General features: G+C 37.3%; 1 protein-coding gene across 3 annotated transcripts; it reads right to left on the bottom strand.

Annotated features, from left to right (window-relative positions):
* Positions 1–29293: 29293 nt before the first annotated feature.
* LOC149783639 (uncharacterized) lies at positions 29294–56731 on the bottom strand. 3 transcript variants are annotated; one of them, XM_089933152.1, is made up of 6 exons: positions 56602–56731; positions 50180–50288; positions 43588–43726; positions 36351–37017; positions 35779–35811; positions 29294–30954 (listed from the first exon to the last, which is right to left on the bottom strand). In XM_089933152.1, exons 4-6 carry the CDS (start codon positions 36643–36645, stop codon positions 30917–30919), a joined length of 366 nt encoding a protein of 121 aa, XP_089789278.1. In that variant the 5' UTR covers positions 36646–37017; positions 43588–43726; positions 50180–50288; positions 56602–56731; the 3' UTR covers positions 29294–30916. The 3 variants fall into 3 exon arrangements, with proteins under 3 accessions (XP_089789278.1, XP_089789276.1, XP_089789277.1); XM_089933150.1 differs by lacking the exon at positions 29294–30954 and having other exon boundaries at positions 35589–35811; XM_089933151.1 differs by lacking the exons at positions 29294–30954; positions 43588–43726 and having other exon boundaries at positions 35589–35811.
* Between the last annotated feature and the right edge of the window lie 15358 nt (positions 56732–72089).

The following is a 72089-nucleotide window of genomic DNA, read 5'->3' as shown; positions in this document are numbered from 1 at the left end:
CTCCCGTAGCCCATCGAATACGTAAATCCGTTTCCAAACCACCCTTTCGTCCCACCCAAAGTAGCATCACCGAAGAGTGGGTGACTTATTAACACACAAAAAAAAAACACAAAAAAAACAAACGGAAAAAGTCTTAGCCAGGAGTTCAAAAATTGTATCGTGCTGCCAAAACGCGACTGAAAAGTCTCCGTTTACCTCAAGTGCAACGATGCTTACAAGAACAAGCTACCTACACTTTACACAAGCCCATTCGACGCAAGTTTTCCAGAAGTCGCACCCGAGTGGAAGGCATCGATCATCAATGGCAAGCCGATTTAGTCGATGTCTCTCATTTGGCCAGCTACAATCGCGGCTACAAATATTTGTTTTGTGTCATCGACGTCTTTTCCAAATTTGCCTGGGTCGTACCCTTGACTTCCAAATCGAGCAGCGAGTTAGTGCGAGCCCTGCAACGAGTGTTGAAACAAAGTGGTCGTCACCCTCTTCGATGGCAAACGGACAAAGGCACCGAACTTCTGAACCAAGCTTTCCAAAAAGAATTAAAGAAACGTGACATTCATTTTTTTACCAATGAGAATCCCGAAACCAAAGCCAGCATCGTGGAACGTTTTCAACGCACTTTGAAAGAACTCATGTGGAAATATTTTACGCATCACCACACTCTGAAGTACATCGACATCTTACCGCACCTGGTGCAAGCGTACAACCAATCTTACCATCGAAGCATCGGACGTGCCCCGCAAGAAGTGACTCCCGAGAACGAAGTGCTGGTGTTTGAGCGCCTGTTTGGTACGTCCCCGACGAGGGCTGCCCCCAAGAAAAGTGGAGTGTTGACCGTAGGAGATTGGGTACGCATTGGCAAAACCAAACGCACTTTCGACAAAGGTTACTTACCTAACTGGACGACCGAATTGTTTCGTGTCACTGGACGAGTGCATGGCCGTCATCCTGCCGTCTATAAATTGGAAGACATGAACGGAGAAGTGCTCAAAGGAACGTTTTACTTACCCGAGTTACAACGTGTCACCAAAAAAGAAGACGACGTGTACGACATCGAAAGCATTCTTGAACGCAGAATCCGTAAAGTGGGTAAACGACGTGTCAAAGAAGTCAAAGTACGTTGGAAAGGATATCCACCCAGTTTTGATTCTTGGATCGACGCTTCGCAAGTCATCGACTATAAAAAGAAGTGATCATCATGTCCTTTCACACAGACGCAGCTACGTCGACCACTCCTTCACCCAGTTCTTCTCTGCAAGATTTACAGAAACAACCCTTGTGGGTGTGGTGTGGAGAACGTGTGCCTAAAACGCAAATCGTCTTTTTCTGCCAAATCTTCGTGGTGTATTGTGTCATCGGTGCAGCCATTGCCAATTTGAGTTTGCAACAAGGAGACAAACAATTGTGGACCATTTTATTGAGCAGCTGCATCGGTTACCTGCTTCCTAATCCCTCCCTGAAATTCTCTTCCAATGGGAACCAGGGAAACCTTGTGTCCAGTGCCAGTGTCAGTCACCACTCCAATAACAACAACAACCCTATTTTAGGCGGAGACACGCCTCTGACGTCCAGTAACCCCTCGGACAGCCACAGAACTCTGGAATTCTGAGTCACCAAACCAATTTTACTTAACCTTACCAGTGACAGTTCTATGCAGGTGTTTCCCAAGAACACGTTGTGCTGTTACACGGCCAATTACCTCAGACCATCCCATTAGATCACGAAGCCCATTGGGAAGTGGCTTTAGTAGAAATCATTCACCGGACCCAAGACCTCAATGTCCTTCCCAATCAAAATTCTTTTGATGTGGAAGTTTATGACGAGCAAATGCAACTGTACTTGGATACCCATGGCAAATATAACATAAAAACCCCTGGCACACAAAATCAAAAGTACACCACCTATCACTTGTTCGTTCCCGCAGGCTATTATTTTAGTGGTCAACATTTGGTGAGCACCATAGCCTCCAGGTTTAATGTCGTGTTTCTGAAAGCTTTGGAAAGTGTCAAAAAAAAGTATCACCATGTTGGGCGGAGACATGGACATGAGAATGGCCATGCTCAAGAAAAACGAATTACCAATCATTTACGACAACAAGTCTTTTAGCAAGTTATTTCGTGCCCCGGTAGAACTGAACCAAGGACTGAATTTGATGTTTGTGTACTCTGATGTGGTGGAGTACAACGTGGTGGGACACACCTCTGTACCGTTACTGCGTGTCATTCCTTTCAAAGTGGATTCTGCCACGACCGCTGACGAGGAAGGTGGAAACAGTTACCACGTTCACCGCGAATTTGTACATTCTCACTATTTGCCTGTCAGTAAGTCTTATTTGGACACGGTCAACATTGCTATAAAAGGAGATCTGGGACAAAATATTCCATTCACCAAAGGAAAAGTCACGGTGAAACTCCATTTTCGAAAACGGTTCTCTCACGACTCGTAAGTCATGTATCCAGTGTACCAAGGGGTTGCTCGACAGCGAGGACACTGTTTAGGAGATATGCTGAAATCGGCCTTTCGTTCGGTGGCCCCGGTGTTGAAACCGATGGTGACACGCGGATTGCACGCCTTGAAAGATGCGGCACTGACGCAAGGCAAAGAATTTCTCCAAAATGTCATCATCGACAAACAAAACCCTAAAGAAGCCTTCATGAGGGCAGGCAAAAATGTCTTGCTGCAAACGGGCAAAGACCTTTTGGGCCGACGAGAAACACCTATAAATGCCCTGCACGCTACCGAGTCAGGCATTCAGCAAGGACAAGGCAGAAGGAGACGACGAAGAAAACACCCTTTCACCAGACTTCACACTTCTAAAGCTAGAAAGGCAAAGAAAAGAAGAACCGTCCGAGACTTGGACGTTTTCGATTATTGAGACACAGAGAAAAATGATGCACCGAGAGTCTTGCGCTTGTTCCAAGTCTGAACGGGATCTGTTTGCCATGCTCCCCACCAAAACGGACAACACCAATCCAGGAGGCGATGCTAGAGTAGCTCCTGTCAACAAGTTCATGCATTCCTTGTTCAGCTAAGTGGACTTGTACTTAAATAACAAACTGGTCAGCAGCAGCATGGATACTTACCTGCCTACCTGGAAAATCTCTTGACGTACGGAAAAGAAGCCAAGAATACTCATCTGGATGCTTGCGTGGTATGGAAACCTGACACGGCAGGTGTAACCACGTTTAGCGACACAGTCCTGACAGAAGATGACAATCCTCACAATGTGGGGTTTAACGACCGTCGTAAGAATATTCTGCAAGGGCGAAGTTTAGAACTGATGGATCGTTTGCATTTGGACATGTGGTTACAAGAAAAGTATTTGCTGAACGGGGTGGATATCCGTCTGAGACTGAATCGTAGCAGTGCCCCTTTCCATTTGATGGCCCATGCCAATGAATACAAAACTATCATTCAAGAAGCCCGACTTTACGTGCGTCGTGTGGAAGTGTTACCTAAAGTGGGAAACGACGTCAGTCAGACGTTGAGCAGAACGACCGCCAAGTATCCGATACGACGCGTAGAAGTGAAAACGTTCACCATTCCCGCTGGACAGCGATCTATGATCGAAGATCATCTGTTCCAAGGACAGTTACCCAAGCGTTTGATTGTTGGTATCGTCAGGAATTCAGCCTTCAACGGAACCCACGATCAAAATCCTTTTGAGTTTCAACATTACAATGTGTCCAAGATCGAAGTCAGTCGCGACGGCAAGACCTTGTGTACCCGACCCTTTGAGCCCAACTTTGGTGTCGCGAAGAATTATTTGAGATCGTACTTGTCCCTGTACGAAGCCACGGGACAGTTAGGAACCAACACCAGTCACGGTATTTCGTACCACGATTATGCAGGAGGCTATGTTTTGTGGGGTTTTGATTTCACTCAAGACCAAGGCAGCGACGAGGGACATTTCCACCCTATAAAATCGGGTCAGATTCGTGTGGAACTTCAGTTTGCAAATCCACCTCCAGATCACACAGTGAACATCCTCCTGTATGCAGAATTTGACAATACCATAGAAATCAACAGTTTGAGAGAAGTCATTCTAGATTATTAGAAGCCATGGAAGACTGTTGTCCCTCTTTACCTAGTGGAGAAACTTTGGAGATGGAATGTGAGGAGACCGTGGAAGAAGAAGAAGAAGAATCCCAAGACGAAGAAGTTATCATGATGAAGTCAAGATGGCCAGAACAAGAAGCCCATTTAGTCTCCTGTTTTGCTACAGTCCTGGCAGATATAATGAAAGAATTGATCAAGGAAGAGTGCTATGGATGTGACAACGATCATCCCAGTCAAATTCAACACGACAAATGTCTGATGTTAAGTCAAGAAGAAAAATTGGACGAATATCTGGACAAAGCTTGGGATCACATCGAGATAGAATTCGTGTTGAACGAGTGGTATAAAGGCTTGGATAAATATTCTTCTCCTCCACTAACGTCTCTGGAGTGCCGTCGCATCGAATCTCTCTTGGACCAGAGTAAGAAGTCGGATCTAAACGGATTTTACTTGTCAGACATTTTCAAGCAAAAAGTCAGGATCGAATTGATCACTTATCATTACCTGTGAAGAAGAAAACCACACAAAACATGGATACCTGGGAACTTTATTACCTTTTGAACCACAGCTCGTACACGACTTCTTGGAATCCTGTCGTCTGTGCTAAAGATGAACTACCTCATCGTAAACCTCAAGACCATCTAGCTTATGTGATCAACACGGACGACAGTCATCTCCCAGGAACCCACTGGGTAGCCGTCTACTTTCCTCAAGAAGCATGTGTGGAATATTTCGATTCGTACGGATTGCCTCCTTTTGAAGACGATATCATTGACTTTATGAGAAGAAATGCTCAGACCATCATCATCATCATTGGCGACTCGGTCTCGAAAGACCATGCGAATAACGCCCTTGGGGTGTTGCCTGTCTCTGTTGGCAACGTCTGCTGTGGCTGTGCAGGCCTATACGTGAGTGACAGTCCCTACTGCAGTTGGTGCAGACATACTGGGAAGTCTGCATTACTGTGGTTGCTGTTGCGTTCTTCTTTCTCCTACGTTTCTCTGCCACCAACTGGCCTCTCCTCGCATCAGCGACTGATATGCCATTGTTTACCATCAGTCTCCAGGTGCCTCGGTCCTCAGCCAGCTCTTCCCAGCCATCGGGTGAAATGTTGCATGCCTTCATGTCCCTCTTGCACACATCTTTGAAACGGAGTGAGGGGCGTCCGACTCTTCTCATGCCAGTGGCCAGCTGTCCATATAAGATGTCCTTTGGCAGCCTTCCATCCTCCATGCGTCGGACGTGACCCAGCCATCGAAGGCGGCGTTTAATTAGCAGGGAGTACATGCTGGGGGTTCTTGCACGCTGCAGGATCTCGCTGTGTGGAACACGGTCTTGCCAGCTGATTTTCAGGATGCGTTTTAGGCACCGTATATGGAAGGAGTTGAGCCGGCGTTCTTGCCTCATGTAGGTACTCCACGTCTCACTTCCATATAGAAGGGTGCTGAGAACGCAGGCCTGGTAGACTCGGACCTTGGTGTGCTCTGTCAGCGCGTTGTTTTCCCAAACCCTCTTTGTTAATCGAGCCATGATGGTGTTTGCCTTTCCAAGCCTTCTGTCCAGCTCCATATCAATCGAGAGAGTGTTGCTGATGGTTGACCCTAGGTAGGTAAAGTTGTTGACTGCTTCCAGGGTGACACCGTTGATTTTGATTGAAGGGGCAATGGTGGTATCTTGCACGCTGACATTTGTTTTTTTCCAAGCTGATTGTGAGACCAAAGTGCGTGCAGGCAACAGCAAAACGGTCTCCCAGTCTCTGGAGGGCTTCCTCGGTGTGGGCCACAAGAGCTGCGTCATCTGCAAAAAGCATCTCCCTGATGAGCACAGCTCTCACTTTGGTCTTTGAGCGCAGTCGTGCCAGGTTGAACAGGCTCCCATCAGACCTGGTGTGTAGATATATGCCATCCGTGGACGTGTCGAAGGCGTAGGACAGGAGCAGGGAGAAGAAGATCCCAAAAAGTGTTGGTGCCAGCACGCAGCCCTGCTTCACACCACTGTTAATTGGGAAGGAAGTTGAGGATGATCCATCATACATGACTGTTCCCTTCATATCTGCATGGAAAGAGATTATCATGCTGAGGAGTTTTGGGGGGCAACCGATCTTACTCAGAAGTTCAAAAAGGCCCTTCCTGCTGACCAAGTCAAAGGCCTTGGTGAGGTCGATGAACATCATGTAGAGTGGTTGACCTTGCTCTCTGCTCTTCTCTTGGAGTTGTCGTAGGGAGAAGATCATGTCTGTCGTCGACCTGCCTGCTCTGAAGCCGCACTGTGATTCCGGGTACACACGGTCTGCCAGCAACTGCAGCCTGTTGAGTATGATGCGGGCGTACACTTTACCAACAATACTCAAGAGCGAGATCCCTCTGTAATTATTACAGTCACTGCGGTCGCCCTTGTTTTTGTAAAGGGTCACAATTGTGGCATCACGCATGTCTTGGGGGACTACTCCTTCCTCCCAGCAGCGGCAAAGTAGCTCGTGCAGTGGTTTAATCAATGCTGGTTTTCCACGTTTGATAGCTTCGGGTGGGATGCTGTCACTACCTGGTGCTTTGTTGTTTGGAAGGCAGTCGATTGCTTTGCTGAGCTCCTCTAAGGTTGGCACTTTGTCGAGCTCTTCCATGGTGGGCAGATTCTTTATGCTGCTGAGGGCTGCATCAGTGACTGACGTTTCTCGGGAGTATAGTTCTGAGTAGTGCTCCACCCATCTGGCCATCTGTTGCCCACGGTCTGTGATCTTCTCTCCCATCAGGGATTTCAGGGGAGTGACCCCTTTCACTGTAGGGCCTAGAGCCTTCTTGATGCCACTGTACATGCCTTGGATGTGTCCGGACTCGGCACTTCGCTGGATCCCTTCACACAGTTGTTGCCAGTACTCGTTTGCACACTGTCTAGCAATGCGTTGGGTGTTACTTCGGGCACTTCTGAGAGCAGCAAGCGTCCGTTCATTAGGGCATTTTTTGTAAGCTATGAAGGCTTTTCGTTTCTCCTCGATTTGTGGTTCCATCCTTGATAGGTGTGCATTGAACCAGTCCTGGCTGGGTCGTTCCTTCTTGCCAAACGTTGACATAGCTGTACTGTAGAAATGCTCAGACCACTCGATTCAATAATGTGAAATTACAAAGCACAGATTCCTTGGTGTGTGGACAATATTGTGTATATTTTCTGCATCATCGCAGCCTGGGCTATTCCTTAGAACATTTAGTGACTCATTTTGATCCTCGTTCTTCTTCTAGAAACGATGTGAAAGTAGATCAATAGTTTTGTGACCTTTATGCTTATCTTTTGTCTCAGGCTAGTAAACGTAGTGTCCATCAATGGCCTAATGACTTCCAACAGTGGAAATCACAATTTCATTCACAACGTTGTCAGCTTTGTCCAAAATAATGTGCGAGTTGGATAAAAAAATGTTTGTCATTTGAAACAAAATGTTTGATGTTATATTGTTGGATTATTGTTAAAAATGTTAGAGTTGTTTGTTAGTGTTAAGTGATTTTGAATAAAAAATGTTGTGTTTTGAAAAAATGCCTTGGTCTTTTGTTTGGCTATAAGAATTTCATGCTCTTTGACTTCTTACTATCCCACTCATGGCACTCATTGAACGTTCCGGCTCGAAAACCGTGAAGGGATGTTATCCTTCACGTCCGCGCTTTGACTTTAAAAACCGGGGCAGTTTCCAGTCTAACCATCCATTGCCGACTCATCCTCCTACGAAGATGTGCTCCAAACTAGCTAAGCTAAAAGAAGCCTACGTGAATTTGCATAGAGTCAGACACAGTCTGATACCGAAGCCTGAAGAGACAGAGAATGTGAGAATGTTAAAAGTCACTGAAGACCTGTCAGAAGAGCTCTTCAGAGAAGAAGTGAACAGGGAGAAAGAAGAATGGACAGAGAAGTACAGACTTCAGAAACAGCAGAGAGAGCAGCAACAGCAGCAACAACAGCAGCAACAGAAACCTGAACCTGACAGAGGCTTTGTCGACTGTCGTATCGACACCAAAGAGTTCTTCTTCTCTTTCCGAAGAAGCAGACCTATCGTCAGAAAGTCTATCGTCAGAGGACGTCGCATTCTTAGAAACTAAAAGATTGCCATAGCAAACAAAAAAACAGCCCTTTTCAGGGCTACCCAATACTCTAGAAAAGAAATAGTAATCCATTTGCCAATGTGCATGTAGAGTAGTGTGAACATAAACACTGACTCTTTTTTATAGTGTGAGTGCATGTGTTTGTGTATATGATTGTGTGTTTGTAAGTGCTCACGTACTTTTGTGTGGATAGTAGATTAAGATCATGTTTTTTTGCTGTTTGACGTGTGGGGAGAGTAGATTTGGGGTTTGATTTGATTGCTTTGCGTATGTGGATAGTATATTATTGGTTTAATAAATTTTTTAGAATAGTAATGGGTAGTATAAAAAAGTGAGTGAGTGTTTCTTTTAGGTCCGCGCGTTGTTTGGTCATTATCTAGGTAATATCAATTTTGTTTTAGGGGATGTTTTCCATCACGTCCGCGCTTTTAGTATAAATTGAAACTCGCTTGGCAGTCTAGCTACCCTGTTCATTCGTTAACAAGGCAATGAATACCAGAATAAGCAAACTTCTTGAACTCCAGATACATCTGGAATATGTCAGGCGCCTGTTAAATGAACTGGCAGCGGAGGCCATAGTAGGAGAGGGAAGAATAAAGAAGGAAGAGGAGGAGAGAAGACAGAGGGAAGAGGAGGAAAAGAAAATAGGAGAGAGGATGGCTTACAAGATACCAGAGACAGAGGATTGGGGTGCTAAAGCCAATCATCCTCCCTCTGCGCTCTCAAGAAAAAAAGTAAAAGGAGACTGGGGAAGAAGATGTGTGTGTGGTGCCAGGCCTGGAAGGTGCCATCATTAACCAGGTGTCACTGGAGTTCAAAAACAAACAGCCCTTTTCAGGGCTACCCCAATCTCTAGAAAAGAAATAGTAATCCATTTGCCAATGTGTGTATGTAGAGTAGTGTGAATATAAACACTGACTCTTATGTGGTGTGAGTGTATGTGTTTGTAAGAGCTGACGTACGTTTGTGTGGATAGTAGATTATTGGGCTTTGTAAGTGATCACGTATGTTTGTGTGGATAGTAAATTTGGGGTTTGATTTTAATGCTTTGCGTGTGTGGATAGTAGATTTTGGTTTGTTTATTGTTGCTTCAGGTATGTGGATAGTAGATCATATGAAATGAGAAAAGTAGGGGATGTTTTCCTTCACGTCCGCACGTTTTAAGTGATGATCTAGGTAATATAACTTTTGGGCTTTAGGGGGATGTTTTCCATCACGTCCGCGCTTTTCGTATAAGAACCCACAGTATTCGTCGTTCAAACCATTCTACAGAGAATAAAAAAGAAGATGGCTTCAAACCAACTTGATAAAATGAAAACATTGCAAGACGTCCTGGACGATTTGGGTATGATGGAGAAAATGTTAGTTAGGCTAAACGAGGATCACTGTTCTAATATTCCCCATCGAGTGAAGATGGAGATCAACAATTTAAGAAAAGTAAAGGACATGATCAGTGCTCTGATGAAAGAGGTAAAGGAGGAGAAGGAGGATGAAGAGGAAAAGATAAGGATGAGAGAATGGAACGAAAAAATTGAAAAAGAAGAAATGAGAAGAGGAAGAAAGAAGAGGGGGAGAAGCAGAAAGAAGAGAAAAAGAAGAAAAAGGAGGAAGAAAAGAAAGAAAAGAAGAGAAAAAGTGTAGGACAGAAAATAAGAAGCTGGTGGAGAAATAGAAGAAATTAGAAGAAGAAGAAGAAAACCAAAGGCCCTTTTCAGGGCCACTCCAATCTCTCGAAAAGAAATAGACTTTCAATTGCCTACCCCTTTTTTTATTGTTTTTATTTTTTTAAAATAGGGTCCCGACCCTGTTCCATTTTCCCTTGTCACTCAACAGTCCCAAACTCTATTCCCCATGTTCAATTCCCCTTGGCGCTCAACAGTCCAACGATTTATTCCGCATGTTAAATTCCCCTTGTCGCCAGGGTACAAACCTTTTTCTCTAATGTTAAATTTTCCATTGTCGCCAGGGCACAACCCCCCTACTTTAACATTAAAGTCCCATTGTCGCTAAAGTATCCCCATTAACTGCTTCTGTGCAAGTTAAATTGGTACACAACAGAATTATATTTTGTTAAGCAATGTCATAATATTGTTCCGATTTAAAGCGTGCAAGTATGCTTGATATGTTGTTCCAAATGCACCGTATTAATTGTAATTGCTACTACGAATCAAATTATTTAAATGCTGTATCTGAAACTAAATTACAGTTGAGCCGTATATCCTGTGCAATTTTATCTTCTGTTTCTACAAATTAATATGTGGAATGTTCGACTACTCCACTACATAAAGTTTTCTTGAGATACAGTCTTGAGATACAGTTGATATCACAATTTATATATATATATATATATATATATAATTTAAGATGAAGTCATTATTTCTTCTTTTGCATCTTGTGCGAGCATCTTTATGCGGGAAGAAACGATTTGCGGTGTACATGTATAGATATCTTCAATACGAGATAGCATTGCTTTGTGAACACAGAAGCGCGACTTAGGAAATGGATAAATATGTATTGTCACGATATCCGCTTTAAACTTAAACAGGTATAGATAACCTTTAGAGAAGGAAGACAAAATACATTCACATGACTCAACCCAGTTTTGAGTTGTTCAAAAAGCGTAGGTTTTATGATCGCTTGCACGTGTGTGCGTGTTTGTATGTGTGTGTTTGTGTGTGTTTGTGTACGCGTTTGTGCTCGCGTGCGAGTTTTGCCATGAAATTGAGGAAAACTATTATTATAAAGGAACATCATTCGTTTCCAGGAAGAGGACAAACTCCAATATTTTCAGTCAATAAGAGATTTCAGAAGTCTATAGGCTTAGTAATCAATCTTATCAGTCACCACTACTAAACAATGTTCCAAATGCACACAGTATTTCATGTTATGCGTGACCGTCTTATTTTCAGAAAGGAACTTGACACAGTTGCATATTGACTCGTACGTTAGATTTGTTTATCGTGCGTTATTCGGGCTAACAGTTATTATTTAAGGAAATCCTTTGTTTCGTACAACTTTATATCATTTATATTTATATTATATTATATTATTTTATATAATATATATATATATATATATATATATATATATATATATATATATATATATATATATATATATATATATATATATATATATATGTGTGTGTGTGTGTGTGTGTGTGTGTGTGTGATTTGGACAGTATCGTCAAATCATCTATATGCCATAGTAATAATCACTGCTATGGCAGCAGGAGGGGGGGGGGTCCGACCAAATGGCGGATGGGGGTGTGTGTGAAAAAAAATGCAAGGGACTTTTGGAATGACCAACGAATAGTAACATAAACTATATGTGACACATCATGATGTTTTTATGTGACAAAGTGTGAATAGTTGTAATTGATTTTTTATTGACTATATGAACAACGCAGTCGACCAAATGGCGAGAAGACCAAGTGAAAATGACGCAAAAAAATGTACAAGGTCGCTAGCATTGACAAAAGCTCTTGAATATGTAGTTTTTTTTATTGATCAATATATTGAAGTGTTATTCTTTGGTTGAGCCTCTTCAATGTAGCAGAATTGGTTATACCTTTAGCTACTTTTTGTACAGAAACTGTATTTATATCAAAATGTTTTCCAACAGAGTACATCGAATTAAACTCTTTTGTTTCACGGGTATCAAGATTGATTGATTTCACTGGTCTTCGTGGGGTTTTTTGTGCGTTTTCCAGTTTTCCACTGTTCTCACTTGGGGTGATTGCTTAAAGATTTTCAAGGTTGTTATCTTTTCTTTTTGAGTTAATATGATCAATCACAAGATATTCATTGATTACGCAATTGAAACACCATAAATTAATCTGTGGGCACGATAATTTTATTTATTCTTTTTACTTCCAGAAATTCCAATACGATCATAATATAACCAACGTTATTGGTATTTACAACAGTTGTTTTTAGACTTCAGTTTCCTATAACAATATTTGCTTGTTCCATTACACAATAGTTTTTTTTTTTATCTAATATTATTTTTCCTTACTTTTGACATAACGAGCAATATAATCTTGAGTGTCTTTTATTTTACGTCATCAGACGCATTTGTTATTTCAAAGTATCTTTTCAACGGACGATATTTTCTTCTGCCACAAGCTACACATAATTGTGTCCTATCTTTAACTCCGACGCCACAATTCAAACAAGGTTTCGGTCCGGTATTTCCTTTTCTGACACTTTGTAAATGGATACCGCAATAGTCACTGCGGTAATTTCTTCCACAAGATACAGCAGATCTCATCATCAACTATTTACAACTATTATATGTTCGGTTAATCATTATATTATTTGGTGAAAGTCTAATTAGAGAAATATTATTATATTAAAGAAAAACAATTATATAGTATAGACCGGTGGGACGAAGCTAGATTACAGCAGCAATATCAGGATCTCACCGGTAATAAAATCATATTACCAAAACAAGAGATGATTTAAATCTCATACAAAAAATACACCAGATCATCTGAAGGAACACAAGATGAGTTTATAAGGTTGTCTGCGATTGAGCCGTCAACATCAATATTTGATTTTGATGGAATGAACGATGGTAGAAAACAAATACCATTTGAAGTAAAATTACATGAAATAACAAAAACAGCAAAGAATGAGTTTTACGATGGTACTGCTCATGTTTGGTCGATGTTTAAAATAGATGGTGATGGAATATTTATTATTTAACAATGATTCAAAATTTTGCTTATAAAATAATACAAAATCTACAGGACAACAAGAAGTATTTTTTATTCAGGATAAAATTTATAGCTGAGCAACAAACACCAGATGGATCACAATGGATCATACGTGATAAACTGGATGCATTAAAACAATCACGATCAGCATCAATAATCATCCCGGACAAAAATACCAACATTTATCGGGATATACAACACCTACTACAAGAACCCAGCAGCAGGGAAGTTTAACAGACCATCGCGTTTCGACAAAATAAAGCTTCCTACGCGAACTTTCTCCGTAGAAGCCTCAGAATTCAAAAATAAAGCCTTCTACGGAGATCAATTTTCGTGCATTTCAGACCAGGTGCATCGGGTGTGTATACTTGTGTGTCAAATAAACATAGCATCCGAGACAGAAAAATAAATTCTCGTTAAGGGAAGTTTAACAGACCATCGTGTACAGACCAAATAAAGCTTCCTACGAGAACTTTCTCCGTAGAAGCCTCGGAATTCAAAAATAAAGCCTTCTACGGAAGCTAATTTTCGTGCATTTCAGACCGAGTGCATCGGGTGGTCGCGCCGGTGTGTTAGTAAATATAGCATTCGAGACAGGAAAAATAAATTACCGGGAATAAGTTTTTTGTGTTAATTTTTTTGTTGCAACGTTGGGCTGCTTTTTCATGAATAAATTTGATCAAGACCAATTCGATACCGACTGCGTGGATCGTGAAGATTTATCGTAATAAAACCATGCGGCGTTACCTGAGCGCGGCTGAACAAATTTTTAAACTTATTTATATCCATGTCACCGTTGCACCAGGTCTGATGGATATTTCTCAGCGTGTGCGTGTCCACGCCATTGAATACCGATAAAATGTTGCAATTGTCCCTAATCACCTTTGGAATCTGCGTATATCTCTGTGTTACGTAAATAACATCGGTATTCTTGTGTCTGCCACGCGAGAATATCCTAGCCGGGTTGGTCTGCTTGTCCAGCATAACATCATCGAATACAACAAGATTATTAACATCGCCGTCCAAATTTTCCACGGATGGAGCTTCATTGATATCTGTGATAAATTCGATTGTGCCTTCGTCGGTATTTTCGCTAAATTCCTTTAGCACCTGATAACATCGCTGATCGTCTACGGATGGTGCAACCAAATACAACTTATCCCATTTCAGCCATCGCATGATCAAATTCAATAATAATTGCGTCTTACCAGATCCAGATGGACCAATGATTATCATTCTAATCGAATTCGGTAATGCCGCGTGATGTTTTATTTGCTCGCGTCGCTTCGTGGCTGAAAAATCAATTACATTCATGTTACTAGAATACATGGATCTATATTGTGTTAAGTGCCGCACGCACACAGCTACAATAAATCCAACCGAAATCGTTACACGTAACAACAGGAACGCAATTGCAGGAGAATGTGAAGTTTGCAAGACGCGAAAGTTTAGATTTGTAAAAAAAAACTAGAACAGGAGGAGACATTGCCGCCTCCATGAAAAATCTACCTGGGCTACCCTGGGAGAAATATCCCGGAGAAAAGCATCTACCTGGATATAATTATTGTGGACCTGGAACGAGACTCGATATCAGACTCGACGATAATAACCAACCATTTCAGGGTGAAGATCCAGTAAACGCCATCGATGAAGCTTGTTACTACCACGATCTCGCATATCGCAGCGGAGATTTACAGCAAAGGCATCTCGCTGATATCAGGCTAATTCACGCACTAGACGCAATTCCCGACAAAAGTTTCAAGGAGAAATTGGCATCCTGGTTGATAAAAGGCGCGATGAAAGGCAAATTAGTATTCGGTGCTGGTAAATAAATATGGAGCAGATATATTATTCTCCGCGAGGATTTTGGCGAGGAAAATCAGCGATCGCCAAACTTGCCAAAGCCGCCAAAGTAAAACAATCCGTCGCTGAATCGTGGCTATCGAAACAGGCAATCTGGCAAATATATCTTCCTCCGCCTAAGAAAATACCATACGCGAGTTTCACCGTCAGTGTACCTAATGAGGTCCATCAGGCCGATCTTATGTTTCTTCCTCACGATACCGTTGACGGCGTCACATACAAATACGTTTTAACAGTCGTTGATATCGCTAGCAGGTATAAAGAAGCAGAGCCGTTATCGAATAAAACAACAACGGAAATTGCAAAGGCATTTAACGAAATTTATTCACGATCCCCGTTGACATGGCCGAATCTTCTCCAGGTTGATCCGGGTCGAGAATTTCTTGGTGCGGTTACTTCATTGATGAAAAAGAATAATGTCAAAATCCGTCGCGGTATTGTAGGTGTTCATCACAATCAAGCTATCGTCGAAAGATTCAATAAAACGCTTGCAGAACGATTATTCGGATACCAATACGCGCGTGAATTTATTCAGAATAATCGATCTCACGATTGGGTATCAAGATTGCCTCATGTAATCAACGCGTTAAATAACGAAGTAACTCGAACGATAGCAATGAAACCCGCAATTGCAATTACAAAATCGAATATACCCCTAAAGCGAGATTCCACAATTCAGCCTGTACTAGGTAGCGTCACAGTCAGATATTTGTATAAAGAAGGCGAGGCTGAAGGAGGCAGAAAAAGAGCAACCGACCCAACCTGGACCGTTACAACTCACAAAATATCCGCCGTAACAAGATCGTCAGGAAGACCAGCTATTTATATCCTAGATTCGTTAGCGCCTCAACGCGGATTTACCAAAGAAGAATTACAAATAGTACCAGAAGATACTCAACTACCGCCAGCGTCACTTATGTAGTTTACTCGAATTCGTCCTAGCTGAGATAATTTTCTTACTCTCGACACGGCTAAATATATCAAATTTGACCAGGAAATTCTGTCATCGACGATCCAAACTTGACCATCGACGGTCAATCCCTGCGATGAGTGTATCGTTGTTGCGTATCCTAGTTTCCACGGCGATTTTTCTGCATTTATCGCGTCATTGACAAGATTAATATCAACGAAGATAATATCATTCAAGACCAAAATCTTTTCCTCTCCGCATGGTAAAATAATATTAATATTTTGTCGTCGAGTATCAGTGGGACTGTAGCATAACGGTACCTGCAACGTGGGAAATTTCTCGCAATGCAGCTTGAATAACATTTCCTGAATAATATCACGAATAATTTTTCTACTAGCGACGATCAAATGATCGAGACGCCACAAATTTAGAAAATCGCTCATCGGAGTCTCGTCGATTATTTTTCTCATAACGTCACACTGAATCTTATTCGGTTGTAGTCGAATCAATTTCTTAAATTCGGTCAGTAAAATATTAGTCGATCTATAATCAGCGTCGATTTCCTCGTAATAATCAACGAAGCTTCTGAGCCATTCGTGAGGCGATTCACCATCGATAGGATTAGGTTGGCCGTGATCGCCGCACATTATCACAGCGGTATTTTTCCCTTCCAGCCAAGTCAAGATCGATTTTAAAATATCTAAATTTACTGTGCAAATTTCATCGAATATTATGATTTTGTTGATATATTTGTTTCCCATGCGTGCCGAGTCCCATGATCCACCGCTGTATTTGAAATAACTGTGATACGTGCAAGAATTAACACCGCGTTGCTTTATTTCTCGCGCTAATCTGTGAGTCGGAGTCAACACAATCATATCGGAGTTCGCAAATAAGTTTATTACTCGCGTTGTTTTTCCGCTACCGCCAGGTCCATTTAGGTAGACGAATTTACTGCGTGAAATTGGGTCAAATGCAGATGCGGCCTTGGAAGATTCTCCAAATTTACCTCGATGAAATTCATCGCGATCTTCAACATCAGCGTCTTCGCAATAATCTAGAATATCTTCATTTTTTATCCTCCAAGTTCCCCAGGAGCTACCATCGGTGATTAAATTTTCTAGCCTATCTTGGTATTTTTTATCGATATAGAACGAATCCGTCGCGACTCTTACCGCGATATCAGAAAATTTATTTATCATCGAGAGCAAATTTATACTAACATAAGCGAGCATCGACGATCGTAAATGCGTATATTGTGCTGATTCTCCGTCAAGGTAGCTAATTACGGTACCTAACTTCGCTCCATCAATAATAATATTCTCTCTATTACAAAATATTCCTCGTGATACCGTATCGGCGATTATAAAATCCATCTCGGCATCGTTGATAAACAACCTAGCGTGTCGATGTTTGTGGTCAACAGATCCACCTTGGGTAAATTTACCAATTATTTTTCTTCCTATATCTTTCGCGTTATCACAATCTGTCGGCAACCACACATTGGTCTGTTTTCTGTAGGATATAATCGCCTCGCTCACTGTCAACGATACTAACATCGACGAATCCAGCATATATCTTAACAACACCGTAGGAACCCAACGACGCTGAGATAAATGCCTTCCAAACCAAATGTAGCAAATTTTATGTAAATTTTCAGCAAACTCGAACGAAGTAACACAAGCGAATCCGGTCATGGCAAAATCAGGCAACGGTCCGTTAATCGCTACTCTTGTCATCTCGCTGGTAGGATGGCCGAATTTAGCAAAATAATCTGCGCAATCGCCATATCCAAGAAAACTTCCAGGATAACACGCGCTCATGTCAACGGAAATCATATCTTCGAAATCGTACTTGGTATTCCACAATCCGCCATGGCCGTATTCGATACAACTAAGTTGAATATCAGCGAGAAATTCGTTCCTTGTAGGCTTCCATGAGTTTTTCTCCCTAGCGGCATGAGCGGCCACAGACGGAACCGTAAAGCAATTCGTTAGTAACTGATCGGGATTAGACGAATATTTTACCGCAAGTTTCCTCATCGACTCGTGTAATATCTCATCCCGGTAAATATCACCGCATGGCAAAATAAACTGATCGTATCTTTCCTCGCTCGAGAATAACCATATCGATATTGGATCAGACGCGCTTAATTTTTTGATAAATCTGAACATGGAATCGGAATTATTATTCTCCGCAGAAAATTCCGTAGAATTTTCCGTGGGATAAAATTTAACCACACGATCCCGCGGAAATATCATTACCGACTGCGACCACGCATGTGAATTGTGATCGACAATTTCGATTGGCGCTCCTCGAGATTTATACGGCGACGAGTATAATATTTCTCCCGATAACGTTTTCACGGTAATAGGAAATTTAAGTTTTTTACTCAACGCAGCTACATCGTCCACCGATGCACCATCAGCGACAGTCTTCGCCCACGCGTTAATTTTATCCAACCTCAACTGGGTCAGACCAGATCCACGTCGAGCGTTTTTCATATGTTCGATAACACGCTCAGCCACGCAATTTATCATCGGTGATTCTTTCATCGCAGGTAGGTTTTTCACATCCGGATTATTATTTAGCCGATAAATTCCATAAACGACTGCACTAGATGGATATGCCCTAGCGTAATAAGGGCCATCGATTCCAAGTAACAATCCATGCTTAGAGTTTTTATCGAGGACAACGATTTTCTTACCGCCACGCACAGGATCTCGTTTATCGCGAATAATCCAAGTATCGTCGGGCATTTGTGCGATAAATTTTATTCCAAAGATAAATCGCTCTTCGGAGTGTTCGATTTTTATATGCTCGATTATTTTCTTAGCACGCTCCAGATTCATCGTAGCATCAACAGAATTTGTTTTCCAAGTCGACCAAGTGTGAACAGCTCCATCATCGAAAAATTCTTTTTTCGCTCGGTCAACTTCAGGTATAATATATTCTGCCTCATCAAGATCAAATGCGTCCATGATTATATTTTAAACATATGTTTAAATTATAATGAATCAATGCAAGTGGATACCAATCGGCTCAACAAAATTCTGTGACAAATCTTGTAGAGGCGATTATTGCGGCGCTCACATACATGCGATTCGGCGTGGTAGCAAAGGACCACAGCGATGTTTAGTTTGCCAAGTTGGCACGCGAGGGAAAACTCGATTGTGTTTGGCCTGCGGAGGAAAAAATTATCGAGAATTGCGGCGATATTATGAAAAAAGATCCTCGTCGGTTATAACATGCGAAGAAGATTATATTAATCGATTCAAGGCAAATAACGATTTAGACATATAAAATATTATATATGAATCCAAAATCAGCGATTCCAAAATCAACAATGACACACGAGTTCAAATCTCACCCAACGATCATTGAATATGAATCATCATCGGATGGTATCGTCAGACATATCAAAACGAAGAATCACGTTGGCAACGTTGATAAATCGGGCTATTTTAGGTTTACCATCGGCAAAAACAAAAAACGAAGATGCACACGTTATCTTAATCATCGGTTTATATACGAGAGTTTTCATGGACCTATCAAGGGTGACTTTGTTATCGACCATATCGACGGAAATAAACTCAATAATAAAATATCCAATCTCCGCGCGGTGACACAGAGTGAAAATACTAAATTTGGTGATACCGGTAAATGTCCGAAATATGCCAAGGCTGTCAAATCGATAAACCAAGAAACAAACAAGGAACTTGTATTCACGTCGATGAATGCCGCGGGAAAACATTTTGGCATTCATTCGAATTCCGTGCGATTTGCAGCGGAAAAATAATCAACGCAACATTTTCCTATAAATTCGGTGAATGGATCGAGTTTTTCTATATTCCGATAATTTCAGACTAAAAATAAGGAATCGGAGATTCTTCAGGATTTTTTCTAAAAATTAATTAAATATTACAAAATTTATATAATGAACGAGGATAATATAAACAGCATCATCGAAGTTATCGAGAATTTGAAAAACAAAAACATAAATTTATCTTCAGATTTGGACACAGGTAAAATCCGGTCCGAATTTGAGACGATCGTCCAAGGAAAGCTCGAATACAGGTACACGCTACCATCTGAATACAAGTTCATAAAGAAAATCCAGATTGCGATGTATCAATCGTTTGCGACTGTCAGTGATGATCAAATCGAGGATTTTGTTAAATTATCGACGTTGGTAGAAAAAGTGAGATCGAGTTTATCAGACGAATACGAGTCGAGAAAAATTACCAGCTCGCGTGTCAGGCAGCTAAAAAAGCTGGTCGATGAAAGTAAAATTAGCGTCAAAGATTCTTAAGATTCTTAAAAATCTTTGATTTTCATTCTTGCCACAAAAAAAAAACAAAATTTCAAGAATCTTAAGAATCTTCGATTCCAATTCTAATTTTTATTATTTTTTTTTTATTCATTTTACTGAAATTGTACAATTTTTCTTATTTCTGACTACCATTTACCCCAACAAATTTACGAAATTATATAAATTACTCAATTTGACGGGTATTTACCCCAGCAGATTCACGAAATTATATAAATTACACAATTTGTTGGGTATTTACCCCATCAAAAACATAAAATTACACAAATTTCTTAATTTCTCTGATTTTTATTACTTTTTTTATTATTTACTAAATTAATTTATTTACTGAAATTGTACAATTTTCTTGTTTCTGACTACCATTTACCACATCAAAAACATAAAATTATATAAATTACTCAATTTGACGGGTATTTACCCCAACAGATTTACGAAATTATATAAATTACTCAATTTGACGGGTATTTACCCCATCAAAATTAAAATTTTTTACTAATTTTGAAAAATTTCCTGGTTTTTATTTATTTTTTGGCCATTTTTCTTTGGCGGAAAGATTACGATCTCACCAGCAAGTTGATACTCAGCGTTTCTTCGCGTATATCAAGTAAATTTCCGTTTTGATCCGTCAGTTTGAAATTTATCCTCGACAATAATCGATTGTGACATCGCAGATAAAACGGATTTACTGGCTCTTTTATTATCAAAAAACCCGGAGATGTGCTAGGTGAAAACGAATATAAGATAAATCCCTGCTGCACCTGCTCTGACACAGACGCATCTGCGTTGTAGCTACCTTCAACGACATCCGCGTGAAGATAAATCGCGATAACCTCCGTTATGTTAACGATACCTGGCGAGATATGCCGCCCTTGCCCGGCAGGATCATTATCGTGTTTGAGAATCGATTCTGATTGTATTTTTTTAGTCCACGCGGCATGTAATTTCGGAAATAAATCATCGATGGTATCAACGACGGATTTTCTCATTTTATCAACATCATAATCGGGAAATTTGAAATTTGGTAGCGTTTCCTCGGTTAATCCAAATACTCTCATAAATTTTTGTTTTTCTCCTGAATTTCTGATCAACTCGAATTTGCTAATAGGAAGAACATAATCGGCAATTGATATATCGTCGATTATCGCCCGAATGAACATACCGTGATAATATTCAACATCATTCGCGAGTTGATTTAAAATCTTCACGCGTTCGATAATTTCGCTACATGAACCTGATTTATTTAAGATGCATTCATGAAAGGATTCCCGCAATAAATTTAATTGTAATTTATGTTCTTGAATAAATTCGTCGATGGTTTTTCTTACCAAGATACCATCTATGGGAAATATTATCCTGTTAATATTGGTAGCGTCGAAGATTTTCACACCGGGGGGAATTTTGGGAAGAGGCAACCACGAGAGAATTCTTTCGTCCCTAAAAGTAAAAGCGAACATCACCAAGTTAAATTTGTGGCTATTCATGAGATTGATGGCATTGTGGATCAGAGGCTTGTGTTTGATATTTCCGTACCATCCTTCGTCGGTGATAAAATCTGATTTTTTTGGCTCCGGTAGTTCTGGAGGAGCTTCTTCGTGCCAACCTGGAATAATAAAATCAGATTTTTCTGGTTTTGCCAGAGGTGCGATTTCGGGCCAACCTAGAACTGTCCTAATCGATGACTGGTAAATATCGACGACATATGGCGATTTTATTTCGATTATCGATGACAACGTTGGTTCGTGTGCTAATATTTTAATTCCTGGATTAGCATCGCCGGTTATATTCGATATCCTACTGGTAAGTTCCTTATCTAGTTGCTCAATTTCGTAACTGCCTGTTGGTATGCCAACGACTATCCAATCGGGAGTTCCATCGGGGCGGTTTTTATTGGCAAAAACAAGCGAATTATTCGATGATAATCTACCAAATGATTTCGACCTAACATTGGGCCAGCTATTATAGACGCGTAACTGTGACAGCGCAATTTCCTTGACGCTAATTGGTATTGGAAAATCGATACTAAATTCTGGCCTGGTTGAGCTTGCCGATATCAGCGTTGTTATCGGCGGTGTCGTGTTTGTCACGATTTGAGTTAGTTCCGACATTATTGATATTCATTTGTTCAATCTCAGAGTAGATATTTACCATCACAGAAAATTCTAGATCGGATATAACGCCGTCGTTGAGACTCTCAGAAAGCAACGACGATAATTTCGAATACGCCTCATTGACCTGGGATAATTTACTCGTGTATAGAGACAATTTTTCATTCGTGCATGATGATATTTTTTTTGCGATGATATTGAGAACACCGGCGATTGTTGTTGTCGACGAGATTATTATCGTTGCTGCGATCGGCGCGATTGTTGTTACCGCGGATAAGATTATACCTGCGCCGGCAATTATTGCGCTTACCGCGTACACAGCAACATCGATGGCAACTAATCTGCGCTGATATTTTCTTATTTTTACCTGATACTCGTCGAGGAGCTTTTTTAACGAATCCTGCCATGAGCGCGCCTGATTGTATCGGTAGTCCGATGCGGTCATTTATTAGTTAATTTATTCAACCAATTGTGGTGCTCCGGATAAATATTCGAAAATTACATGATAATTGATCTGTACTTTTATGTTTATTATCGTGGATCTATCTGGTGGTTCTGACGTAAATATTTCCTCGGAATTTTCACGTAGAAAAATAATTAAAAATCCGGGATAATATTCATCTATGTGACGATCCCCGACTCTCACATTGAATTTTAACCCAGCGATAAAATATATTCGATATATGCCAGTAATTGGCGCGGTGAAGCTAAATGTGTCATTCTCGGGTGTCCATATACCATTTAGTGTTTTTACCACAAATGGTACATGACAATCAATTTTTTTTGTTTCTACCTCCGCTGGTATCGAAATACGCGCCAATCTTCCAAGATTCATTGACGATATTTTTGTGTTAATATCGCTAATTTTTGTAGTTGCGTCGAGAAGTTTCGCTCTTAAATCTTGAATTTCTCCGTCGTACACCAATGTATCGACTTTTTGAAGCGCCAATCCATGCACTATGTTAAGATCCCTGTCAATGTTGTCAATATTCACGTTGATTCTTTTTATTTCCTTGTTGATATCGTCGTGCGATGTTTTATCGCTTTTCTGACTCATTACGATATTTATTTCGGTAACATCGGCAAGAATATTAGTAATATCCTCGTTGATTTTTCTTACTCTCTCGTTGAGATCGTCATGCGATGCTTGATCGGCTTTTTTCTTTGCTAGTTCGTTTGCGGCGGAGGAAGTATCGCTGGATGTTTTTATATCTTCCTCGATTTTTTTACTAAATTTAGTTAAGGTATCGTCGAGTTTTTTAAGATCGTTATTTAGCCTGTTAAGTCTTTTTGTCACTCTGTCCTGAAGATCGTCGTATAATGTTTTATCGGCCTTCAGAAGCAACGTTGCTGATAACTCGTTGTCCTTTTTTTCCACATCCGCGATATTAGCCTTCAGGGGTAACTTCGCTATAATATCGGCGATATCAGCGATGGATTTTGATACCGAATCTGATAGGTAAGTAAATTGATTAATGCGATCGTTATATTCGTCTCGCTTGATTATATCAGTTATTTTGACGTTGCTTGTTTGTAATCTCCCTTCGCGGCTCTGAAAAATAGCAACTTCGCCAGGATCCACTTCTGACAGCGATAGAAGATTGTTAATATCATCCCTTGTGGCGAACTTTGATAGATCGACGTCAGTCACTTCTGCTTCCTTCTTCCTGTAGATAAATCTACCGTAAATATCAACCATGATATTTATCTACGGCGTATTTAAATACGATCCTATGATACGGGTCGGATGATTTTGAAATTGCATCAAGGACATTAATTGATTCAGGACCGCATATCGGTGGATCCATTAACGTCTGCGTCGGAAGTGTCGAATACCAAATTGGAATATTTAACTTTGACACGTAATCGATAAAGTCTTTTGGTGGAGCTAGTCCGTAAGAGTCAAAATAAACAACTTCGCGAGGATTAATCGCGTAGGCGACCCAATGTGTGCCAGGGCCAGTATTTGAATCGAGATTTATTATTCCCGTCTCGGTGGAATTTGGTTTTTCTGGTAGTTGATCCCGCATAAATACGCCTCTGAAAAATTTTATTTTTTTATTTTTTGCTTCGTTGAATAAATCTAAATTTGAATAGGCCGTGCTAATCTTAGGCCGGATCCGTACGGGGGTCGTCTTAGATAGAGGCCGCTTCCCTTTTTTTTACCATATCGCCCTCCCATTACTTTGTGTACTAGTTTGTCGCCTACAGCTCCGGCCGCACCTAATCCTATCGCTTTTGCAATTGCCGGAAGAGCCCCGGATAATAATCCAGGAATAGCAGCTAGGAAAGGGAAAATTCCGCCCGTTTTGACCATGTCTCTGATGGCACCTATAATAAGATTCACATGAACGCCGGAATTCGCTGATTTGGCTTTGGTGAAACGTTCACGTTGACCCCTAGTTAGCGATAGTTTGTTAGGACCGCCCTGAATTTGATCGTTTTTCAAGGTTAATTTCAAACCGCATCGCTTTGATATCGCTGATTGGAGCTTTTTCATCTGACCCGGGGTCAGAGTTACGCTGACGTGTTCGTATGGCATATTAATAATCGTTTAATCTAAATTTAGAAAATCTTCAAAGTTACATTTTCTCAACAGGTGCGTCGATAATTCTCATTCTGCCTCTAATTCCTTCCAAGATCATTGTTCTATCGCTGAGAATAACCGCGATCGCTTTGTGATTAAGTCCACCTGTGTTAATTCTGGCTTTGAAATGGATATCAACGACAGATTGCTTTACCAGATCAAGATGCTCCAGGGAAAAGTAATAGATAGGATAAAAATTATTAAAATCTAGCTGCGATATTTGCAATCCCGTATCGATATTTTGATCGCGACCCATGAAACTTAACAAGCGATGATACGCACGAGCCGTAGAATGGTTGGCAAAATCAATCGATATTTCCTCGGATGGCTCTTGTTGGCCGTTTATCCTCAACGATACGTTTGTTGCTCCAATGTGATCAAATATCATGTGACTGTATAATTGATGATATCTATTGGTACGCAAAAAAGCGATAAAGATATGCCTAGGTGCAGAGGTACCCTGCTGCGATGCAATACGCCAAGTAAAATCACCATTAATATTGGTGTTTATGGAATCTGTTGTTGTTGTCAGCCATGACATGACAGATTTACCGCCTTGGTTCATAAATGACAATAATTTTTCTTCTTCGATCATTGATGGAGTTATCGCTGGCATCCACAAGGTAAATTTAAGTAATCTTACTATGCCGTTATTTTGCGCGGCATCATTGGGACCTATCACGCCAGTAGCGTAATCGACGGCACCTTCTCGCCAGATAGCATCGTTGCTATTTTCCTTACTGACAAACGTAACGGTATGTTTTGCTCCGTAGATAATTTTCCTGAAATGTCTGCAAAATCCGAATATATGGGATAACGGGATAGCACAAGAGAATCTTCTGTTACCTGGTGCTAGCATAGACTTTCGCGTGAAAAATCCGAGATTATAATCAGGATAAGATTTAATGATCATATCTTCGATAGCAGTGGGAGCAGCAGGAGCGGCGCGATCGTTGGGTTGTCTGACAAGGAACGGCCTACTTTCGGGACGATCAGTATTATCCTTGGCAAACATCATACTAGGGCCAGCTGATCTAGTAAAATCATCCGAGTATCTAGCTAGGCCTATTATCGTTGTTGCCAAATCAACATCGTTGGTAATTGACTCAATTTCTCTTCCATCAATCATATAAGTGGCGCTCTTGAATAATGCCATAATACCGTTGTTAACAAATCCGACTCTAAAATCTGCTCCATAATTGGTACCATCCGTTTTAAGAATTTCCCCAACAACTTCGATATACGCCTCAGATGGAAGAAAATATCTTGTTGTATCGTGAACTTGAATTTCCAAGCGATTTCCAGTATTTGGTTCAACTGCGTCGTACGAGAAATACTGGAAATCTCGCACGGATGTATCTCTACCTACAGGCTCGTCCATGTCGAACACTTCGTTTGACACTTGTGCGAACATTTATTAATAAGAATTTCATCTAAAACGAAGACCACTACCCGAAATAAAACTTGTGTTTGCTACTTCCTTTACTAGATTTGTGTTAGCAACTTCCTGTGCTAGCTCATTTATTTTTTTATTTGCTGCGTCGTTTATAGCTTTGCTGACCTCGGGGAGCATTTCGCTGGTGCTAGGTAATTTGACGGGCTGCCTTTTTTTACGCGTTAAATTTAATATTTTACCTCTGACAAAATCGAAGCCTTTAGTGGCCAAATTACCAATACCAGAAACGACAGTCTCGCCTATCTTTCCTATTGCTTTTGACGCGAATTGCTTAACTGTGGGTCCGATTTTAGGGACTACTCGCGTGACGAGGCTTTTAACGATGTCGCCGAGTCCATTGCCGTGGATATATTTGTATACAGGCAATCGAGAGTTAACTATGCGGACCTGTCTAGGTCTGCGCTGATGTTTGTGAACAATCATGTTATTTCAATTGCGTTGTTTTAATCGATGAGTTCATCGACGAGTTCCTTGTAAATGTAGGAATCGATGACGCCGCCGCGAAACAATCGCTGACAAATATCTGAGGCCTCGTTGATTATTTCACGAGAATTGTTTCCGGCTCGTTTTCCTCCGATTAATATTTCGAGTCGAGATACGTCGTTGACAACGCTGTCAGGACAAATGGTATATCCGCTTCCTGTTTTTGGTTCTGGAAACATTTGCGAATGTAACGACGATATTAAATCTTCATCTTCCCCTTCTTCTTCTGGTTCCTTCGGTTTTTCTGTTTCTTTTATTTTTTCTAGAAATTTTTGGTAACCCGGATCATCAAGATTGATGGGTCTTTTCTTTGAAGCAAAATATACTGCGGGAATCCAATCATCTTCGGTATATCTATCAAAATGTCTGGGAAACAAATATTTTCCTCTTTCTTCGAAACCAAATTTGGCAACGTTAATTAAATTATCCTCGCTCTCCCTGAGATGTTCAATAGCATCATTGGTAAAATGTATATAAGACGTTGTAAATTTTTTAATTTCGGGTCTCGACCCTGTTGGGGAAAGTACCGAAGATGTATCGGTGGATTTTTATTTGTTTTGGTCTTGCCCCCAATTCCTGCGGTTGTGATCCTATCGATTTTCCTATGTTGGATAAATGCCTCGCATTTGCGGCTTCCAAAAAACGAGAATAAATAGGATCAGATTTCATCGCCCGGGGTGAATTAACTCTAGCTCGGTATATATTATTATACCAAATTTCTCGCGATTTAATTTTTTTCAATCCGTCTTCTGTTAAAAAACTCGCCCTACTGTTAAAAGAATCTTCCGCAAACGCACCAAGTGCATTAATATTATCACCAAACAAATCAAATTGTTTCGTCATTGTGCTCCAACCACCATCAGTAAATTTTTCTTTTATTACATCTCGAGGTTCTCTCCCCCGACTATCCTCCTCTTCTTCTTGCTGCGGTTGTTCTTGTGGCGCTTGTGCTTGTGCTTGTACTTGCTGAAATTGTTCTTGCCGCGCTTGTGCTTGTGCTTGTACTTGTGCTTGGCGAATTTGATCCAGTCTATCTGGCACTGCTCGAGTATGTTCCTCAATATCTTTCACCATGGGAACAATTCCGCGTTTCCTGAGTTCCTTATCATCTTTTTTGTCACCATATGCGACTCTCTCAACTGTTTCGGTGACTGGACTTAAAAATCTCGACGATAAATCGGTAAAATGATACTTCGCGTCTTCGTAATCGCGAACATTTTTCTTGAATAATTTTTTTACTGGAATAAGTTTCTTTACCGCCGCTAATTGTTCTCGCACTAATCTGGCAGAATGAGGCTCTCCAACTGTGCTAGTTTTCGAACTCATATTATTTTCAAGTATATTATTTTAATGCGACGTAAAATTGGCCAAAGCAGCCCCGCGTTGCAACAAAAAAATTAACACAAAAAACTTATTCCCGGTAATTTATTTTTCCTGTCTCGAATGCTATATTTACTAACACACCGGCGCGACCACCCGATGCATCCGGTCTGAAATGCACGAAAATTAGCTTCCGTAGAAGGCTTTATTTTTGAATTCTGAGGCTTCTACGGAGAAAGTTCTCGTAGGAAGCTTTATTTGGTCTGTACACGATGGTCTGTTAAACTTCCCTTAACGAGAATTTATTTTTCTGTCTCGGATGCTATGTTTATTTGACACACAAGTATACACACCCGATGCACCTGGTCTGAAATGCACGAAAATTGATCTCCGTAGAAGGCTTTATTTTTGAATTCTGAGGCTTCTACGGAGAAAGTTCGCGTAGGAAGCTTTATTTTGTCGAAACGCGATGGTCTGTTAAACTTCCCTGCTGCTAGAACCCTTATCCTGCTACAACCGTTGTTTCCGCAATTCATTACCTGAATTAACTAGACATAGCTGCTCTTCCACCAATGAAAACGGGTTTCTAAACTGTGTTGCTTAACGAGAACATTTTGTAAACTCCAAACGTGGAAAAGGACTTACAGAGTCAAGAATAAAAACTACAGCACAATGGGAAAACTCTCTTATCAACGGAGCTAAGATAGATGACCTTGTTATTTTAGAAAAAAACACTGAAGATTCCAATAATTGTAAAATCAATAACCAATAAGATTTTGTACAATTCTGGTAAATACTGTAGTAAGGGTGCTCTGATAATTTTTTATATAATCATAATTGACATGCGTGGACCGACTCGATGACAAAATTTCCAAGGGAGAGAATAATACGCTTTATGACGGCTATAATTTCGAGGAAATCTACAACATAAGTAAGCGTGACCCTGTATCGGTCTGGCTATTTCACGGAGATGGCTCCGAGTCGGTTGAATCAACATTTGATCGGTTTCTTTTGCCGTTTGAGTTCTTTATCGGAAGGAATCACTCTAACATGCTATAAAAAGATTGCTGTAAAATATTACGGCGACAAAGATGATGATTTACTCGTTAACTGTTTTACCGCATCGTCCGTTTTGGCGCATATAATCCAAATATATATATATATATATATATATATATATATATATATATATATATATATACACACACTTGGCGTCCAACTCCAAAAGAATTTCTCGATGATGTATCACAATCTTGTATTGAGTTTGGCCATGCTGGCCTCTGGAACACAAAATATATTCCATCCGACACGATCTCAGTTGAAAAGCAGCTTTTCCGGCGGCTTTTTCTTGGACTTGGCGAGTGGCATCGTTATTTTTACATATCTGAATACATTAATGTCACCTTGGGGCTTGCCTTTAGCAGATCTTCCGTAAATATATACCATTATAAACTATTAACCTGTATAAAACGACTGTTTTGTGTGAACCAGTGTGGATCGATTATAAACATTTTCGCAGCAAAAACAGCAATATTAAGTTTCTCAAACTCTTTATATAATTCGAGTACTGTATATGATATTTCAATAATCTCCCGCTTAACAACATTGAGCATAAAAGTGTTTTTAGAGATTCTATACTCGTCTCATAATCCCCCAGCTTGAATTTTACTCCAACGGCATGTGAATCGTCTATATCATAAAATGCAATGAAACTATTCACTTTTTTATAACCAATATATGATACTAATATTCTAAAATACCCCTCTATTATCTTCTTCTATCACTTTTGTACTAAGCAAATATTTTGTCTTGTTCAGTAATTTCATATTCATTGAGTATAAAAATACTCTTACTCATTACATCTTTCCGTTTTTCATTTATTCTAGTATCCATATCAATTATCTTGTCGTTTATCTCTTTAACCTTATCATCAAATCTCTTATTGTCCAGTGTCCAGCTAAGTCCATAGGCTACTGCTGATACTCTACCGAGTTCTTGATCAATATTAATAACTCTGTTCTGTATATTATTTGATTCTGTTTTAAACTCGTTCATCTTTCCATCAAATCCTTTAACAGATTCTAATATTTCTATGAGCGTTCATAATTATTATCCAGGGAAAGGGCTTGTGTTTGCACTGTAAGCACCACATGCTGTCAAAAATGGCCTTTGAATGTGAAAAATGAATGTATAAAATAGGGTTTGGGGTGCATAAACATTTTATTCCAAGAACTTCAGGAGACTTGTCAGGTCAAATGTGTGATATGATTATGGTGTGCTTTATAATACCTATCCAAAATATGGACCTATTTATTTTACCTCACTCGTGTATTTTTTTTTTTTTTTTTTTTTTTTGATGAATTTTTATATTCGGCAGGTGAATGCGACATTAAATTTGTACATAAAAAGTGGCCCCTGCCTCCTAAATAAAAGTGATCAGTTTTGAAAACAACCAGGAAGTTGTTAAGTTTTTAGCCCCTTTTTAGCACCTTTGACGGGTCCTGTGGGACCTGAGTACTCAGCAAGGGTGTCCCTCCAGCTTAAAAATAACAATCTGTAAAACATACATAACCCACACAAATACTCTATAAAACCAGATAAATATACATAGACAGACGGGCGCTTTTTACACGCCCCTAGAGACCTCAGTACTCAGCAAAGGTTCCCGTGTTCTTAAATCCCAAATACATCCTTTAAAAGAAGTAAAAATAATATTTTTAAAAAACAATTTTCTCTGCTCTCTTCCTAGCCCTAACAGCCCTAACATGAAAGAGAGCCAAAGTAATACTGCGGCCTAATTCTGTGATACAGACCATACTAACACTAAAGCAGCACAGAGTTTTCCATCCAATCCAACATAGCTCATCTTTAGAACAATTTCGGACATAAGAAACAAAACTCAAAATTCGTGCAAGTATATCCATTTAGACCAGTACCCTGGGATGAGCGGACTCTTGCCTGCAGATGGTCACCTGCCTTCCTGGTCACTACTTCCTTTGCCTCAGTCGGACACAAGCGTGCAACGAGCGTATGAAACACCTGACATAAACAAAAACAATCTTTACACAATTTTATCAAGAGGCCTACGAGAACTATCCAGTCCAGCAGCTAGTAGAAGCAGCTAACTACAATTTTACACTACAGAGCAACCATTTCCCCGAAATTATCTGGGAGGAAAGAGGACAGTTGAGAAATGTAAAGAAGCAGAAGAAAAACGGTGAACTTCTGCTAAAAAAAGAGCCCTTCTAAAGGCTACCAATACTGCCTCTTATCCAGGGAACCATTTTGGCTTGGTATCCCGTTTCGATAAAACTATTATGTACACTAACTTGATCCGTCAATCCACCGGTTCAAAATTCTAACCTTTTATGACCTAACAGAGTCCAAACTATCTATATGTCGCTCAGACATATCTGTTATTAAAAATGTGTAGGGCATCTACAACGTACACTATATACTAGAATTTTTACGATTGTTAGAACGTAGGAAAATTTTACAACTTGTTTTGATTTGACCCAATTGCACAGGCGGCTAACACATTATTGGCATTTTGTTATTGCCCATTAGTACAACTAGACTAAATATGACTAAGTACGGACTGACGTTCTTGGTAGTGCACGACATCCATGGCTGGCTTGCCGAGTTCCTTGCGCTCATGCCTCTTTCGGACATCGTATAACGGAGGAGATGTCGAACAATTTCCACCCGCCTAAAGCTAGGTGTCCCGATGTGACGTCTTTGTTGCGACCAATCGCAACGGGCGTTACATACTGCTTGGGTCGACACCTAGTACAGAAAATACGGACTGAAATCAACTCATTGTTAACATAAGTGTCTATTGGGCCCATTTCCACTCATGAAAGCCCTTCATTTAGGTCGTTAGATACATATAGTCCTACGACCTGACGGCTACATTAGCAGTGCTCCTTGAGCACATAAACGCCTGGGGGATGTGGCGCTAATTCCTTCCCCCAGGAACATTTAGCATCCCGCTGTGCAGGAATAAACCCGTCGCACATGCCCTTCTGGGCGCCCGTGACGTAAATCCAATCAATCAATCAATCAAAAAAATCCCGCCCATGATGTTCGGCGTTCGTCTGCAGAGCATCATAAGAGGTTAGGGTACCAGGCTAAATTCACAATGCAGTATGACTAAAGTGCGAAAAGTTACAGAAAGTTGCGAAAAGTTACAAAGAGTTGCGAAAGGTTACCAAAAGTTACAAAACTTACTGCGATAGCGAAAAGATCATTTAAACACACACACACACACACACACACACACATATATATATATATATATATATATATATATATATATATATATATATATATATATATATATATAATCTTAAGTCCTTGACAGTAGTTGGTCAAAGAACACAGATTTAGATTTAGGCACTATAGTCCAGTCCATACAACATTTGAAGGTATCATATATGACCCAGTCTCAAATGCCATCATGGCGGCGTACCAAATATATTCAAAAACTGCACTGCACATTACTGGTGACAGAGACTGCCTGAATCATACCCTGAAAAAGTTGTCCCAGGTACTTTAGAGAAGTTTCTGGATCTCAAATATGTTATGCACATGATGATAGAGCTATATGCTGTTCTACAAGAGATCCCATCTGGAAGAAAAAACGGCACGTATGTTATTATCCGTAACATCGACATAATCATGAAATGTTCTTGAGGGAAACAATGCTGGCAGATTTACCGTGGAGTTTACATGATGTTTGGAAGTTTAAATAAATTCTCTGAATCTCAAGATACTGTTATAAAAATACACACATAAACAGAACGCAAATCAGGCATTCTGTTAGTATCACTATTTTTAATTTACAAGTTGATTCTGCTTCAGTGTGCCTTGTTCAAAATGGTCAATTTTAATGGTCCTACTGGAGAAACTGCCAGGGTGCCCATCGTCTAGGTAAAATGGTTAGAGTATATCTGTATAGTGACCTTATCAGGAAGCATCTATAGAAATGTCAAAAACACCATCAAAAATGCAAAATCCGAAGCACAAACTCTAAAGTGCAGTCGATATAACATACTTATACAGCCACACATGGCGCCAACTGTCGTCACAAAATACTCCGATACATTTTAAAAAGTACTCGGACACAATATCGACAACATATAGTGCATGGACGTTCATAAAATAAACAGTAAAAAAAAACCCACTAGAAACCCACATAAACCCACCCCAAAACAACCAGCAAAAACAAAACATAACATCAATGCCATTAATAACAACGTACGGAGAAAAAACATTGTAAACCAAACAAGAATAAAAATAACAAAAACTAAAGACAACATTTTACATATTTTGTTTTAATTACTCATGCTTCGATTTAAAATCTGAAATGAATGAAATCGACCAAATAAAGATCTTTCAAGTACATCCGTCCTTATTTCAATTTTTTAAGCCAAAATCAAGATTTTACTGCAGTTTCGAAAATTTACACTGATGCCAATGAAGATAAAGAAACCTTTTATAATACACAGCGTCGGGAAACTATTTTGCTGCAACATTTAGCGGTCGGTATTTGGATTTCGGCTACAATATCAACTTTTCGAATCAGTTTCAGAAACTATTTTTTTCTTTATTAAGCATTATCAAACAAAGAAAACCATGTGCTTACAGTTAATACAGTTTTAGACATAGTATTGTTTTTGCAAAAAAATTAGCTTAAATAATGATTACAAAGCAAATATTCTCGTCGTGACCTACATTAATTTTGAGTAACTTCTCGTAAGGTTTTATAACTTTTCGCAACTATTTGTAACTTTACGTAACTGTTTGCGCCTTAGTCATACCCGTCATAATAAATATAAAGCAAAACCAGTCCGTGATTTTCCATATTTCCAAACTTCAGCGACCCAGAAAGGACTAAATGAACTAAAATAGTGAAATCGATCAGATCAGAGAGTATGAAGCTATTCTTATTTGAAGTATACTGTTTTGCGCAAAAATGATTAAAAACAGAGTAAAAGCTTTTCTTGTAAGCTGATTGTTCCAAAGCAAGGTGGTGTATACTTTCTACTTTCGATTTCTGGCCCCACCGACCATTTTTACAGATGTACTCAATTACTCCACGAGGCATGTTGTTTCCAGTAGAAATGCCCAGTACCAGCTGACTTAAGATTACATCACCATTCTTCACTTATCCTGTTGTCGTACCACATCTAGGCACTATCATATTACACTTGAGATTTATTGATGACGCGAACATGTTTCATAGGATGAATGGGTGTGGTATAGTCAAACATCACATACTACAGTACATAATTAGTCGAAAATTATAAATAATTAACATACAAAGCTAACTCTCATAACACTTTAAGATATATATGTTTTGCAGAAAGGTATATAAAAGTTAAAATAGGCAATTTGCAATGTAACTATGTTGCATGAATACAAAGGATACAACAAGCTTTACATTTTGCATGTACTTTGAGCCTTGCACGGTTCGCCCAAAGACCCCAAGACTACTCCAAAACACATCAAGACTGTCCCCAAACAGCCTCAGCTACCCAGAATATGTGAATTCAATTAATAACCAGCATTGATTATGTTTAGTTTTTGTTGACGAAATTAGTGAAATTCCTGCTGTGGGACTACTCGGCCCATAGCAGAGTCAGTCCATAAACGTTCTTGGCCCATAATGAACTTAGCCTACCCATATTGGCCCATAACATACTGATTGATTGATTGATTACTTGAATTTATGTCACGTGCGCCCAAAAGGGCATGTTTAACAGGTTTATTCCTGCACAGCGGGATGCTAAATGTTTCTGGGAGAAGGGATTAGTGCCACATCCCCCCAAGCATTCATGTGCTTAAGGAGCGCTGCTAATTTAGCCATCAGGTCATAGGACTACATATCCCTAACAACATGAATGAAGGGCTTTCATGAGTGGGAATGGGCCCATCACACACTCATGTTAGCAAAGAGTTCATTTCAGTCCGTTATTGACTGTACTATGTGTTGACCTAAGCAGTATGTAACGCCCATTGCGATTGGTCGCAAGGATGACATCACAAGAAGGACACCTAGCTTTAGGCGGGCGAAAATTGTTCCACATCTCCGCCATTATACGATGTCCGAGAGAGGTAAGAGGGCAAGGAACTTGGCAAGCCAACCATTGGTGTAATGCACTCCCAAGAATGCCAGCCCATACTTAGTCAAATTTATTCTAGTTGAACTAATGGACAATAAAAAGTGCCAATAATGTGTTAATCATCTGTGCAATTGGGTCAGATCAAAACAAGTTGTAAAATGTTCCTATGTCCTAACATTCAGAAAAATTCTAGTACATAGTGTACACTGTAGATGCCCTACAATTTTTTAAAAACTAATATGTCTGAGTGACATATAAAAAGTTTGGTCTATGTTAGCACATCATAGTGACATGATCATTCTTGTAATACTTATCAGTCTTTAGCTCTCTGCCATTTACAATATCACAATAAAAAGAAGACATGTTTCATTAAACGGAATGTTAAGTTTCAAGGTTATATGACCACTATAATCTGAGGTCCAATATGGACTCAACATTGACAGGTTAAATAAGCACTTAAGAGGCATGGATGTTCCGATATCCACAATGTATACATAATCTGTATGTAAGGTTTATTCATTACTGTATAGCTTTTGCTTTGTTTATTCACTGTAATAAGTGAAATAAACATGGTTAAAACTTTCTCTCTCCTTCCTCATTACAAAATGAAGTCAATGTCATGGGTAACATTACATTACTATGTGCAATTTTCATTGCTGTAATCTTCAGGGTTGGAACAATTACTGAAATAACTTTTCCAGATACAAATATAAAAACATAAATTTCTTTATCATACCTTCCACATCAACTGATGACACAGTTGCAACATCTGAAATAAAAAATTATATGTGTTCTTTGGGTTATTTATGCATGTTTTCTTGGTACAAGTTGACTGGTTGGAAACTGAGTTATTATGAAATAGACATATTTTAAGACTTATGACGTTTAAGAACAACATTATTCCCTATATAGAGGACAACACTGCAGGCACCTGTAATGGTATCAGTAGATATTTTAGTGTCCCAAGCTGTAATATGTCCATATGCTTTTTGAATTTTGCTATACATGCAAACCATGAAAAAACAAATATAGTACAATATCTTCTTCTTGTATATTATTTATTCAATATAAATTTCTTTCCAATTACAATGTACTTTTCTAACTGATTTTTTTCTTGTCTAATGCCAAACTCACACTCATGAATTTCTGTATGAAGGTTATTCTTCTGGTTTAATTCCAATCTCACACCCATGAATTCTCTGCACATATGTCTGCTTTTCTTTCTCAATATAAAAATACTAGGTTGTTGGATGCATTATGTTCCTACATGAATGAAAGACAGAAAGATGGAGAAATTGAGAGAACTACCACTATTTAATGAACCACCATCCATGGGACCATCACTGTAACTGCGTTTTCTCATTTGTCTAGCTATGCATTTTTCCTCATTCTTTAAGTGGTCCACAATGTTGATATACCGACTTGCTTTCAGTGCCTCCTCCAGGTACATGTATTCCCCTACTTTCAACACTCCTCTCTCCTCCATCAGAACAAACACATCTGTCGGATTTTGTTGTACACTCAACAACCGTCCCAAACGAAGAACGTCAGACGCTAAGCAACGGATGAAATTTTTGTATGTCGGATTGTTGGGATCCAGCATATCACTCAAGTCTGTTAGAAGACATTTGTGTAGTCTTTCAACCTCCTTTGAGACCGATGTTATTTTTTTACAAAGGGTGATACAACTTTTGTTTAAAGTAGCAAGTACTTTTCAAGATACATAAAAAAATATGTAGCGAGACAAGATAGGCACTTAAATCTCCAACATGCATAAACAGTTTCCTTTCCATTCATATATGTTTCTGTCCTACTGACTGGAAGTCTGATAACTGACTCAATCTTGCAATATAATGTCTTTGGCAGGTCCTTATATGTAGTTTCTTATTCTCTGCTTGGACCATCCTTCATAGGTGGGTATGGTGAATCACTCTGGACACTCTGGATTGTTCATATGTGGTGCATTTCTCTAGTACTGCAAATGAAGAATAAAAGTAATGACGGTTACATTCCTTAAAAAGATGTATATTACATATGATGAGTTAATAATAAATTCACATTTTAGTGGTATATACAGATTTGTGCATTTTGTGGCTGATACAAACCAGGAATTTAATTCCAATTAGCAACAATCCTTCTGTCATGATATAACGACTCAAAGTCAGTGTGATTTTCTTTTAAAACCCACCTAGTACTGAACCTTCGGTCACGATAGAAGAATCCATCCATTAGAGTGGTACCCAGATTTCCCATTTAACACCCAATAAGGATCCAATAAGCATTGATAATTCTGTTGTGGAAAGTATGATCCAAGAAGTGTGGTATTTACTGTATTCTCATTAAATCCCAACAAGCACTGATCCTTCTGTTGTGATATAAGGACCCAACTTGACTGAGATACCCAGCTTTCGCATTAAAATCCAAAGAGCAAGCGCAATGATCTTCTGTCATGACAGAAAGACCCACCTAAAGGGGAGCAGCCAGATTTTCCTTAGGATCAAATAAGCACTGATCATTCCGATAAAAGAAGGACTAAAATAGAAGGACCCATCTTTCCCCATGCATCCAAAAATAGCATTACCTTTCAAAATGTCAAATTGTGTTCCTTGAAAACAACCAGCGTGAAAAGAAATGAATCCACTGTATTATTGCAAGACTTCAGCTGCATTTTTATAAAAAGGTCCACAATTATAACATATAGTTTGAAAGTGGTTTTCATAACACTTTTGCCATTCAGATGTATGCCAAGTGTCTAGGCTGTTTAATTTTTGCAAACATGAAACTCCATATTTTGCTTACTATCATATTCTGAATTAACAATTTACAGATAAGCTCCAAATAATTGTTCTTGAATATTGCACAATCATCCTAGCATAATATAGTCATGGTTGTTGCTATCTTCACATAATGCGCATTGTATACTCTCCTTAAGAGGGCCTAAAGGGAGAATAGTCCTTGACTAATGAGTCACCATATATAAATAAAACAGTATTATTATTATTATTCAATGAATATACCACATATTGTTAATATTTGCATTACTGTCTCTCTGTATACAGCACGTGCAAGATATGACAGCACTAAATGTGCTGTAAAATAGATAAAATCACATGTCACAGGAATATATAGGACTGTGATGAATAATGTCCTTGAGCTGGAGAAAAATAATAGAGAATGACCAACCACTGGATTCATCCAAATGCAAGCTGATTATTTATCAAATAAACAATGCTGTCCAAGGGGTTATCACTTACAGAGGCAACATTCAGGATATATATATATATATATATATATATATATATATATATATATATATATATATATATATATATATATATAATTTATGAATATATAAAGATGAACAGTTTTATTGATATTTTTATTACGTATAATGCACATTTTCAAAAATATATATCTTTATATATTATTGATGAATGTTCACTATTTCAGCAGAACTCAAATTATATAAGGGTCACTGCCATCTGACCTCTGTCTGTATGGGGTCGAGTCTCAGGTTTAGCCAGTGTGGGTATGTGAGAAAGCTTGCCAGTAGCTCTTGTGGGTCGGCGGTTCTTTCCGCGGTTTTCCCAGTTCTTCCTCCACCACTGAATTTTTTTCTATTTTTTTTTGTTATTTTTTTTTCTTAATTTTTTTCGGGGAGGGATCCCCATCTGATCTTTGCAGACCATTCGAGTCGGCCCCCTCTTGTTTATTATGTTTACCCGAAGGCTTATATGCATACTGTGCCCGAAGGCTTATTTGTACGTTTAATGTTATTTCCATTTAGTTTCTTTCCTCATATTTGTATGGCGACCCCGAGTGGCCGAGTGGTCTAAAGCGCTCTCTGTCTTGGATCACTGCCATCTCACCTCTGTCTGCGTAGGTTTGAGTCTTGGATTCAGCCAATGTGGGTATGTGAGAAAGCTTGCCAGTAGCTTCTCGTGGGTCAGTGGTTCTTTCTGGGGGTTTTCCCGGGTTCTTCCTCCACCATTAATATTGACCGCAATGTATAGCCTATCGTGTGCTGAAAAATGGCTATAAACCCTACAACAACAACAAAATATTTGTATGCTATTATGTTTTTTCAAAGACACATGTACATATCTATATGAACATATATATATATATATATATATATATATATATATATATATATATATATTCCTTCTTTTTTCGCAATTAAAATTACATTTTGCAAATTCAATGTCTCTATTGCAAAATCTGTTGTATCCAATACTTCATCGAAAGTTAGTTTATACACGTCTCTAATTTTCCTTTTCCTTTCACTATGATCTGATGTTTGTGATTTATCTGTTTGCTCATCCTGTTGTAGAGATCTCCTTATTTTCTTTTTCTTTGGATTTGCTTGTTCTGTCTGTTCCTGTTCTTTTGTCTTCATGTGATCTTTTCCTTTCTGTATTTATGTCCCTGTTGTTTATCTTTGGATTGTTTCTCACTGAGTGCCTGGGTTGTTTAAACACTCTTGTGTCTCTTTTTCTCTTGTATTTGTCTGCTGTATGTGTTTCCTGTTCCTTGGTTTTGGTTTTGGTGTCTGTATGTCTTCTTGTTCCCTCATTTCATTTTACCTAGAGGTAGTGGGTTCTCTATTTAGTGTATTGGATAGACTTTTTGTTGTTGGGCATTTCCGGGGAGTGTGACCTACTTTCCCGCACTTTTTACATTTTCTATGGAATATACAGCCATTGTACCATGATAGCACAAGGAAACCGTATAGAAAGAAGGCTTTCTTTATCATCTTTAGTTTGTCTTTCTCTATCTCCAAAATTCTCACTCTGTTCTTGATGGAAAAACCGGGATGTGTATCCATTCCTGCCCCTGACACTTTTATTTGGAACTGCTCTACTGTGGCCTCGAGTGGAATGTGTAATGGAATCTGTGATAAGTACAACTCTGCTGTCCTATTTTTTTTTTTTTTTTTTTTTTTTTTTTTTTGATCTTCCTTATAAATTACGGTGGTTCCCTTATGCTTACGGTGAAATTTCCACAGTCTAATTCCCATTATGGCAATATGGGTTTGTTTCCTTTAGGTCTTATGATATAGGCATCTTCCCCTGTCATATTTAGCGAATATGTTAGGTTGATAAATTTGTTGTTCAAAATTCTCAAATTGGTCAACATCCTTGCCACACTTGGTCTTATTTCAGGTTTGACTTCTCTCATATCTATTTCTTGTGCTCCTTGTTTGAATGTACATTCTTAAAGGCTCATTCTGTTGTTTCAATTCTCCTGGTGTGAAAATATTTCTTCGTTTCTGCTACTTCCCTATGTTTCGACATTTGCACTTTGCACGTGCAACATGTAATTGTTGTTCAGTCAATTGATACTTGGATTTTTTCCAGTTTTGTAACTATTATACAAGTTGTAAATTTTTATACTTTACGTATACTGTTTCTTCCATGGACGAAGGCAGTTTGGGAGGGGGTTCCAAGCTGCTATTCCATTTGCTTTGTACTTGCCATTGCAGACGATAAAACAACAGACTGTACTTCTCAAGAATGACTATCATTGATACTTTTTTTTTGGGGGGGGGGCACGAGACAGATCCCCCCCCCCCCACTTAGCCAAAGAGAAAGAAGTTTATGTATTACTGTAACCCACAAAGGTGTGTTGTTTATTTTTACAAAAAGAATTTTTACTGAAATTTTTTTTAATTTTAAGAAATATTTTGTTGGGGTATTCCTAGGGGGGCCTTAGTGTTTCTATTGGGTTGTTCATCCGGGTAAGGTTTCTATCACCTACTCGAAATCCCTTCCCTAGTTTCCATAGTGACCTTTGCTAGAGGTTGCCTATGTCCCGTGTGTGCTATATGGTCTGAATGCTCTATATATTTTTATGTTGGGACAGCCTTTTTAATATCAATTTAAGCCCAGTTTTCTTATCTTTTTCTAATGGGTATTATTCCCAGGAGAAGATTCATAAAATTTAGAATTTGGGCGAGCCAAGCGGTGTGCTATTGCATAGAAAGAGACACCCTAGTGGTTTATGCGCGTGCTATTCCGTGTCGCTTTCTCGCATTTTTAGGATGAGATTAACTGTACTCGAGGTGAGGTTCATACTTTATTTATTTATTTGTATTTCTCCCATATCGAGCAGGTTATCTCTTATTTATTTATTTGCCAAAGATTTCAGAAGTTTTTTAGGCCTCAAAGAGTGAGGTATAGTAAAAGTATATTGAGGGGATATGGAGATTTTTTTTGTTGAAAAATGGAGTTTAAAGACTGTTATGTGTATGTGTGAGAGAGAGTGTGTGTGTGTGCGTGTGTATAGAAAGTTTCTATATGGAGTGGTTTCCAAGCTCTTCCATGGGCCTGTTCACTTCGCGTAGCGCCTTGTGACATAGCCCCATGGCGTCATCAAGCATACTTGCTCCATATAGATCCCATATCCTTTCCTCTAAAGAGACTCCAGTGTTATATTCCATTAAAATTAAAATAAGAGGATTGCTTAGCAACAGACCAGAGCCTTGTCTGGTTAGTCTCGTCCAATTTGTATAACTTGTCCATCATTGCTGCTGGCTGTCATATTTTGCCTATCTAATGCTGAAAAAGGCATTAAACCCTATAAAAACAGCAACAACAAATTACATAATAAAAAACATGGTGTGCATAATACTTATAATCATAAAACAAATAAGCATTTTATAAATAATTAATCATAAGATATTGAGAATCAATAGGAAAGTGCCCTTTCATTTTTAAAGAATTAGTAAACTTATTTTTATGATATTAATTTATACTTTCACTAGTTAAGTTATTCTGTAAATGAGAATAATACAAAAGTATTCTTAACTAATTGTAAACAGGGGACATAATTCAAAAAAGTTTCATTAATTAATGAATTTCGTATAAAGTTTTGAAATTTAGACCTTTTGGATAAACAGTGTTGGGAAGTTGAATACAATAGGTTTCCTTTAGCAGACGTTCCATCTCAGAATTAGTTATAACAATAGGTTGAAAGGAGAAATCTTGCAAAGTATGGGAACCCTTGTTAAAATGTGAGGCAACATGAGATTTGATGTTGCCCAACTAGTATCACTAACACTATATAATATGAATAATGTGATACTAATTGTGCAACATCAAATGTTATTTATTTGATCACATGCAAAAAATGTGGCATCCAAATATATTGGACAAACCAGTCAACAAATATCTAAACATAGATCAGACTTAAAAATTATATTGATCAATCATTTTCATCTCATGGTGTTAATGGGAAATTCCAAAACTATATGACATTCATTAAGGAAACATTTATTTGATTTATGTCCCCTGTTACAATTAGTTAGGAATATTTTTTATATTATTCTAATTTACAGAATAACTTAATTGGTAAAATTATAAATTACTATAAAAAAACGTTTACTAATTCTTTAAAAATGAAAGGGTATTTTAAAATTAATTCTCAATATATTATGATTCATTTTTAATTATTTATAAAATACTTATTTATTTTATGATTATCAGTATTATGCAGACCATGTTTTATTATATAATTTGAGTTCTGATGAAATATTGTACATTCGTCAAACAAATATCAAGGTATAATATATATTTTTTTTCAAAATATGCATTATATATGATAAAAATAATAATAAAACTGTTTATCTCTATTTATTCATACATTTTGTATATAGTTATCAACAGAGATATATGTATCTTTCAGATCCACTTTTATGTATTAAAATATCATTTATCTGTACTCTGTATGCATATTTCCATGTCAATTATTCATTACAAAATAAGATAATTAGGTTAAAAATGTAAGCTATGACATCATCTTCCTTATGTCATACAGTTTATTGCATTGATCACTTAGAAACAGAATATATTTAATGGCATAAGCAATGATATTGAATTCAGTTTGAATTCAGTCTGATTAAGCAATAAAGCAAAACCAGTCACTGATTCTACTGTTGATGTTATTTATTTTATATAAAATCAATAATTGTTCAAGTAAATGTTCTTCTAAAAATGAAGCCTACTGCAATGGTATGAGAACATGTTATAATCATGTTCACTTAATGTACTTAATTCATTGTACATAGTAGTGTTGTTCCAATTAATGATTATAATCAATCATCAGTTGGTTGAGCAAACCAATAAAATTCTCAGTGTGAAACTTCATAATCAACTGTGTTAATTAGGGAGACAACTTCTTTTTAGTTGTATGCAAAACACAAAGTTTAGTAAAACTCATGTGTGACTGGTAAGCTAAGTGTGGCTTCTAGTCCACTAAAGTTGATATGAATTATTTATTCCCTTCACAACTTAGACAAATAAAACCATATACCACATTCCTTCGGTGCAAAATTTCATGTGTGTGTTTGTGTATGTCTGTGTGAGTGAGAGATTTTAGTTTTTTAATGTAGCTTTAACAATTTTTCAGTCATATTGCTATGATGTTTGTAGTGTGGTAGTTCACAGTGATGTCTAGCATTGGGGCATTGTGCTGCAGACATATAGCATGATGTTCCACCCAGTGACATTATCTTGATTCCAGGCCGACCAGTCCTAACACTAACCTCTTAATGCTGAACACCAAGCAAGGCATCTCCTAATACCATTTTTATGCTGTACATCTTTGGTATGACTCTGCCGGGATTCAAACCCGCAACCTCCTGCATCCACTCAACCACTTAGGTCACAAAAGCAGTCTGCAAACTTTCAAAATTAATAATATAAAGTCATGATTACATGATGTTGAGTTACTAAATTTAAACACATTTTGATTTGTTTTAGTGTAAACATAAAATCCTTTGTAGTATTTGTAAATAATAACAAACAAAAAAACCATGTCCTTCTATGCATTAAATCATTGACACATCACGTATGAATGGAAGGGATTTGGGGGACTGCAAATTATAGTATTTCAGTTACATAAGACTGAACAGCCATAAAAAGTTGCTTTAATTTAACAAAGTTGTAGAACAAAAATAACACAACACAATAGAAACAAATTTAATATCTTTATCAGGTTAAAGTATACTTGTCATTAAAAGAGACTACATGGTTACAATTAACATTTTGATTTCTTGAGCAAAAATATAACTGTATAACAAATAAAAATTAAATTTGCTGTTGGTAACCATTTATAACCCATTATCAGTTAAGTGGAACTGATTATCAATTGTAAAATTCTAACCAATTCCCATGACTAGAACATAGTAAATTTCACCTACATAATAATTATTGAAGCTTGTGAGAAAAAGAAAACAAACTGTTGACAAATTATTTCCAGCTAATAACATTGATCCTTGCAGCTGGTGATTTTCAATTTCTATCCTGGTAAATGTCAGCTGTTATTCACACAGTCTGTCATTGTCACATGGACATTAATATTTGTAGCTTCACTACTCTTCCATATCTGGTGATGTACACATTTGGAATATCATTTTGTTTACTTGCTAATTAGCCAGATAGTTTACATGAGTAGAATCCTGGCCTTCACTCAATATGTGAATCTCAGAATCTTGGCTTTGAATAGGTTTGTTTGTTTTCAATAAATGATTCAATTACATATATATTTATTACCATCTGGTGTTTGTACTGAATAAGAACTATCACTATGTTTATCTGTGACAACAGTTTCTATCCATCTTTTCTTTGGCTATTGTACTATAGCTGAATCACCTATATTTAGAGGCTCTTTGTGCTTTGCCATCTACCATAATACTGTTATTTCCTTCTTTTTTTAAGCCAAATGTTTCCCTAGGTGGAAGGGAGAAGGTTTTCCTTTGTTGTTATCACTACTATACATAATAGCCTACCCATAAACAATTGTGCTGGTGAGAGTCCAATGTTCAAAGGGGTTGTCCTATTCTCCATAAAACCTATCAAGGGATTTCTTCTGTCAACTTTGGCCTTGGTGAGAATTCTTTAAGATACCTGAACATACTTTTTTGCAAGGCTGTTTGACTGGTAATAATGAGGGCTGAATGTCACAGGGAACAAAATCCCAGTCCTTTGCAATGCATACTCTTCAGGGATGTAACAAAGAACACGGTCTGAAATTTCCTTCTCTCTAATTTACCTTCATGCAATTTACAACTTTAGTATTCTTGACATCCAAGAGATCTCTGTAATTATTCTATTACAATCAGGTAATTCTGTAATCCCAAGTGAACAAGTCAGTAGCTTTAACTAGCCAAGAATAATCAGGTAATTTATGGGTACCAATGGCTTCTTTTAATTTGAGTTAATGTGTTTCAGACAAATGGGACAATTTAGCACCTTGTTCATTATGTCTGCAGAGATTCCTGACAAGAACATAACATCATATGCTCTCTTCAGGCATTTTTCAATAGCTATGTGACCTGCATGTGCTATTTCCAGCAACCCTGACCTTTAGGCCAGGGGTATTGCAATCTTATGACCTTTCATTATGATGCCCTCCACAACAACTCAGTTTCAGAGTTCCAATAAGGGATTATTTGGCCTTCACTCATTTTTCAACTTGAAGTATTATCTTCTTAAGTGTGCTCAATTGTTTATCTTGATCAGTCAGACAAATTATTTCCTGCATTTTTTGGTCACTTACAGGCAAATTTGATATTACCATATTGACCTGTATGTCTATTCCATTTAACAATTCTGCTGATGTGTCATTTAAGAATTTTCTACTTAATGTAACAACAAAAGGTACTTCCTGTCCAGATATGTGCTTAATTTCAAGGTCATATCTTTGTAGTCTTAACATCATGCACTGTAGATGTGCAAAGGCTGCATAGAGATGTATCTTAAAACTGGCAGAAGTGACAGGTGATCAGTTTGCACATGCGCTCTGTGGCTGTATAAAAATGTATTTCCTAACATGTCGGAGACTTGGATGTGTATGATATGGGATTACCATTCTGCATAATGGATGCATCTAATCCAAATTTGCTCTTGCTGCAATTTAGAGTCAATGGTTTCCTGGAATCTGAGTATGCCCATATTTGACCTGGCTGTGTTAAAATCTCATGGACATTCATGAATTCATCATTTTGGGGCTTTTCTCAGGTAAATTCAACATTTTTCTGAAGCAACTGTCTCATGGGACATATCACCTTTGCCAGAGAGGAGCAAACCTAGATAAACATGTTATCATGCTGAATATGGTCTGTAACTCTGCTTTGTTTACAGGGCATGGTATACCCTTGACAGCTGTGACCTTGTCTTTGTCAGGTTTGAGACCTATGGCAGTCAGCAGGTGTTCAAAGTATACTTAATTGATTAATACTTTCCAACTTCTCATTGTTGAACTGAATAACCTTTGGAAGTGACCTCTGTAAGACAGCCATTAGCTTTCTATTATGTTCTACCCTTGCTTTCCCCAAAATAGGAATTTCATCAACTATGGCAACTACCACACTAAGGCCTTCATATCATTCATCTAATTTGCATATGAACTCATCTCCATTTAGGAGGAGAAGCAACAAGAAGAATTTTAAGATGGCTACCATGGTGGCCATACTATCAGATCAGCACCAATGAACTAGACATCATTAAATTTGTTTTCTAGTGAAAACCCAATGCTGATATCACTTTCCATCAAAGAGGTATATCAGTAAAACTTACAAGATATCAGCTGAGATGGCCATATAGAACATGAGACAAAATGTTTAAGAACATCTAGACACCATAAGAAGTCTTCCTGAGGCAAACAAATGCTCATACCTTTGCCAAAATAAGATTTTTGAAATGGCTGCTAAGGTGACCTTAATAGATATCAGATCAACACCATTTTCATTTAGGACCAACTAGATTATAATAAAACGTATTTCAGTGAAAACACCATGATTACATGTTCAACTACTCAAGTGAAGTAGCAAAAACAAGATTTTCAAGATGGCCACTGTGGCAGTTAGACATCATAAAAAGCTTTTAGTAAAACTCAATTATATGACCATACACTTAGAAGGAGTATCAATCCAATGAATTTCAAGATAGATACTGTTGTTGCCATATTGGACCAGTAGATATTAAAAAGGAATGGTGGGAGAAGCAACATTTTTGTTTATGGCAAACTAAGAACAGTTGTATAATAGGCAATCACATTACACAGAAAGTATTCTTCACTTGCTGCATGAAATAATGCTGCAAATATACTATTATTATTTAATCTCCAAGTTTCACAGCAGTTTATGTAATATTGACAGCTGTTCTATCTTTATTTTACTGAATCAGTATTTTCTATCAGTCTCACCAAGTGCACACAAAATTTCTCATTAATTATTCATGTGAAAACAAGATTAGCCATAAGAACATCTATCAGGTAATACAGCAGGTATTGATAAACGGAAATAGCGTCGGTTTCATAAAGAAATAAAACTAAAAATAAAATTGCTTTTCCAAATGAGCCTGAACGATTGTGCTTTCCAACTTTTGTGACTTTCAAGCTGGGGAAATTGATCTTTTTATGTTGTCATTTTTGTACCATAGATGTAAATTCCTCAAACAACAATTGAGAAAAGGGATTGGTTCACAGTTGCAATTTAAAGTTGTTTTTTTTTTTTAAATTGCTTATACCCAAAATAGTTAGAGTCTGGTACTTGTTTCTTAATGTGGCAGAAAGAAAAATTTAAATCATATTTGGGTCACTGAACATCAATGAGATACAAACTTCTAAGCCAAACTCCTTGCCGTAAAACCCCTTTGATCTTAATATCTGGTAAGGACATACATCTGACACTAACTGCCTTCAATCCTCAATTAGACAAGTGATTCAAGTTTGAGAAACAACTAGAACAACCAATTAAAGTAATGAAGCATCTTGAAAATGACGTAACATTTACAAGTTGCTGATTTTACAATTCAAGAATGTGGAGGGACACAGTGAAAGGAGCAGAGGGGTGCACAGTGGGGACAGACCAGTTTAGGGGCAGGATGGGTTGCTCTCTAATTTAGTCCATCAAGAATCAAGGTTGAAAAAATAATTATTCTTTTTAAATTTGTAAAACTAAGATCTTTTCATTTAAATAAAATGTTTAAAATTTAAATCAGATTTTTTTATTTTAATGAAACTTATTAGGACATAGTATATGATCATATAGTGAACATAAGAATAGATTTTAGGTTTTCAATTTATTTACAAAATATATGGATAGTTTATGATGTTATATTTTAAATAAATTAAACTCAGCTGAGAACCCTCATGTTTTCCTGATACTACAGAAGTAACATAAGTGACTGGTTTCCAGTCACAGTGGGAGCTTCCATGTCACTGCTGCTCTGTGTCTCATTCTGTCAAAGTAGAGCCAGACACAATCTTGTTTTCTTCCAGACACTGCTCAGGCAATAGTATTGGAATTCACAGATTCCAATATCTAAGAGATCAGCCAATGATTTTCTTCTTAATGGTACCCAATTGAATGAACATGCATCTTGTATATCCTATGCCTGATTGTACTTAATACTGCAGTGTTCAAAGTTACACACATCTGATTGTACTTAATACTGCAGTGCTCAAGGTTACACACATCTGATTGTACTTCATACTGCAGTGCTCAAAGTTACACACATCTGATTGTACTTAATACTGCAGTGTTCAAAGTTACACATATCTGATGATTTCGATGAGTTCAGCAGATCCTGACATGTGTTTATTTAAAATTAGACTTAATATAATGTCCAAACATAATTACTATTAGTTCAGCAGATTCAATGTGTGTTTATTTATTTACATTTTGTATGCATGACAATCAAACAACCCTGTCTAGATGACATACATATGTACTGCAACTTTTATCAACATAATACAACTGGTATTGGTATAATACAGCCATCAAAATGTCCAATCATTCCATATTGTGGATTCCATCCCCAAACCCACCCAAAATAATTAAATGATTTTATAATTTTTTCAAACTTGGTCTAATAGTATACCTAAAATAGTGTATAGAACAATGACCTTTTTGGGCTTTTGACCCAATCTATTATTAATATATCAACTTGTAACAAAGTACAGTACACTATATAATGTGTATACAATTATTAGCTTATAGCTTTTAAGATAATTGATATAAATTAATTTATATAAAAAAATTGCAAACATATACTGTTTACAATTATTAGTTTACTGAGCTTTAAAACAATCTAATATTAATAAATTCATGCATAACAAAGTCCAATACCTAATATATAGTGTATACAATTATTACTTTATTGGACTTTTAACCAATCTAATATTAATAAATTCATGCATAACAAAGTCCAATACCTAATATATAGTGTATACAATTATTACTTTATTGAACTTTTTAACCAATCTAATATTAATAAGTCAACTCATAACAACCCAATACTAAACAATAATAGTACTTTGTAAGGCATGCAACACAATCTAATAGTAATAAATAAATCTATAACAATCTACATGCATTATGTAAAATATGGTGTACAGTATTAATATCTGATAGGACTTCTGATATAATCTAATATTAATAATTCAGTTGATAAGAAAGTCCAATAACAAAATAGTGGTACAGAATTACTACTTTAAAAGGCTTTTAGTACAATCTAAAATATTATAAATCTAATTATAACAAGGTCCAACACCAAAATAAAGAATAATACTATAATGAGATTTTGGCATAATATGAATAAATCTGATTACAACAAAGTCCAATACCAAATGTAGAATCCTACCTTAATGAGATTTTGGCATAATCTAACATTAATAGATCTGATTACAACAAAGTCCAGTACCAAATATAGAATCCTACCTTGATGAGATTTTGGCATAATCTAACATTAATAGATCTGATTACAATAAAGTCCAATACCAAATATAGAATCCTACCTTAATGAGATTTTGGCATAATCTAACATTAATAGATCTGATTACAACAAAGTCCAATACCAAATGTAGAACCCTACCTTAATGAGATTTTGGCATAATCTAACATTAATAGATCTGATTATACCAAAGTCCAATACCAAAATATAAAATTACTACCTAAATGGGTTTTTGACATAATCAAATACTACCCAGTAATAGATCAGTTTATAACAAAGTAGAATACTAAAATAAAGGTATAAGATTACCATCTTAAATGACTTTTGACACAATCTAACATCACTAAATAAATTGAAAATAAAGTCTAACACCTAAATCATATCATAGATAATTACTACCTCATTATCCCCAAGGAATGAGAAGACTTCAAGGTTCCCATCTTGATGAATTACATACACTAGTAAAAACTGGCTTTTGTCTAACACATTTTCTGTTACTTCCATGTACCTAAAATAAACAGAACTAAATATAGTGTTGTTATTGTTCTCAATTTCTTCCGAATTTTTCCATACTTAGACTTGTGTATGACTTTAAGTCATATTGTACATGTATATGCACAAAATTTTTAACTCGTATTGCACACGAAACGATGAAAATGACAAACTCCTATTGGACATGTATATGCATATGACTTTAACTCCTATTCTACATGTATATGCATATGACTTTAACTCCTATTGTACATGTATATGCATATGACTTTAACTCCTATTGGACATGTATATGCATATGATTTTAACTCCTATTGTACATGTACATGCATCTTATTTTAACTCACATTGTACATGTATATGCATATGACTAACTCACATTGTACATGTATATGCCTAATACTTTAACACACATTGTACATGCATATACATCTTACTTTAACTCATATTGTACATGTATGTGCATCTGACTTTAACTCACATTGTACTTGTATATGCATATGACTTTAACTCACATTTTACATGTATGTGCATATGACTAACTCATATGGTACATGTATATGCATATTACTTTAACTCACATTGTACATGTATATGCAAATGACTTTAATTCACATTTTACATATATGTGCATATGACTAACTCATATGGTAGATGTATACGCATATTACTTTAACTCACATTGTACATGTATATGCATATGACTTTAACTCACATTGTACATAAATATGCATATTGCTTTAACCCACACTGAACATGTATATGCATATTACTTTAGCTCACATTGTACGTGTATATTAAAATGACTTTAACTCACATTGTACATGAATATGCATATTACTTTAACTCATATGGTACATGTATATGCATATTACTTTAACTCATATTGTACATGTTTATGCATATGACTAGAACTCACACTGTAATTGTATGTGCATATGACTTTAACTCATATGGTACATGTATATGCATATTACTTTAGCTCACATTGTACATGCATATGCTTATGACTTTAACTCACATTGTACATGTATATGCTTATGACTTTAACTCACATTGTACATGTATATGGAAATGACTTTAAATCATATGGTACATGTATATACATATTACTTTAACTCACATTGTACATGTATATGACTTTAACTCACATTGTATATGTATATGCATATGACTTTAACTCATATTTTACATGCATATGCAAATGACTTTAACTCATATTGTATATGTATTCAGCAACCTAATAGCAAACAAGTCAAATTTAAAAGTTCTATCAGAAGAAAATATGAAAGGCCACTGTATATAAAATGGCCTGTTTCCATGAGGACATAACATGAATGGTCCTGCTTAAAAGGCATTTTTTTGTGTTCCAAACCTTTGAACCTTAATTGCATAAATGATGGTCTGGTTCACATTCTAGTGAATGATTAAGTTACAAGCTATGGGCAAATTTAAATCTCAAATTTGCCACATTAAAGTTACCTCCCTTCACATGATAGCAATAATATGGCATGGTCAGCTGATATGACATACTCTCAAACAAGCATGATCATGAGTTAGATTGGCATTTAAGATTACACAAAATTAGAAAAAGAGAATCTGAAATGGCTAATGATTTAATATTGAATTTATAAAACCAGCTGAATAATGTCCAAATTTTGTGAGCCTTCGCAAGCAAAAGCAGGATGCAATGAGTTTCATAAATTTAATATTAAATTTACCCATTTGTGATTCTGTTTATCACATAGAATTTATGCCCATGCCTGCTATCAGTTGACTAATATCCTTTGTTTTACTTGCTACTGTTGCTCTTGTTTGGGGAAATGTGGCCATATTCTGCCAGACATGACCCTTTTTTCCCCTGGGAATACACTTTAAACAATCAATTTGACAAATAGCTGCTGAAATGTTTATAGTAATAGAGAAAACAAGCTCCAGAAGGCATGGTAAGGAAAATTTTCCCACAACTGCATCCAGTTAGTGAGGAGAATACTGCACAAGAATTTCATGGGTTTATTTGGACCAATCAGAACAATTCTTGAAGTTGCAAGTAAACTACACAAACTTTTCACCAAAAGTTCTAATTGGCAATTAAATTTTGCCTAACAGTCATGGCACACGAAAAAAAGAGAAACAAATAAAAGAAATAAGGCTCAAGCTCAGTGATATCAATCACAGGGGCTCATATCACTGCTTACTATTTACCTATCAGTCATACATCTACAATAAATCAATAAAGTAGAACACTTCTCATTTTATATATTTAAGAATCAACTCTGATATTTCAAGCTACAATTCACCTAACACTAAAATATGTTGAATTATTTTGTAACAGTAACAGCAGTGGTAAGGATACATAATTAAAATGCTTGTAAAGTCTGATGTATTGCATTTTGTTTTTGTCAACCAGTTTTTCGTAACTGGAGACCAAATGTTTGCAAATGGCTACTTTATTTTTAAGTTGGTAGCCATTTTGATGGCCAATGCAGCAGACCTATTTGGAGCCCTGTAGAATCACATATAGTGCTATGCTGACATGTTGTCATATAGACTGTTCAGGTAACCTAGTGGTTAGAGCATCTGCCTCGGATGCTGGAGGTCACGGGTTCAAACCCCAGCCAAGTCATAACAAAGCCTTATAAAAATGGTACTAACAACTGCCTCACTAGGCACTCAGCATTAAGAAGTTAGTGTTAGGACTGGTTGACCTCATGGTGTCAGCATAATGTGACTGGGTGGACATCAAGCTACATGTCTGTGGCATTATGCCTCGTTGCAGAACAATACCATAAACTGCCACCCTGCAGACATCATAGCGATATGACTGAAAAATTGTTAAAGCTACCTTAAAAATCTAGATCACACACACATGCGCATCATATAAAAAATTATTAAACTGCAAATATGTAATGTGTACAGACTCTGTGATAATTGTATCTCTGCTGCATTACACAAACACACACTGTATATATGCACTGTATCCACTATGATACACTGAAAATTTCAAACTTTTTATGTACATTTCAGAGATTGAAACTTTGTTGGTTTTGGAAGTGGCTCAAATGTGCCTGACATTACTAAAGTGCGTACCTGATACTGAATTTAAATAAATGCATGTAATGAAAATGTAGAAGGAGAAGAAAAGATTGGATCATACATTTCTTATACTGTATAATGTTGATTCAAATCTTGGAAAAGCACAACAGTTAGTCTGTGCAGTCAGCATGAATTACAGGGTCTGTCCCTATTCCATCGGTTTCCACCCCTGGAGTCATGACTCTGTAACCAGAGATCCACACCAACGAGAGCTGCTATGTCTCAGCTGATGTTGGACTCCGGACCAGATGGTTGCTGGTTCAATTCCCTCAAGTGGATACATATTAATACACATGGATCTTGCTTAAAACTATTATCTGAGAACTTCATATACAAACTTACTTAGCAAATCTGATTAAATTCTGTTCCAAAATATGGCCTCTTCAGTGCTCATAAGTTCAGTCAATAAGATCCAGGCCCACCTTGCCAATAATTAGCTTGTCAGCAATTGCTTTGATGCATGTCATAAATTTAAAGCAAATACTTATCATTTTTACTAATATGACTGACCGCTCCAGTGGGCTAGTGGTTAGAGCATCCACCTCAGATGCAGGAGGTCATGGGTTCAAACCCCAGCCGGGTCTTACCAAAGACTTATAAAAATGGTACTAACAGCTTCCTCGCTTGGTGCTCAGCATTAAGAGATTAGTGTTAGGACTGGTCAACCTGGTGTTAGGATAATGTACCTGGGTGGGACATCATGCTACATGTCTGCGGCATGTTGTCCCAGTTCAAGACATCACTATAAACTGCCACACTGCCGACATCATAGCAATATGACGGAAAATTGTTAAAGCTACATTAAAAATCCAAATCACACACACACACACACACTAATATGACTTACAGGATTTCTCTGACAGGTGTGTTTGGAAATTAAAAAAAGTTGTTTTTTGTGTTCTAAGTGTGACTGATGTGCTGAAACTTTTATATAGAACATGCTGTATGTATGATCTAATGTTTACTTGTTAATTACACAACACTGATATATACTGTGACTGTGAGGCAAACTTTGGAATGGATATAAAAAGTGTTCTCAATGTAAAACTTTGCTTGTCTTGTATTTTGATACATGTCACTGATTTCAATGTGACTAGATGATAACTGTTAATGAAATGGATAAAAAAGACCATTCATTTGTTAGTATATATCAATCGTTACAAACAGTCTAGCTTTTATTATTGTTAATATAGTTGATGAGATGAGTCTGCTATCTTGCATGCACAAAATAATGGAATTTCCTTACATTATCCCATATTTTATCTTATATTTTTTACTCATGTTGGGATATTATGTTTAAGGCAAGCTCAAGTTTCCCAAGGGCAAGTTCAATGTTCAATTCAGCTTGAACTTTATAGCTAGGTTGTCTTGTTATGTATATTTAATTTGTATTGTTTGTTGACTTTTCTCTCCATGTTTATATGTCACATATTTTTGTATTTTGTAATTGACCATAGTCCCTAATCATGTTCATGGACAACCTGACTAGTGACATCTATTTTGTAAACAACATAATACATAGGTACTATTTCATAATGACTAAAGATTAAATATGGGGATCATTATTAATGATGGTAAACATGTTTATTTGAATCTAGGACACTGACTTTTCACTTGGAAATTCCTTAACTTGTTTACAACTGTGAATGTTTAAGAAAGTTAGCTGATCTACATCCAGGCTCTTAGTTTTTTACATCAATTTTGTTTACTTGAAAAGCTACTTATTCCTATCATAACACCCAGAGTGGAATCTGGCTTATTGTTGTGTTCAGTTTTCAGTTTAGATGGATTTCATTATTTATCTTATTCAGAGGAACTACAAATGCTCATTAACAATTCTTGGACTAAATCATTAATTTGGAGCTATAGTGAATCCAGTCGAGAACATTTTGGATTATATTATTGTGATATATCACCACATTCCATGCCATTGGCACATTAGCATATCCATATATATCATATTACATGTTATGCTCTAAAAATCTCCAGCCTGTTATGGGACTAACACTTTAACAGATATTCTTAAAGAGGATAGACAATTGCAGAAAAGCATACATGTACACGGACAAGACTGTCTAGAAGATATCAGGCAATCTGCTGCACTAAACCTAGTTCAATTTTCCTGAAATTTCCCACCCCATGCTAAATTCAGCTTTTACTTTGTAATTGTAAAAAAGCATGATAGTCACTAGGTGACTGACATAGTAATAAGACTTTTGTCTCTAATTTTCAAATTTTGCTGTACCCTTCTATTACTATTCGTGGCCAAGTTTCAACCATTTTTTTTTTTTGCAGTTGTGGGTGTGGTTAAACTATTTTTATTTTCTTAAACCTCAAGATGTTTTTTCCCAATTTATGTAATGGATACTTACTTTCTTTATTCTTCAAACTGGACTAATAATATTTTTAAAGCTGTTTGCATGATATGCACAAAAAATATATATAAAAAATGCCCCACACTCTATACATTATAAATGGCAGTCCCTTGTATGCTGACCTTAACAATGAAAAGAAACATGTGAGTTACCTGGTAGATCAGTGGAGTTAGAAAAAGAATAAAACTTCACCATAAATAGCATGTGCATTACATTTTGGTGCACGTTACTAATCCCACTCTATTCTCCTTTCTCTCTGCACAATCTATCAGAAGCCCTCATTGATTTGATAGCAGTAGTGAAGATTGTTTTAGTATGTGATAGTTCTTGTAGAATATAAATCTTTATCTGCATAGATATTTCTTTTACAAGAAATATAAACAAGTTATTTCACTTAAGTCTTTCTTCTTGTAAAGGTTGTAGATAATATATAACTATGGACGATATTTAAATGGTATTTGCGTCGCGTATGAATTGTATGAAATTTGCATTGTCTCTGTTGAAGTTCTTATTTGTGTTTATACTTGGATGTTTGATTTATATGTTGCATTTTAATTTGCTATGTACCATGCGTCAGCGAATAAATTTATATTGATTATATGATTCCTTATTATTCAATCACCCTGGTCTTTTTTATTATTTTAATTCGAGATAATTTGTTCCCAAATACTAAACAGGATACTTATTTCTTCAAATCTGAGTAATAATAAAATATAATTTTCTAGCTATTTCCGGGATAAAAATATAAACCAAAAAAAAAAAATTAAAAAAAATAAACCTAGCCCCATTTCCCATACATTGTAAATGGCCGGTCCCTTGTATGCCGACCTTAAAATTGAAAAGAAACATGCTACTTACCTTAAATCTACCAGAAGTTGGGGGTGGGGTTGTACAATTAGAGCAGTAATGCTGCAAATAATTATAAATGTATACACAGTCTTATAATTACAGACTCAGAGAGATATGAGTACCTTATCTTAAACTATTCAAGCAGATGTGTAATACATGTAACGGTGGGAACCCTAGATATCTTAAAATAGTCGCGAGAAACAATAACCCTTGGTATGATAATAGATATTGCCTTATACACTGACCATCCACTTGTTGGAAAACTCAACTGATGATCTAGTAATTTAGTACCCGTTATTAATTAAATTCTAGAAGCAATTTATATGTAGCCATGCAACTCAATATTAAGAACTATTTTTTTATATAAACGTATGTTATAAATAGAACATTGGAAAGTACCTGTATTGGTATATTCCCAGTAACACCTCGTTAAATCACGCTTTTTGCGAGATTATTCTAAAAGCGGTATTCAGATTCATTAATGTTCTAGTGAGCATATTGTTTTATCTTTGCACAGAATAGTATAAAACGCTACAGAAAAAAAAGCTTTAGTTTAAAAAAGAATGCCCTTTAGTTATGTTCATAGTCCGGTCCCCTGCCTTATATTCTCCATGCTTTGAATTCCGCTATTCAGAAGTCTGGTGACACAGATTCAATATTGTAACGTGATCAAAACAAATTCCCACAAATGGAGAGATCTAGTTACTCTAACCGCAGAATATTTATTCCTTTAATATTCTGTTTGTTAGTGACATAATGTGAACTTTACTAATACTTTCGATTTGAACTATAACAATCGTTATCTTGTGTTCAAACTTGACCACAATTGGGTCATATAATTATTTTTACAAATATTTTAACTAGTAGGCGACAACGAAGGAAAAGGGTACACAAAACGATATTTCTTTAATATTGCACATTTTACACAGGCTCATCTCAAAAATATCTTATCCAATTGATTCCTTGATAAATATTACGTCGAAATTGATATGAGGTGATGTATGACAGCCTAAATATAGCCAGATATTAGGACGAAATTATCACTCATCTTTTACGAGGGGGTAAGGGTAACGATTGTTTTGCAAATATTGCACACTTCACACTATGTCATCTAAAATATTCTAGTTGGAATAAACTCCTTGATCAATCTTACATCGATATTCATATCTCAGTGTACATGACATCTCAGACTTTGCCAAACATAAGGATCGAAATAGCAACCCTATTCCTTGAGGGAGTGAACGTGACGATATTTGGTGCAATATTGTACATTGCGACTGCATCACACATTAAAAAAAAACAAAAAAAAAAAACAAACATTTGTAATCAATTCCACGATATTCTGCACGTCAGATAAGCATATATAAGATAATTACACGGTAGGTGGCGCTATGCGGAATAAATACCGAAAATTTCCAATACCATTAGGTCTTAGAGAGAGAGAGAATACACTGAACTTGTTTGCATAAATCTAATGCTCTAATGCTATACAGAAACTTCACAGATTGTATGACCTGATAAATAATCGTATAACTGATAACTTTACGATTGGGGATGAGTAATAGATCTTTATTATCCAAAACATTTAATAGTGCATGCATTGAAAAACAACATTTCTTCTTTAAAAATGTTCCCCAATCACATTATATTGGGAATATTAGCTTGCTACCTTGCAAATCCAGCCTTACTAAAAAGACAAAACTCATCTTTTCTGTCTATTTCAATAGAGAAAGGGCAAAACCTCTTGCCTATTACCTATCCCTTGGCACCGCCAGATGTCGCTAGTTTTATAGCTTCATTGCTATACTGAACAACATCGTCCAGTTTATCCTCCGACAATACAAACCATTTTTTAAAAATAATTGACTGATTCAACGCTCTTTCTGGATTTGTTGTGTTGATTAATAATTCTGTTGCAGGTTGTCTGGATTTTGTTTACAACTTCTGCCAAATACAAGTGCTTGGTCACCTTTAGGGACTCTTTCTTTTAAGACCACGTCACACCACGCTATAGTTGACCTCTGTAAGGTCATTACGTGTTAGCGCAACTTTAATTTTCTTTCGCTTTATCCGTTTGTAACGGAGTTGGTTTTAGCGAGTTTTTAATACACTGTATTGCTAATATGTGTTTTATTTTGTACTTGTGTAGTTTCAATAGAACAATCAACTAAATACATGAAATGCATAAGTTAAAAACATAGTCTATAAGTCTCGAATGCGACACTGACATTTTAGATTCTTTCGTTAGTAACGGGGAATATATTTATATTAGCGAGTTAGCAACTTGTTGCATTAATAATTTATGCTTTTCTTTCTCTTCCTGTGTTGTCTCAGCAGAATGTCATTTAAATGTTATTTATGCAACTTTAGACCATGGAAGTCTTCCACGACTCTTGCTTTGTTTGTATTAAATATTTAGCGTCTTTGATTTGCAGCGTCTGTAATAAGAGGTCAGGGGAATTTTGGGCAACCGTATTAGCTGGAAGTCACAGGCTAATTTTCTAACCTATGCTTTCTTCTCTTCTTGTGTCGTTCCAGGAGAAATGTATACTAAATGCATGAAATGCACGTTCAAAGCCATAGTCCATTCTGCATTGAAGAGAAGGAAAGCCAGCATAAGTCAAGGAAGACAATCTGCGGTTCGTTGTTGTCGATCCCGATTCTTTTGGGGGTATTCTCAATTTCAGCAGTACAGTGGGCGTACGTCCCCACTCATCTTCTAGCATGCCCTTTGGGCCTGTAAATTAGGGTGCATGGGTTCGTATCGGATCAATTGGATTCATATTTTTTATCAACTGTACCGTTACCGGCCGTCCAGCCGTCACCAGTCGTCACCGACCGTTCGGTACTGAAGATCTTTTTTGAAGACGGCCCAGCCTACTCCGACTCACTGGAGGTATGAAATAGTATTGAATTCAGCCAGTATTTTAGGGTGGCACAAAATGTACTAGAATTTCTATGTAAGTAAATTAAGTTTTGTTGATGTACAAAAGAAAAAAGTACATGCACAATTTCTACATATTGCTATATGTAAAATAATTATAATAAATATCGTAATAGCTTGCGTATTCAGAGTTAATTTACTAATTGATTTTATTTTTTTCTTTACAATCCCAACATTAAATCCCTGTTCTCCATTTCATTCATTTTTGTTTTATTTCAAGTTGTACTAATGAACTGACCTATACAGCAGCATCTGAGATATGAATGTTTCTATTTAGTACCTTAATTCCGCCAAAATGATTATTTTTCATAATACTAACGGATGGCATATTGTATGGTCTTTTTATAACTACTGCTACTATTACTCTACTACTACAACTAATACTAATAATGTTTTGCATAACTAAAAGAATACCTTTTAAGTTTATGGTTGACAATGCAGTAAATGATGCGTTATTTAAAACACACACACACACACATATTTTTAAGATAAAATAATAGATTCATTTAAAAAGAACCAAACGCTAGTCTTATTGGCGACAATCTCAATTTTCGTGTTAATGAACGAATGTCATCTAAGAAATTCAGAGACAGTATAAGGAATACGCAACAGTGGTTTGCATCAGCTGCCATCATTATGGAAATTAACTTTGATTTTATTGCTACCGTTTCAACTCAGCAAGGCTGCATCAACATGTCATTTGAGGAATTCATTCCAGTCAGTCAGTTTTGCCCATCACCCCTGCCGGGGTAAAGGCCGCCCACAAAAGATCGCCAGAGGCTTCTATCCTGTGCCGTCCTCTCTACCTGACTATAGGTGTGACCCATCTTAGTGATGTCCGCCTCAAGGTCGCGTCGCTAGGTGTTTCTTGGTCGGCTCCTTCTCTGCTTGCCGTGAGGGTTCCACCTCAATGCCTGTCTGGTAATGTTGGTTGGCGGCTTACGTAGAGTGTGTCCTATCCAACCACACCTTTTCTTCTTGATCTCTTCCTCTACCGTAAGCTGGGAGGTTCTCTGTCACAGGTTGGTGTTGTTGATGGTGTCTGGATAGCGGATCTGGAGAATTCTTCTGAGGCAGCTGTTGATGAAGGTCTGAACTCTCTTTACGGTCGACTTGGTGGTTCTCCAGATCTGTGCTCCATACAGTAGGACTGACTTTACGTTGGAGTTGAACAGTCTGATCTTGGTAGTTAAGGAAATTTCTTTGGAGCTCCAGATGTTCCTGAGTTGTATGAAAGCTGTTCTCGCCCAGGAATTTATTCCCCATGAAAATTATTCTTTTCTAAAGAAGGACTATGACGTATTCACAATAATAATCCTGGTATAAAATATAAAGGCATTTGAATGTCTGGAAGCCTTTGGTACCTAGCATAATTATGGGCGAAGAGAATAACCAACTAGTATCTAAAGACATGGTGTTGATTCTTTTATCATTCTTTCGCAAGAATGAGCAAAATATGTTAATCTTGTGTATATATTAGATTACTATCAATAGTGGTCCACGATGTGCACAGCAGAGCAGGAACGAATCTGGATGCCAGAGCAAATGTGTACATGGGAGGTGGTCAGCTCACCTGCTAACGCTTTTCTTGTGTCAATAGATTGAGAGGATTAGGTAATGGTTCTGCAAACAATTTATATTTGAGTTGTTCCATTTACACATGACCTCAGCAATGCTTTCGAAACTTTTGTATAATTAAAAAGGAACAGTGTAATGATGCAATTTCTTAGGCGATAATTTAGCACTACATTCTGGCATGGTCAGTGTGACACATAACCATTAAGGTTGATATATAGGATTGTCTCGAAGTTAATTTGGTAGGTATCGATGGTTAACCTCTCTTGTTTGGAACCATTAGTGGATTTTAATTAGGACACACTCGGTTAATGGTTAGAGATATAAAAAAAATAGAAGTTAACGTAAGGTCAAGTTGCGAAAGATGACATGGTTGAGACAGAACAAACGTTCGGGAAACCTTGGTATATCTGACAAAGTGTTATACAATACTATTTTCCTGAATAATTATTAATGAAGGAGGAGAAGAAAGAATAATTCTGAATTCGATAGGAGTGTTAAAGTTTGTTGGTGGTTAGGGAAAGTAATCCTGATTTGGTACGCTAAACGAGAAGGTTGAGTTTCCCTGACGAAATTCAAGGTTTCCATGTAATCTCACTCGCGATATTAGTCAGTCCAAGTGTTTCTGTCGAAATGGATGTCTGAGGGGCTCCAAGATCAGTAGAGAGCGCTTTTCTTGTTAAATAAATCGTCCAAGGGACAATGTGGTCTGAAAATTTAAGAGTCCTGAAACCAGAGAAAAGAGAGAGAGGTAATTCTCTGATGATAAGCGATGCACAGAGGTGTTGTTTTATTTGCAATATGTTCATTGATGCAAGTCTAATTATTTGTTGAATTTATTCCGCTTGAATCCATGCTTGTTTTCTTTGAATGCAGAATTTAATTGTTACATGTATTCCATCTCCAACATTATATTATTCATGTATTATATGAATATCATACAATATTTCACTGATATGCATGTTTTCGGATTCAGTGGTTATGTATGTAATAGAAATCGCGTATCACAATAATTCAATTCATTTCTTATGGTGCGAATAGTCATAAGTGAATTATCCCTCTTAGATGATCATGTATGTAGAGAATTAATGTTTGTAAGTTTGGAAATGTATTTCAATGAATCGCTGTGAAGTGGCAAATTTCTGTTGCTCTAACAAGAATACATTAGTTGAGACCAGAGAACCATTAATTAGATTTATTGAGACAGGCGCGTATCATATCGCCATACTACCGTGTACGGTAATGTCCTTTAGAGGGAGAATGTTGTTCCTAATTAAGCATTTGTTTATACAGCAGCCAGGCGGACTATTAGGGACACGGAAAACTTCATTTTCATGGTAAAGTGTCACAGTTGAGAAATCGCAGAAACTCTGTTACTCAAACTACCAGGTCAAGCTGACCCTGAATTTGGCGCCTCCGGAAAAAGGCGGCAGAGATATTTGATTCTGATTTGTTACGTTAAATAAAGGGCGTGTTTCCCACACAAAATTTTCTAGGTTTAAAAATGGCTACATCGGAAATTTTAATCAGTCTAAGCTTTTCTACGTGAGAAACCAAAGTAGGCTCCGGGGGATTTGCAAGAAATTCCTCGTAAAAAGAACCGTTGTCCAAAGGGGACTATTGTCGAAAGGAACCGACGAACTAATTTGCCGATTAGAAGGAGGAACGTTGAAAGCAAAGGTAGTGCGACAATTCCATGTAATTTGTTGATGCCATATATAATGTTTTGCTAAGTTATTTACTTGTATTTGCATGAATTTTTTTTCTACATTCGTGTAATAATTTGCTTTATCAAGTATAACTTTGTTGAGTTTATGCATAGGAAGTCGTATATTAATCTTCTTTAGATATGTTTGACGAATTGTTTGAATTTGTCGTCTTGTTTACATAGGAATTATGTTCTAAGAATTTAATACACTGCATTAGCTACAATGATTACGAGAATCCGTGTGAATTCACCGAATTTAGAAGATATCACGTATTAGTAAGGGTAATGACTGAAATAATAATAATAATAATAATAATAATAAAGACTTTATTTAGAGAAGGTAACTCAATTAGTTACAGAACTAATGTACCTTGAGGCCTTCTATCTGTTATGTACAATATATACAGTATATACAACATGATGTGAAGAGTCTGGCTTGACACTAAATAATTAAGTAATTTTAAAATTCAAAGTATCAAGCCTGGAACACATTCACAGGCATCAGTAAAAACATAAACATATATAAAACATAAAATAAAATCCTGCATTGAAATATTCAGTTATGAAAATGATGTAAAATTACAGAAAAGCAGTCGGTATTTTTTGTACTAGAACTGTTCAATTTTCTAAAGATTTCATTCATTTAAGACATTGATTGTGAAAAGATGAAATGCTAGGAGCCTGCCTTATGTCACTGGGAATGTTGTTCCATACCAGTGGACCAGTATATTGAAAACTTTTTTTAAACAATTCATTCTTTGGCCTTGGTATAATGTAATGTTTTCTTCTTATGGACCTTAAATTTGGAGTGCCATCAGCATCTCTTTGGTGAAAGATATTGTTTAGATAGACAGGAATGTCTTTTCTGGATACTTTATACATCAATGTGGCCTTTCTAAGAAATATTCTTTCATGTATTGTTAAAATCTTTATATTATTAATTGCATCCTGAAAATTGTCTATACTTTGATCTAGAATTAAATGGCAAGCCCTCCTTTGGAGTCTTCAAAGTGTTGTTATGTTTGAATTAGAGGTATTACCCCAAATTACATTACAATAGTCCAGATATGGCTGAACATAACGTTTATAAAAGATGACCCTACACTGAAGGGGAATGCATGTTTTGATTTTCCTCAGTAGCCAAAGATAAGAGTTAACCTTTTTTGAAATATGTTTAATGTGAATATACCAAGTAAGATTGTTATCCACGAATACACCAAAAATTCTATCTTGAGAGGTCATATTGAGGCTCACATTGTCAAATAGAACCTGGAGTTTGTCGCTATCTAGCCTTTCTCGTTTTTGTTGTGTTGTAACTAGTAGGGCTTTCGTTTTTTCTGTATTTATGATCATACTGTTTTCTTTGCACCATACTTGAAGTCTGTTGAGAGCATCTTGTAAGTTGTTTTCAAGTACTGTTTTGGTTTTACCAATCTCAGACAGTGTAGTATCATCTACATAAAGGTCAGTGGAAGAAATTGAAGTTTCAATCTTAAGAGGTAAATCGTTGATAAATATTATGAATAAGAGAGGCCCAAGGATAGAGCCTTGTGGTACTCCACAATTAATATTTTTACTTTCAGAAAGTTGACCATTTAAAGATACTTTTTGCACTCTATCGGTTAAGTAAGAAGTAAACCAGTTTAGGGAGTTTACACTGCATTGATAGATTTTTTGTTTTTCAAGCAAAATGTTATGGTCTACAAGATCAAAAGCTTTACGAAAATCAACCATAATAGTGCCTACCATTTCTCCTTGATCTAATGCTTCCAGCCATTTATCAATCAAAGATACAAGTGCAGTTTCACAAGAGTGATTCTGGCGAAAGCCAGACTGATTATCATGACTAAGATCGTAAGTGTTTAAATGGTTGAGAAAAGAATCATGTACATGTTTTTCTAGTAATTTGGAGAGACAAGGAAGGATAGAGATGGGTCTGTAGTTATTTACATCATCTTTTGTTCCTGCTTTATGCAATGGTATAACCTTGGCAGTTTTCCATGTTTGTGGAAATTTATTAGACCTAATACTTTCATTGCAAATGAAAGCTATACTCTCTACAATTGCAGGTGCAGCTACCTTTAGTAGCCTTGATCCAATCATATCAAGTCATGTAGCTTTACAATCATCCACTTTTGTTACGTATTTCAGCACAAATTCAGGACTCATTTCAGTAGTTTCAAACTTTATATTGTTTGGTAGTTTTTTAGCACAAAAATGTTTGACTTCCAGATGATCAAATGAAGTTCTGGGTTCTTTAAGTTTTTCAGCAATTTGAACAAAAATGTTGTTAAACATATTTGAGATGCCAGCTGGATCAGCAGTGTAAATGCCCTCATGATTGAGGGATAAAATTCAGCTTTACTCTTATATTTTCCTGCACCAAACCCTGTAAACACTTTCCAGATAGCTTTGGGATTATTCTGGTTTTCATCAAGCACTTTTTTATGGTGCGCTTGTTTGGCTTGATGTATCATTTTATTAACTTTATTCCTCCAAACTCTATATTCAGTTTGATTTCCTACTGATTTTAGTTGGTCTCTTTGCTTTATTGCTTCAAAAAATTTCTGGGGAGATCCAGCCTGGCTGGTGGTCTTTCTTTATCCTGTGTGTTTTTAAAGGGGCATGCTTGTTCACTATACTGATGAACAGATCTGTCCAAGTATCTAAAACATCATCAATATCTTCAAAGATTTGGACTGTATTCCATGGAATCTGATTCAGATCTTCTAGGAATTTAACAGGATCAAAGTTTTGAAAGGATCTATAAGTAATGGATTTATGGATATTATTTTTTGTTGAATTGCCATTGACTTTACGTGTCAGAAAAATTGCAAAGTGGTCACTTATACCAATATTTGAACCATTACTTCCAAAACATTTTCTTTTGTATTGGTATAAATATGATCTATAAGTGTTTTAGAGGTAGATGTTACTCTGGTGGTTCATTTACTAGTTGCTCCATACCTAATGAAGCAATAAAATTCATCCAATTCACTTTTATTTGATCATTGAGAAGGTCTCTATTTATATCGCCTAGAATGTAAAATTCTTTATTTTCTTTCGAAATTTTATCTACTTGAAGTTCAAAATATTCACAACAATCAGTATGTGATGATGGGGGTCTGTACACAAAACCTACTAAATAGGACTTAGCTTTTTCTGGAGTGATCTGTAGCCAAATGGATTCTATTTCCTGTGTTTCTAGGTCTTCCCGTCTTTTACAAATAGCATCGGTTCTAACATACACAAGGAGCCCAACGCCACCTGTTTTCCTATCCTTTCGATAAGGTTTGTCGTAGCCATTGATATACAAGAAATTTTCACCCTGATTTTCTGTTAACATTGTTTCCGAGAGCCCAAATAAATGGATATTATTATTTGGAGAGGTTATCAGTAGCATCACGTGATCAATCTTTCCACGAAAACCCTTAATATTTAAATGACCTATGTGTAAACCTTTGCTAGAAACTCTTAAATTCATGAGATTAATATTAATGCTATTAGAGGCACTCAAGGAGACATTAAAAGTATTAAAACTATGTTCACAGTGAAATGATTTAGTAATTGATCTGATGTATCCTATTTATTCGCTGTGTAAATTGAGGCTGGCTCAGAACCCCAGGCCTCGCGTATGTGTTAATGTGTAAGGTCAAGGCGTAACGAATTAGCCATTTGACTAACTAGGGTCATTATAGAACATGTGGAGTCGATTGATAGCCTTAGCATCTGTTGAGCGCTGATAGTAAAATCTGATAACGAGGGAGAATAATGAAGAATTAACTGTTTCATAAATAACGGGAAATTTAGGTTGTCTCTATTTATATTTATTTAAAAGGGGGAAAATAGCTCCTGAGACGTATAATCCTGAGACGTATTATCCTGAGACGTATTATCCTGAGACGTATTATTCTGGGACGTATGATGTGATGGTATTCTGAGACGTATACTTAGAAATATAGAGAGAAGTGCAGTGAGACGTATAATCCTGTGACGCAAACCTGCGGCGTATTAATTTATGAAACGTATTCTGAGAGTATCCTGAGACGGATGGTGGAAAGTATCATCCTGAGATCCAAGCGTCTGAACAGCTACAGTGGCAGCAGAACAACTGAGGACGAACAGGTTACGCAATCGTACAAGATGTTGACGTCGATTGTTCACTCGATCCTATGATGAACTAAATCTATCAGTAAACAGATCGGCTATTTTATTTAAATCTATTTGCGTTTTCTTTTTATTTCGGTGAAAATTTAATTTCTAAAAGCAGAGTATATTCCTGATGTAATGAATTTTCACAGTGTTTTCTTATGTAATTGATTAAATTGTTTGTTTACATGTACGGGGGCTCGTGTTGGTTTGTTCTATATACCTGCTCAGATCTCTATCTATTTCACATATAAGTTTTACCACTTATATTTATATTTACTCGAACCGGGCAATAACATCGAGAGTGGTCAACCCCTAGATAACCAAAACCAAATTTGACGGGACACCCACCAGGGACAATTCTCCCCCCATTACAATCGCTAATTAGCAACGTAATGTAGTTAGAATAAGGAATGGAATCCATTAATTATTTTGTGTAATTCAGTTGTGAATTCTTTTCAATCGAGAATCGATGGTGTTAGCATTAGCGACACATGTCCAGCGACGTCGTCAGCTAGTGACTGCCAGCCTACAGAGGCGCAGTAATAGTTATAAAGAGGTCTAATCATGTCAAGTTCCAGAGGAATGCAAGAATCAGCTAGAAAAGACATTTATGGTAAGAGGATTTTTAGTGTTTTTTAAATTGTGAACTAAAGATAGATTAGTTCTGTTGAATTACGACAGACGATATCTGACGTAGATGAGAGTGGGATTATTGCTTGATCCCAGGAGAAGAAAATCCTGACACATATTTAGGATGGGTATCATATATTTATTTGAAGGGAAAAATAGCTCCATATTTTATAGCACAGTAAAAAATAGAGCGCTGTCTACAGCCAAGATGGAATAATGACCAAAAAAGGTAAGAAAGAGAAAGAAAAGGAGAGAGAGGTATAATGAAACAACGACCTCTCACGAACAGTGATCTGAACAAGAAGCGACCAGGTGATGCTGACATACCCGGAATTCGAGTTCAGCTGCAGGGGGGGGGGCTCTCAACGATTAAAAATCCGGAAGGGGCTGTTGGTGAAAATGAATAAAGGATATACGCCTGTTGAGCTTGATTTGATTGCTTGGTATCTACCTGGTAACTCCCTTCGATAACATCGCACACTAGATTGATTGCTATCACCGATGCGATATTTACGTTGTATGGAGCAATATGCCTACCACCATCTCCGTTATCGTGTTTGAGGATAATTAATGGACCGAGAAAATCATTAAGAGACTTTCTTAGTTCTGGCGCGTTGTATCCTGGAAACTTGAAATCGGGTAAATCGGCTTCTGTGATATTATACTCGGTTAGGAATTTTTGTTTATTATCATCGCTGTTATCGGATATCATTTTAACGAATCGTTCATTGATATATTCCATGTCTGATATAAGTTGATTTAACACCTCAACGTGTTTTCGTGCTTTTGTTTTCCGTAGTTGTTCTAGTTGCAATTGGTAATAATGATTAATCTCGATAAAAGCATTAGTGATATCATTTAAAATAACTGTTAATATGTCGATCGATTCAGGGGTTTTTTTCATACCGAAAAAACCACTGCATGATATTCCTGTTTTGAAATAAAAACCAACTGGATAATAACGTGCCTTTTATAATAGACAAATTATCTCGATAACTGGGAATAATTTCATGATACGATTGCACATTTGTGTGCAAATACGCGGGGATTCCATTAGGTGGATTCTCGGGCCAACCTAGTATGGTTCTTATTGAACTGTTATAAATATCAACCATATACCCCGGTGTGCTTATTTCAATCGTCGACGATAACGTCGGTTCATGAACCGTAATATCGATTTTTGATTCTTTTCCTGTGATCGATTTTATCCTGCGTTGGAATTCTTTATTGATTTGTTCTACTTGGTATGACCCAGTTGGTATTGTAACCTCATTCCAGTCTGGGGTCCCATCGGGTTTATTTGTCCATGCAAAAACCAGCGAGTTATTAGGTTGTTGTCCGTTAAATGCTTCCGCTCGGATATTAGGCCAACTGTGATATATTCGCAATTTTGCCAGCGCTATTTCATTCACTGGAATCGGAGAGGGGAAGTTTACACTGAATTCTGGCTTCGTTGACGTTATCGATATCATGTTTGTTTGTATCGGAGTTGTGTTCTCCGCGATCCGTTGAAGCAGTTCGAGTGACATTATTGTTATTACTAAAGTTATTTTCAATTTCTAATTTCAACATCGCGGAGTTATACAACTGGACCATCGTGGAGAATTCATCATCGGATATAAACGAATTATGTATCGCCAACGAGATCAACCCGGATAATTTCGAGTACGCGTCGGATACTATTTGGTGGCGAACTGTATACTCGCTGAGTTTTTTCTGAGCACACGATGATATCTTTCTAGTGATTGCGTTGGCGACTCCAGCAATCGTTGTCGCCGCGGAGATAGCGATTGGAACAGCGATCGGGGCTATCATGGTCACCGTGGATAAAATAACACCGGTACCGGCTACTATACCTGACACCGAGTACACGACCGCGTCGATGGTGGTTATTTTACGACGGTATTTTTTTATTTTTGCGCGGTATTGTTCGGAAAGCGTTTTTAAGCTCGCGGAGAATTCTTTTGCGGTATCGAATCGATATTGATGTGACGTCGGTGATACCTCTGATTCAATTACCCTGGTGGGCATTTTATTTTAAAAGAGCTAGTGTTTTCAATTACTCACTTAGATCCGCTACAAATTCCACATACCATGTAATGTTTGCCCTAAATAGACTGCTATCAACGGCTTCAATTGTAAATTGTTCAACTGTGTCCTTGTCTATAATTGTTGATATTGTATTGTTAAACCCAGATGAACTCGACGATGATATATTAAACTGCATCGCTGAAATCAATGTCAATCGATAAATACCCTTAACAGTTGCGGTGATATTTACTGTATTATTCGTAGGAGTCCAATCGAATGATTCATGATGAATCGTGTATACTGTGTTGATGGTGTTTTCATGAGGGATTTTTATTTTTGTCATTTCCGGTAGTCTGTCTTTAATCGCTGTAACATCAGTTTTGATTGTTCCTATTTCCTGTGTATGCGCGTCTATACTTTTTTTGTTCGCTGTAACATCTGTTTTGATTGTTACTATTTCCCCTGTATGCGCGTCTACATTATTTGTGATCGATGAAACACTAACAAAGATTGTTTCTATTATCCGTCCATGCGCGTCTATATTCCCTTTGTTCGCTGAAACATCAATTTTGATTGTTCTTATTTCCCCTCTATACGCGTCTACACTCCTTTTGTTCGTTTCAACATCATTTTTGATTGTTTCTATTTCCTGTCCATACGCAGTGATATCATTTATAGTTATTGTAATTTCATCCGGTCTGGTATTTTTTTTACCAAAGAATTTATCAATGGCGTTATCAGCCCTGTTAAAATTTTTTCGTAACGTGTAAAATTGGCCCGACAGCGTTGTAAACTCCGAAATAGTATTTTTTATCCCCACAAGATTCGGTTCGGTTACCGTCGGGGTTCCAAAAAAACTAGCAGTAGTGAGTTGTATATCGGTGACAGACTTTTGTATCCCCTCGAACTGATTTGCTTGCGCGTTAAATTTATCATACAAATTTTTTAACGAATCCGACACGGATATATAATTGTCGCCAAGTGTATTTATTTTTCCATTTATCGTCAAGATGGATTCACCTGATTTAAGTCGTCCGTCATCGGTATACAACACGATATTGTTCTCGGCGGCATCATTATTTCGTATTAAAACGTCATTCAGCGACACATTACTGGATTTCAGTTTACCCTGGCGGTCTTGAAATACAACTATTTCGCCCGGGTCAACACTGGTTAAATTTAACGTATCAGCGATTTCATCCTCAATTAGTTTTTTTATGTCATCGGTGGCGAGCGTTTCCGTGGGTTTTTTCAGCGCCGAAACCGGTCGTCCCCAGATATCAATCATTATTATTGTAAAAAAAAACAGTGTTTTTAATTAACCCGCCGGGCCTCTACGACCCCACTAGTGTATTCGTTTACAACCACATGAGGTGGTTTCCGCGATGATGAAATCGCCGCGAGTACGTTCAATACCTCACGGCCGCATATCGGTGGGTCACTTAATTGTTGTGTTGGCAGCGTGGAATAAAAAACCGGGGCTGAACACGCCCGGATATACCGCATGAACTCGTTTGGCGGGGCTAACCCGTATGAATCAAAATAAACGATCGCACGCGGATCAATTGCGTATGCAACCCAATGAGTTCCCGCTCCGGAGGATTTATCGAGGTTAATTATACCGGTTTCAATATTCCTTGGTTGCGTCGGTAATTGATCCCTCATGAAAACACCTCTGAAGTTTTTTTATCGCTAACGCGTTTGCGGCATCTATTAAATCAAAATTAGACATTGGAGTCATTGACTCTTGAGTTAATAAACGGTTCCCGGTAGTCTTAGACCCTTCCCCGAGTACCATGAATACGGGGTTCCCGGTAGTCTTAGACCCTTTCCGGCTACGGGTCGTTTTTTTTATAGCCTTTCCCGGTTGCCTTCTTCAATGCCATTCCCGCCGCGGTACCAACGGCTCCTAACGCCGCCGCCTTCGCCACTGCTGGGGCCGCCGCGGCAATCAACGCTGGAATCGCAGCTGACAGCGGAAATATCCCACCGGTCTTTTCCATGTTTTTAATCGCTGCGGCTGAAAAATCTATTTGAACACCCTTTTTATTCTTCATCGCATCATTGAAATGTTTTATTTGACGCGCCGTCAACGATATCTTATGATTACCACCTGCCATCTGTGACGGCTTTAACGTTATTGTGGTTCCACATTGTTTAGCCGACTTTGATCGTAATTTCTTGACTTGACCATCGGTCAACTCTACATCGACAACATTATACGACATTTTTATTGTAAACGCGTTTATGTTTTCAATTACATGTTTTCCACTGGTGCATCAACGATTCTCATTCGTCCACCAACACCTTCCAACAGCATTGATTTATCGCTGAGAATGACAGCAACCGCTCTATAATCGGCAATAACGCCGCGAGTTACATTAGCTCGGAAGTGTATATCAACGACGGATTGTCTTGTTAAATCAAGATGTTCCAGCGAAAAGTAATAGATCGGAT

The sequence above is a fragment of the Sinohyriopsis cumingii genome, chromosome 14 (genome assembly GCF_028554795.1).
Source record: "Sinohyriopsis cumingii isolate HCF-2022 chromosome 14, ASM2855479v2, whole genome shotgun sequence".
NCBI lineage: Eukaryota > Metazoa > Mollusca > Bivalvia > Unionida > Unionidae > Sinohyriopsis > Sinohyriopsis cumingii.
This window is presented reverse-complemented; position numbering and strand designations above follow the sequence as displayed.

Coding starts and splice junctions, on each gene's coding strand:
- LOC149783639 (XM_089933150.1), bottom strand. CDS start 36,645: ATGCTGGATCCCAACAATCCGACATACAAAAATTTCATCCGTTGCTTA. Junction 35,812..36,350: donor TGGTGGTTCATTAAATAGTG/GTAGTTCTCTCA, acceptor TTTTTATTTCAG/ATGTTGCAACTGTGTCATCA.